This window comes from Capricornis sumatraensis, chromosome 1, assembly GCF_032405125.1.
Source record: "Capricornis sumatraensis isolate serow.1 chromosome 1, serow.2, whole genome shotgun sequence".
Classification (NCBI taxonomy): Eukaryota; Metazoa; Chordata; class Mammalia; order Artiodactyla; family Bovidae; genus Capricornis; species Capricornis sumatraensis.
In genome coordinates this window covers 154,889,605-154,961,693 of record NC_091069.1, presented here as the reverse complement: position 1 = coordinate 154,961,693, position 72,089 = coordinate 154,889,605, and positions in this window count along the sequence as shown.

Here is a 72,089-nt window from a genome sequence, read left to right as displayed (position 1 = left end):
TTTAAAATTATGTTTACTTGTTGAACACATTCTGAGAGTTCTGACATCTTAGAAAAAAGATCAGGAAAATATTTTAGGATAGATTGACTTCCATGTAATGTGCCTTCAAAATGACCGTGATAGCAATCACCATTTACCTTGGGCTCTGCCCTCCAGAAGGAGAGTCATTTACATATTAACGTGATGGGAACTCAAGTAGTTGAAAGAATATAAACAATGATTTGTCCTGTTTCATAGGGCAGAGAAGATGGCTTACTATGCAAATCATTTTTCCTTTCTTCCTTTTTCTTTTTCTTCCTTCTTCCTCCTTCTCTACCTACTCTTTTTCTTTTATTTTTTTCCTTGTAAGATTTTAGATGAATGAATGATCAGTCTTTGATATCCACTCCTGGAAGTGATATAAAGTAATTAATAATAACCTGTAACCTTAATTGATAAATCATTCTTTGAGCTGAATACGAGTCTCTGTTGGGGGGAAAGAAAATATCTAAGATAGACTGAGGAAATAGAAAGGAGTTTTTATCTACAATAAACATAAATTTATGTAGAGAAAGGACATCTATCTTGTTTTCAAAGGAAAATTAATCCTATTATTCTTTTATAAAATATCCTAAAGACAAAGCTATTATATTAATATCCTAAAGCTATTATCTTAATATATGTATATATATATATATATATATATATGTATGCATACATGTACATATGTATGTACATATATGGATCTATCTGTCTCTCCAACTATCATTTGCCTAAGAGAGTGACCATTATACATTTTTTTTTTGAGGCCAAGTATTCATGTCATATCATTTAACTTCTATGCAGAGTTCATCATGAGAAACGCTGGACTGGAAGAAGCACAAAATGGAATCAACATTGCCAGGAGAAATATCAATAACTTCAGGTATGTAGATGACACCACCCTTATGGCAGAAAGTGAAGAAGAAATAAAGAGCCTCATGATGAAAGTGAAAGGGGAGAGGGAAAAAGTTGGCTTAAAGCTCAACATTCAGTGAACTAAGATAGAGGCATCTGGTCCCATCACTTCATGGCAAATAGATGGGGAAACAGTGGAAATAGTGGCTGAATTTTTTTTTTTTTTGGGGGGGGGCTCCAAAATCACTGCAGATGATGACTGCAGCCATGAAATTAAAAGACGCTTACTGCTTATAAGAAAAGTTATGACCAACCTAGACGGCATATAAAAAACAGAGACACTATTTTGTCAACAAAGGTCCGTCTAGTCGAGGCTATGGTTTTTCCAGTAGTCATGTATGGATGTGAGAGTTGGATTATAAAGAAAGCTGAGTGCAAATAATTGATGCTTTTGAACTGTGGTGTTGGAGAAGACTCTTGAGAGTCCCTTGGACTGCAAGGACATCCAGCCAGTCCATCCTAAAGGGGATCAGTCCTGGGTGTTCATTGGAAGGACTGATGCTAAAGCTGAAACTCAATACTTTGACCACCTGATGCAAAGAGCTGACTCATTTGAAAATACCCTGTTGCTGGGAAAGATTGAGGGCAGGAAGAGAAGGGGACTACAGAAGATGAGATGGTTGGATGGCATCACCCACTCAATGGACATGAGTTTGGGAAGGCTCTGGGAGTTGGTGATGGACAGGGAGGCCTGGCGAGCTGCAGTTCATGGGGTTGCAAAGAGTCGGGCAGGACTGAGGGACTGAACTGAACTGAACTGAAATGATTCATGTCAAACAAAGTATTTATATATGTAAGGAAATTTTGTTTCAAATAGCATTTTAAAAAGTGCTTTTGTGTAGAATGGGCATTCAAATTACCTATATAATACCAATGATAGATAATGAATGGATCAATTCTACTTTTTTATCTTAAATGTGTAGGTGTGCTCTTTAGTAAAACTGGTGTGACCTATAATAGGCTTTCAATGCTTAACAGGATTATAAGTAAATCTTTCAAATGCTTTTTGCTTTTCTCAAATGGTCTTCTATCTGAAAATCCCTTTTCTGGTTAAGATATGTGAAATGATTCTTCTTTTGCTTAACTTTTATGAACAAAACTAACAAGATATTATTCTCTAAGTCTGAAAAATATGGTAAAGAGGATTATCTATCCTGTCACAATTTTAGATAAATAGCACATTTTGTCATCAACCTATCTATGTTTGACTCACCACAATAATTGAAGTGTTTACAATTAGGGCCTATCAATCATACCTGGATGAGTATTTAGGAGTAAAGTTAAAGTGAAAGTCACTCAGTATGTCTGATTACTTTGTGACCCAGTGGACAATACAGTCGATGGAATTCTCCAGGCCACAATACTGGAGTGGGTAGCCTTTCCCTTCTGCAGGGAATCTTCGCTACCCAGGGATCAAACCCAGGTCTCCTGCATTCCAGGCAGATTCTTTACCAGCCAAGCCACAAGAGAAGCTCATTTAGGAGTAAAGATATTGGTAATAGTGAGGAGAAAGAGAAAGTCTCAGTTGAAAAAGGAGAAGAAAAGACAAAAGGGAAAAAGAAGGAGAAAGTGTAGGAGGAAGGCGGAAAAGGAGGGAGAAATGATCCAAGGAGGAAGGAATGAATGGAAGGCAGCATCTGCTTTTAGAGGGAAAGTTCATTTCAGTCTTTGGTAATGAGACTGCAAGAAAATTTCTGCCCACTTTTATTTGATTTATTTCATAGAAGCTACCAATATAGTGAGTATACAAAATTATAAAATGATGAAATCTTTTACTTCAAAAAAACTATTTTTTTTAATTTTAAACAATAATTTACTATATTCTCAGTTATGCTGAATGTATTGCATTCTATTTTTCTACTCTGTCAGTATCCCAAAGTTAATTCGTGAATGAAATGGATGGCAGCCTTCTTACTCCAGGCTGTACTTTATTAAAAGGAGGATAAAGCAAAGGCACAGTTTACATTCTTTTTGAGTAGTGCTGAATGTTCTCTCCATTGAGAATCAATTTAATCAATTAGCAATACTAACACAAATTAAAATGTCCTCAAAAAGTAAATGCTAAGTGAAGTTGTTAGTTGTGGACACACTAAGTGCTGCTGTAGCCATTTCCAGAGAGCTGCTTACTTGCCAGCAAACAGAACATCACTTTTGCAAGTATTTGCAAGTGTCCTAGAATGTGAATTGTTTTAACTCATGGTGAGCCTGCTTCACTCCATGCTGTTTCCTCATTCAGTCTGGCAAGCTACTGCTTTTTATGTGTGTGCAGAATATACACTCATCCATTTAAAATATTTATGGATATAGGATAATTTGTTTATTTCTATAAATATTCTAAAATACAGAGCCACATTATCTGGCACCAACTGTATGAATAATGCTTTAGTTCTCAATTTTCCAAAAAAACAAAATGATGAAACCCTAAATATTATCACCTGCTCTGAGGAAATAAGATATATCTCAATTCTGTGGCCCAAGGATGAAGATCTTTTCTTTTACTAGAGATCCCTTTAGTTATTTTAGTTGCCTGAGGGCTAGAGCCTCAGCAGAAAATATTTTATAACTAATTTCATTACCATCTTGTAAGAAATAAATGGGAATGAAAAGTCAGGCCAAAAGGAATAATTTGAGTGTTTCTTAAGTTTTCTTTATCTCAAAATGCTCTAACTCATTTTAAGTTCTATATTTACATTTAATACTTTCCTATGCAAATACATATCATCTTATATAAAATTGTAACTGAATTAACTTTGTGTGGCCTAAAACACTAAAATAGGATTAAAATTCTCACTATATTTAATTCTAACAAAAATATTCCATACATTTTTTTCAGACTATCAAAATGCATGTTTTTTGGATATGTGGATCAAAACCCAGTTTTTTCAGGGAAATCCTCTGACTTTAAATGGAATCACAAACAGAAGCCCATAACAGTATGAGCCTCATTAACCAGATACATTGCAATACTTTAGAAGAGGGGTTAAAGAGCTAGAGTGAAATGGCAAATGGCTTGCAGTGCCTAATCCTTTATAAGTAGATACAGTTCACATATATAACAGACTTTTGTTATGCAGATATCTATAAAGCACTAAAGTTGCCACATCAAAGATTTTTTTTTTTTGCCTTTTTGGTCATTATTAATTAATAATGAAATGAAAAAGAAAGCCCAGTATTTCATAAATCATTAATTTTTAGCCACATGATCAGAAGAGAGTTAACAATCACAGCTCTTTTCAGAAATTCATTGCATAGGAATATGGTAGAACACTTTGTTATTTAAGAAGATCCATGGTATCTGTTATTTGAAACAGGGAAAGGGTGGAATTCAGTAATTATCAGTATAATTATGAATCATTCATAAAAGTTGGAATTTTAATGACTGCAGAGACCACATTCATCATTCAAGCTGAAAATATTTTATTATTAAATTATTAAACATGTTATACAGTATTGCATTCAAAATGAGAAATTATCCTGTGTAAACTATCATGCAAGTATATTTTATATATTTAAATATATTTATTTATTTACCTAATATTTATCTATCTATAAATAAATATCTAAATATTTATATAATATTTACATTATAAATATATATATATATTTATTCATGGTAGATTATGCACAGTCTTGCATTTTATTTTCTAAAAAAATTAATAGAATATGTTTCATATTATGAAAATTGTTTCTGATTATCTAAGTACAACCATGTATTGCAGAATTTTTGTGAGAATCTGGAATAACATAGGAAAATTTTATTTATTATTATTAAAGTACTAAACATATAGATGCCATCATCATATCTTTGCAATGAATATATCTCTTCCACAAACTCAAGACCTGTCCCTTTAGATGTTTGCAGTAAAATGTTATAAAAGATTTTGGCACAATGTTAAGTTGAGATAAAGATTATAGAGAATTAATAGCATGTATTCAGCCAGGTCATCCATAAGAATGGTATTTGTGGTCCATCTACTTTTCTTCTTTCATAAGTTCCACATACAAGGTAAAAAAGAACTGCACTCTGTTTTGAATGAGCCATAAAGATATTCAACAAATATGTAATAATATTTTTATATTATTTTTAGCACATTAAAATTTTAACAAGTCTTCAAAAATGCCTATTAAGGCAACCCATTTCTATCTGTACTTTAGACATCATATTTAGATTTAGTTTACCTCGCCCCACCAACTTCTCTCATCATGCTGTTTACTCTTTTTATTAATATTCTACTTAGAAATAGACTTAAAATAATTAGACTAGCCTGTTGCATCCCTAAATCAAACCACTATTATCAAAGACAGTGTTTCTCAATCTACCTGTGGGGAAAGATGAATATTTCATTTTATGTTTAATTACCAACATGACTAGTAATTTCTCATAACAAGTAACTCACACCTCATCTGACTAACCACTCAAGTTTTACAACATTTACACTGCTTTGCATCTTGTTTAAAAATTTGTTAAATATCTCTATAACTTTTCCTGTATCTTCAAGTAAGGACCAGCAGTAAACAGCAAATTTCCACAGTTTTTGTGGCTGTTGCCCCAGGGGGCAGCCCCTGATTACATGGTGGCTAAGCCTTGCATTTTGGGATCCCACAGTACTGTGGCAATTGGAGAGACAGTTCTTGGCAGGCTACAACCCCAAGGGCATAGCAAGGAGAGCAGACTGAGACACACCTCCTGGTCTTTCTGTGAGGGAGGCTTCTTCCTTTGTTCTGGGGCTTCAGCCTGAGGGACAGTCTTCAGGTTTGGCATACATCTAGTGGTACAAAGCTGCTCTCAAGAAACATAGATTGTGGACACCATCTTGGTTCTCACTTTCTGCTTTGCTCAGCTTTCATGTATCACTCAGAAAGGAGCTTATATACTCATCTGAACCCCAGTCACATAAACTGCTGCTCAAGAGATGCCTTCAAATCATCTGATTCAAGTAGCCAGCGGAACTATGCTTACAGTCCTGCACAACTGCATACATCTTATTGTTGTATAGTTGCTAAGTCATGTCTGACTTTGTGATGCCATGGACTGCAGCACGCCAGGCTTCTCTGTCCTTCACTATCTCATGGAGTTTGCTCAAATTCATGTTCGTTGAGTTGGTGATGCTGTCTAACAATATCATCCTTTGCCACTCCCTTCTTTTGCTTCCAATCTTTCCAAGCATCAGGGTCTTTTCCAATGGTCGACTCTTTATATCAGGTGGCCAAAGTACTGGAGCTTCACTTTCAGCAACAATCTTTCCTATGAATATTCAGGGTTGATCTCCCTTAGGATTGACAGATTTGATATTAATGGCCAAGGGACTCTCAAATGTCTTCTCCAGCACCACAGTTCAAAAGCATCGATTCTTCAGTGCTCAAGCTTCTTGATGGTCCAACTCTCACATCCGTATATGACTACTGGAAAAAAACATAGTTTGACTATGTGGATCTTTGTCAGCAAATTAATGTCCCTGCTTTTTAATATGCTGTCTTGATTTGTCAGAACTTTCCTTCCAAGGAGCAAATGTCTATTAATTTCATGACTGCAATCACAGTCCACAGTGATTTTGGAGCCCAATAAAATAAAATCTGTCACTGCTTCTATTTTTTCCCTTCTCTTTGCTATGTAGTGATGCTATGACCTTAGTTTTTTGAATGTTGAGTTTCAATCAAGCTTTTTCACTCTCCTCTTTCACCCTTATCAAGAGGCTCTTTAGTTCCTCTTCATTTTCTGCCATTAGAGAGGTATAATCTGCATGTATACTTTTAAAAAGTTGATGCCTGAGGGTCTGACATCCAGTCAACCTGAACGTATGTGATGAGACCAAACCCTTTGGGAAAATTATAAGACTTGAAACATTCTAAGTTACTGGGAGCTGTTACAAATATAATAGTTTGCTTGGCAAGCATAAAGGTTTGAGAGACAGTTGAAAGCGGAGGCAGGGCTGAATGGCATCATTCATCTTCTGCATGCATTCTCCTTCAAGACAACATGGTTGCTTCATTTACTATGTAGAAACCAATGCAAAGAACCAAGCAAAATTAAGAAATAGAGGAATACATTCCAAATGAAAGAACAAGACAGAACCTCAGAAAAAAAGTAATAAAATACTCTTTAATTTTATTAAAATATTATTAAAATTATGTATAAATATAATAAAAATTATAATATATGAACTTTTAAAACATTATATATTTTAAAACTGCAAAATAATTTATTAAAAATGTATTTTATTTAAAAATTCACCTAATAAACAATTGAAAGTAATCATCATTAAAATGCTCATAAAACTGAGGCAGAGAATGAATGGACCACAGTGAGAACTTCATAAATGTGAAAAATACAAGAAAGTACAAAATAAAAGTCATAGAGCTGAATAAAACTACAGCTGAACTGAAAAATTTATGGGAAGGGTTCAAAAACAGACTAGGCAAAAAAAAAAAAAAGTCAACTCAAAGACATAGCAGTGAAACTCAATCAGAGCACCAAAAAGAAAAAAAAAAAGAAAGAAAGAAAGTGACTTTTGTCATTGATTAAACACAGGAACATTTGCATCATAGGACTCCCAGAAGACAGGAATAGAAAGGGGCACAGGTCTTATTTAAAGAAATAATGGCTAAGTACTTTCCAAACCTGGAGAAAGAAAAAGACACCCAGACTCAGGAGTCCCAGAGCGTTTATATAAGATGAACCTAGAGATACTTACACCAAGACAATTATAATTAAAATGTCAAAAATTAAAAAGAAGGAGAGAATATTAAAAGCAGTAAGAGAAAAGCAATCAAGGGGACTTACAGAAAATTATCAACAGATTTTTCTGCAGAAACTTTGCCAGCCAAAAGGAAGTGGCACAATATAGTTAAAGTGCTGAAATGGGGAGATTGGGATGGAGCGGCAGTGAGAAAAGAACAAAAAACAAGCTTCTAACCGAGAGCCCTCTACTCAGCAAAGTTATAATTCCATTCAAAACTGAAAGAGAGGAAAAGAGTTTTTTAAGACAAGCGAAATCTAAAGGAATTCATCATGACTAAACTAGCCTTACAAGAAATGTTAAAGAAAATTATTTAAGCTAAAAAGAAAGAAAATGCTAAATAGTATCAAGAATACATAGAACAGAATAAATATCTCCGAAAAGGTGAATATATGGTACATGCACATGAGTTTGGGTGAACTCCAGGAGTTGGTGATGGACTGGGACGCCTGGAGTGCTGTGATTCATGGGGTCACAAAGAGTCGGACACTACTGAGCAAATGAACTGAACTGAACTGAATCACTTGTAAAGCTGATATAGAGGTTAAAGAAATAAGTAGTAAAAATAATTATCATTACTATAATTAGTTAAGGAACACAGAAGAAGAAAAGATGTATAATGTGATACTTAAAAGCACAAAACATGAGTGAGGAAGAGTAATAATGTTGACCATTACTATGGGATAAGACTTAACCAAAATTTATGGCATGAAGCAAAAGCATTAAGAGGGAGGTACAGAGTAAGAAATATCTATCTCAATAAATAAGAAAAGTCAACTTAAGTTTGCATCTCAAGTAAACAATCTAACTTTTCTTCTCAAGGAAGTGGTAAAAGAAAAAGAAGAATGAACAAAGCTCCAGGTTAGTGGTAGGAAGGAATTTAACAAAGATTAAAACAGAAATAAACTAAATAGAGGCTGAAATGGCAATAGATATCAATGAAACTAAACACTGGTTCTTTGAAAAAATAAAACTTACAAACCTCTAGCTAGCCATGTGAGTGAGTAAACGTCGCTCAACCATGTCTGACTTTGCAATCCCACGGACTGTAGCCCTTTAGGCTCCTCTGTCCATGGGGTTTTCCAGGCAAGAATACTGGAGTGGTTTGTCATTCCCTTCTCCAGGGAATCTTCTCAACCCAGGGACTGAACCCAAGTCTCCTGCATTGCAAGCATACCAAGAAAAAAAACAAAAGAGAGAGAGAGAAAATACAAATAAATAAAATCATAAATACAAGAGGAGATATGTTATAAATTTTGCCACAAGAATATAAAGGATTATAAGATATTACTATAAAAATTATATGCAAGCAATTTGAACAACCTAGAAGGAAGAGATGAATTCCTAGAAGCAAACACTCTATAATACTAAGACTGAATTATGATGAAACAGATAATCTGAACAAACTGATTATTATATGGAAGAAAAAAAAGGCTCTTAATAAACAACATTCTGAGACCAGATGACTCCCTTGGTTCTACCAAACATTCAAAGAAGAATTAATACCAATCATTCTCAAACCCTTCCAAAAAATAGAAGAGGACAATACTCTTCCAAACTCATTTTGCAAGGCTAGCATCACCCTGATTTAAAAATTAGACAAGGACACCACAAGAAAGTAAATTACAAACCCATATTCCTGATGAATATATATACAAAAATCCTCAAAAAAGTTTTAACTAAACTAATTCAACAATGGATTAAAAGGATTACGCAACATGACCAAGTGAAATTTATCTCATGAATGCCAGGATGGTTCAACACGGGCAAGTCAAACAATGTGATGCACCATATTAACAAAAGGATGGGTAAAATCATGTGATCATCTGAAGAGATGTGGAAAAAATTATAAAATAAACATCCATTTATGATAAAAATTCAGCAAATTGAGCATAGAAAGAATGCACATTCACATAATAAAGGCCAAATATGACAAGATCACACTTAGCATCACAGTCAATGGAGAAAAGCTGAAAACTTTCCCTGTAAATAAACCTGTTACATATTTGCAAATGTCATGATATTATACATAGAAAATCCTAAAGATTTCAAATAAAAAACTGTTATAACTCATAAATTCAGTAAATTCGCAGGATGCCTCATACCTGTCAGCTGGCTATCACCAAAAGGAGTATAACAAATGTTAGCAAAGATGTGGAGAGAAAAGACCCCACCTTCACTGTTGGTGGAATCGTAAACTGGTGCAGCCACTAAAACCAGGACTACTGTATGACTTAGGAATCCCACTCCTAGGTATATATCAAAAACAAAGCTACTAATTCAAAAAAAAAACACATGAAATCCAGTGTTCATAGCAGAATTTTAATTTACATTTGACAAGGTATGTAAACAGTTTAAGTATTCATTTATAGATAAATAGATAAAATATATATAAATATTTAGAGTTGGGCAAAAAGTTTGTCCAGATTATCCCATAATATTGTTGTCCAGTCTCTAGTGGTGTCTGACCCTTTGCGACCCCATGGATTGCAACACACCAGGCTTCCCTGCCCTTCATCATCTCTCAGAGCTTGCTTAAACTCATGTTCATTGACTCAGTGATGCCATCCAACCATCTTATCCTCTGTCATCCCCTTCACCTCCCGTCTTCAATATTTCCCAGCATCAGGGTCTTTTGTAATGGGATGACTCTTTGCATTAGATGGCCAAAGTATTGAAGCTTCAGCTTCAGCATCAGTCCTTCCAGTGAATATTTAAGATTGAATGGTTTGATATCCTTGCAGTACAAGGGACTCTCAAGAGTCTTCCCCAACACCACAGTTCAAAAGCATCAGTTCTTTGGAGCCTGGCCTTCTTTATGGTCCAACAATCACATACATACATGACTACTAGAAAAAACATAGCTTTGACTATACAGACATTTGTTGGCAAAGTAAAGTCTCTGCTTTTTAATATATTATCTAGGTTGGTTACAGCTTTTCTTCCAAGGAGCAAACATCTTTTAATTTCATGGGTGAAGTCTCTGAAGTGATTTTGGAGCCCAGGAAAATAATGTCTATCACTGTTTCCATTTTTTCCCCATCTATTTGCCATGAAGTGATGGGACTGGATGCCAGGAACTTTGTTTCTTGAATGTTGAGTTTTAAGCCATTTTTTCAGTCTCCTCTTTCACCCTCATCAACAGACTCTTTAATTCCTCTTCACTTCCCACCGTAAGGGTGGTGTCATCTGCATATCTGAGGTTATATATATACAGAAAATACAGAAAATACAGAAAATACACAATGGAATACCATGCAACCATAAAAATGAATGCAATTTTGTCATTTGCAGCAGCATGAACAGACTTGGAGGGCATTATGCCAATTGAAATAAGTCAGGTAGAGAAAAATATATACTGTATAATATCACTTATATGCAGAATCTTAAAAAAAAAAATCCAGTGACTATAACAGAAATGAAGCATATTCACATATAAAAAACAAATAAGTGGTTTCCAGTGGAGAAAGGGAAGTGGGGATGGGCAATATAAGGTAAGGGCCTGAAGGTACCAGCTATTGGGCATAAAATAAACTTCAAGGATATATTATACAACATAGGGATTATAGCAATATCTTATAATAACTATTAATGTTATATAATTTTTAAAAATTGTGAATCACCATAATGCAACCTATAACTTATATAATATTGTGTATCAACTATATTTCAGTAGAAACAACTTTTACATTTGTACACACTAATAGCAAACTGTCAGAAAGAGACATTTTTAAAAATCACAGTTGCAACAAAAATAATAAATTTTTGAACCTATGAAAAAAATTTAACCAAGGAGGTGAAAAATTTGTGTATTGAAAACTGCAAGGTATTAATGAAAAGGAAGACAAGAATAAGTGGAAAGATAGTCCCTGATTATGGATTAGGATAATCCATACTGTTAAATTGTTCAATCTGCAATATATGAATCCAGTATAACTCCTATCAAAATTCCAATGGCATTTTTCACAAAATATAACAAAAAAAATCCTAAAGTTTATGTGAAAAATTGTCCACAAATATCTAAAACAATCTTGCGAAAGAGTAGCAAAGCTAGACTTCTCATACTCTTTGATCTCAGTCTCTATTGCAAAGCTTAAGTAGCTAAAATATTATTATACTGACATAAAAACAAACACCTGGATCAATAGAACAAAGCACAGAGCCAAGAATTAAATCCACACATAAATGGTCAATTAATTTATGACAAAGGAAGCAAGAATAAACAATGGGGAAAGCACGGTCTCCTCAATAAAAGGTATTGTAAAATTGGACAGCCACATACAAAAGAATGAAAATAGACCATGGTCTTATACCATACACAAAAATTAACTCAAAATGAATTAAAGACACGAACATAAAACCTAAAACTATAAAACGTCTAGAAGAAAACATAGGTGCTAAGGTCCTTGACATAGGTCTTGTTGAATTTTTTAAAATCTGACACCAAAAGCAAAACCAAAAGCAAAAAATCAAAATAAACAAGCAGATCTATATCAGACTAAAAAACTCCTGTGCAGCCAAGGACACCATCAATAAAATGAAAAGGTATCCTACTGAAAGATACATGCATATCATATAGTTAATAAGAGGCTAATATCCAAATATATTTAAAGAATTCATAAAATGGCACTCGATTTCACTTTCATCAAGAGGCTCTTTAGTTCTTCTTTGCTTTGTGCCATAAGGGTGGTGTCATCTGCATATATGATGTGATTGATATTTCTCCTGGCAATCTTGATTCTAGCTTGTACTTCATCCAGTCTAGCATTTCTCATGATGTATTCTGTATATAAGTTAAATAAGCAGGGTGACAATATACAGCATTGTACTCCTTTACCGATTTGGAACCAGTCTATTGTTCCATGTCTACTTCTAACTGTTGCTTCTTGACCTGGATACAGATTTCTTAGGAGGCATGTCAGGTGGTACGGTATTCCCATCTCTTTAAGAATTTTCCACAGTTTGTTGTGATCCACACAGTCAAAGGCTTTGGCATAGTCAGCAAAGCAAAAGTTGATGTTTTTCTGGAACTCTCTTTCTTTTTCAATAATCCAAAGGATGTTGACAAGTTGATTTCTGGTTCCACTGCCTTTTTAATTTTTATTTATTTATTTTAATTTTTTTACTTTACAATACTGTATTGGTTTTGCCATACATTGACATGAATCCTCCACAGGTGTACATGGGTTCCCAACCCTGAACCCCCCTCCCACCTCCCTCCCCGTATCATCTCTCTGGGTCATCCCAGTGCACCAGCCCCAAGCATCCTGTATCCTGTATCGAACCTAGACTAGCGATTCGTTTCTTACATGATAGTATACATGTTTCAATGCCATTCCACTGCCTTTTCTAAATCAAACTTGAATGTCTGGAAGTTCACGGTTCACATGTTGCTGAAGCCTGACTTGTAGAATTTTGAGTATCACTTTGTTAACATGTGAGATGAGTGCAATTGTGCCATAGTTTGTGCATTCTTTGGCACTGCCTTTCTTTGGGGTTGGAATGAAAGCTGACCTTTTCCAGTCCTGTGGCCACGGCTGAGTTTTCCAAATGCACTGGCATATAGAGTACAGCACTTTCACAGAATTATCTTTTAGGATTTGAAATAATTCAACTGGAATTCCATCACTTCCACTAGCTTTGTTCATAGTGATGTTTCCTAAGGCCCACGTGACTTCACATTCTAGGATGTCTGACTCGAGGTGAGTGATCACACCATTGTGATTATCTGGGTCATGCAGATCTTTTTCTATAGTTCTTCTGTGTATTCTTACCACTTCTTAGTATGCTCTGCTTTTGTTAGGTCCATACCATTTCTGTCCTTTATTGTGCCTATCTTTTCATGAAATATTCCCTTGGTATCTCTAATTTTCTTTAAGAGATCTCTAATCTTCCCCATTCTGTTGTTTTCCTTGATTTCTTTGCATTGATCACTGAGGAAGGCTTTTTTATCTCTCCTTGCTATTCTTTGGAACTCTGCATTCAAATGGGCATATCTTTCCTTTTCTCCTGTGGTTTTTGCTGCTCTTACTCTTTTTAGAAGAGCTATTGTCAAAAGACAAAAATAATTAATATTTGTAAGAATGTGAAGAAAAGGGAACCCTTGTTCTCTATTGGTGGGAAAGTAATCTAGTGTAACCAGTTTGGTAAAGTATGAAATGTTCCTCAGAATATTATAAAATATAACTACCATATGATCCATTAGTTTCATTTCTAGGTAGGTATCCAAAGGAAATAAAAATAGGATGTCAAAAATATAGCTGCATTCCCCTGTTTATTATAGCAGTTTTTTTTTTTTAATAATAGTATAGTAAAATAATCTGTGTCTACTGATGGATGAATGGATATGGAAACTGTCTCTCACACACACAAACACACACACACACAATGGGATATCTTTCAGCCATAAAAAGAATAAAATCTTGCCATTTGTGGCATCATGGATAAATCTCGGGGGCATTATGCTAACTGACATAAGTCAGACAGAGGAAGACAAATGTAATATAATATCACTTATATATGAAATATAAAAACAAACAAACAAAATCCCAAAGAAGTTCATAAATACAGAGAATAGATTGGTGGCTGACAGAGGTGGAGGGTGGGAGAAAAGGGGATACAATTTTATTTTATTTTTTAGTTTAAAGGCAGTTAATAATGATAAAAGATGGTAGTTTTTTAGACACTTTGGATTATACTGATTTTGCTAGAAATATTGAATTGCTTTAGGAAGCCAAGACCATGGTAAGACTGTAGATTTATACATTGATATAAAATAATTCTCTCATGAGTTTGGAATAAATTAATATTACATTTCCAATTATAAATTACCTTTGAAATTACATTTTTCAAACCTGAAGGTGTGAAGATTTTATAAATCTGAATATTTGCAGAATATTCTAAATCTCTTACATAAGTAGAAACCCCCTAATGAACAAAAATCCCCACTGATAAAACTGATTGAAACTAGTTAAGAATATCCAGATAGGCCAGTTGACCCAGCACATCAGCAGACCTTGTCCATTAGTGACTGCATTAGTGGTATTCAACTGAGGAATTTAATTACCAGAGATGTCCAATGTATGAAACTCAAAACAAACATATCTAGAAGGATTAAATCTATTTTTTCCCCTTGAGTCTCTCAGGCTTTCTGTTGTATCACAGAAGATTAAATTGCTAAAAATGATTTATTTTTACAAAAATGGTCCTGTTGTTTTACTTCTTTCTAATTTTCTTGTCATAGAAGCATACATGTATTTTTTTTTTTTTGTAAAAACATTTTATAGATTGTGAGTAACTTCTATCATGATTTGGAAGTGTAGACACCCATTGTCATTTCTAGTGATGATCTCAGAATGGAGACAGAAATAAAAATGAGTCTTACATATTCCTCAATATGATGTTTAGTGCAATAGCAAAAATAAACAGTGGATCATAACAGTTAAATTGGTACTATCCCCCTGCAAGGGACAAAATCCCATAACAGATATAAAGAGAAATTTAGTCTTAAGAGAGTTGAGAGATAAACTGCACATATCTGATTATATTACTTGGAAGCATTTAATAATATTACGTTTAGGAAAATTATATTGATGGACACATTGATGCCATCCTCATTTCTCTAATTTAGATATTTTAAAATATATGATATGTGTGGGTATATAAATGTAGGATTTTTTAATCCATAGAATTTTTTGAATCTATTCATTAGCTTTTTGTATGTGTCTTAACTAATTAATTAGCCAGAATCTGAGGAACTGTAGCTTTTTTATTTTAACAGTAAACAAGTAATCTTGAAATATAAGAAAATACATGAGTTTTGTTATTTCAATACTACTTTTTCCAATCCATGTTTTACCAAAATAGTTATTATTTAGAACTTATCAATTTTCCATCTGCTGCCAGGTAAATTTAATGATATGACACACACGTGCATATATATTAAATAATTATAAACATATTTACCTTTAATACTATTTTCCAAATTATTTGGTATATAATCTTAAAGATGTGTAGTACAGTGAAGGTAAAATATGCAAGATTATAGCAATTTTAGTGTTTTTTCAGATAACCAAGTTTGAATAATATACTTATGTTTCAACTTATTTCTAACTTTATTAGGAAATTTTTTAACATCTGTTTTCTTAGTGCTTTTCACATTATCTCATCTTTGTGACTTTTCATTATTTTTCTTCTTTCATAGTTGAAGTTTTTGGTAAACAGCTTTCATTTATTGAGTAGGTGTTTCTTGACTTGTTATATGCTAAATATATATTAGACTTAGCTGTCTTTATTATATGCCAAATTAAAAAAAAATTCTCTGACTCTCACAATATGACATGTAATAGTTCTCTGTCCAAGTCTTAAATATTAGTAGTCATTCTAACTTCAAATCATCTAAAAATTATCTTAGATTCTGGTTATGAAAGCATTATCAATAGTACTTTTGATAGTAAAGATTAGTAAAGATTTTAAAACACAGATTAGTAAAGATTTTTAGTTTGGATATGGAGGATTCTTCTCCAATACCAGAAAGTATTTAAAAGGCAGATCAATTTAAAGGCAAAAACAAAAAAGCTCTCAAATACACTGGAAAGTTTAACAGGAGTAAAAAAATGATGACACCACTCTAATGGCAGAAAACAAACAGGAACAAAAGACCCTCTTGATGAGGGTGAAACAGGAAAGTGAAAAAGCTGGCTTAAGGCATTAACATTCAGAAAACTAAGATCATGGCATCTGGTCCCATCACTTCATGGCAAATAGATGGAAAAAAAGTGGAAATTGTGACATATTTTAATTTCTTGGGTTCCAAAATCACTGTGGATTTTGACAGCAGTCATAAAATTAAAAGAAGCTTTCTCCCTGGAAGAAAAGCTATGACATACCTAGAAAGCATATTAAAAAGTAGAGATATCATTTTGCCAACAATGGCCTGTAGAGTCAAGTAAGTTATGGCTTTTCCAGTAATCATGAACAGATGCAACAGTTCAACCATAAAGAAGGCTGAGCATCGAAGAACTGATGCTTTCAAATTGTGAAGTAGGAGAAAGATCTTGAGAGTCCCTTGGATTGCAAGGAGATCAAACCAGGAAATCCTAAAGGAAATCAGCCCTGAATATTCATTGGACTATTGGGGCTTCCCTGATAACTCAGTTGGTAAAGAATCTGCCTGCAATGCAGGAGACATGGGTTCTATCCCTGGGTTTGGAAGATCCCCTGGAGAAGGGAAAGGCAGCCCACTCCAGTTTTCTGGCCTGGAGAATTACATGGACTGTATAGTTCATGGGATCACAAAGAGTTGGACACGACTGAACAACTTTCAAATTCATTGGAAGAGACTGATGCTGAAGCTAAAGCTCCAATACTTTGGCCACCTGATGTAAAGAGCTGACTCATTGGAAAAGACTCTGATGCTGGGAAAGACTGAAGGAAGGAGGAGAAGGGGGAAACAGAGGAAGAAATGTTGGATGGCAACACTGACTCCGTGGACATGAATTTGAACAAACTCTGGGAGACTAGTTAAAGATAGGGAAATCTGGCATGCTGCAGTCCATAGGGTTGGAAAGAGTTGGATATGATGTAGCAACTGAATAGCAACAATAACTATAGAAACAAATATTTAGTTTATCCAACTATTTTAGCTGTACTCATTAGAGATTAATTCTCAACAGGATTTTTAGGATTATTATTACTTTCAAAACAGCTGACTCTCCTTGTTTTATATAGGCTTAATAACAGATATGCAACATGACCTTATTTAAGTCACTTGAATAGTAGAACAAATCAGAGAAAATTCCAAAATGCTTATTTTTACTCATCATGATGAGCTGGGTATTTTAAATGACTAAATAACATCTTCTATAATCAAGTTCAGTTTGGAATTTGTTCTTTTCATTCCTTTAGGCTTAATTTTATGCTCTGTTTATCTCAAATTTAAAACTTCCACATCTTAGAAGCACATTTTTTACTATTTTTACATGTGTCTAAAACGACCTAGTTGTAAATATATTAAAAAAAAAAACATTTCTATAAGTAAATAAATGACAAGATTTTTTAACATCTTCAATAACACATCCAGTTCACAGAAGAGAGTTCAAACATGCCACCAAATAAAGGAAAAAATTAGTGTTATATACATAATATTTTACAAAGACAATAAAGAGTTTGTGTTTTTAATGAGACTAAAGGGCCCTTCAAGAGTTAGGTTTCCAGTGATGTTTCTTTATGGAGTTACCACTAACATTTTGCTGAGGATGACAAATTCAGACAGCGTAGAGACATAATTTTGTTGACAGAAGTCCATATAGTCAAAGCTGTGTTTCTTCCAGTAGTCGTGTATGGATATGGGAGTTAGACCATAAAGAACACTGGAGAATTAGTGCCTTTTACAGATATCTTGAGAGTCCCTTGCACAGCAAGGACATCAAGCTGGTCAATCCTACCAGAAATCAACCCTGAAAATTTATTCAAAGGACTGATGATGAAGCTGAAGCTCTATTACTTTGGCCACTTGATGTGAAGTGCCAACTCATTGGAAAATACCCTGATGCTGGGAAAGATTGAAGGCAAAAGGAGAAGGAGACGGCATAGGATGAGACAGTTGGAATGGACATGAATTTGGGAAAACTCTGAGAGATAGTGGAGTATAGAAGAGCCTGGTGTGCCCAGTCCATGGTATTGCAAAGAGTTGCATATGACTGACTTAGCAACTGAACAACAGCTCTGTATGGGAGGATGTTCAACAGTTCCTGTTTCAGAAAACGAATGTCAGTAGCTGGGTTGTGATTCCTGATTGAAAACCACTTGATATGGAGGAACCCACATACCTTCTTCCTCCCAGAAGTACAAAGATGAATTATTCTCCCACTCTCCTTCATTTCACTCATTTCCTCCTAATGAAGAAGGGCTTTAAGAAGGAATTTATTGTATGCTACTCAGTGTCTTCTGATTTCTTTCTTTTGGAGTATCTCATCCTCACTATGCCAACTGCTCCACTCCGCTCAGCAGTAATACTATAGAGGTAGGCTCAGGGCCAGCAAAAGCTCTACAGTTGTCTAGATCCATCCAAGACAGAGAATAAGGTTAATTCTGGGGACAAATGTCAGGGACTTTGGGCACAGAATTGTATTTTCTTCATCTCTCTGGTTGTTATTCCTCGTTTGGTATAAAGTTTGGGAGGACATGATCTCAAATATCAGCTAGGCTAAGAACCAGCCTATCAGGGATCCTGCACTCTTGGAACACCTGATGCTCATTCCCAAGGTGAGTATGAGCTTATACCACCTCTCTAGCTGTACTTCAGGCAGATGGGATAGCCACTAACCTGATCCCAGAACCCACAGATTTCATGGTTATTCCCATTCTCTTGTTTGGCTCTTAAGTTCCTAAATGCATTTATTGTTTCTTAATTTCAGAGGACTGGAAATGTGAATTCTGTGCAGATGAGTTATTTTCTGGTAACAGTTAATTCATAGTTATGTGAAATGGACAGAGGTAAACTATATAATAAATAATATTAATAACATATCTGAGGAAAATGTAAAGTTTATAAGAAATCAGCAAAAACTTTCAAGTTGTCTGTGCTTTACTGTAATTATAGTATAATTTTTACTTTCCTCTCAGGTTCTTCGCATTTATTTATACACAGTTCTCACAATTTGGTCATCTGACATTATGCTCTTTGTTCAAGCTTGTATCATATCCATTGTAAGCAATCTGCATTTAAACTCTCCCTTCTTCATTCTACCATGTGTTATTCTTGAAATTCTACCTTGAAAATATTACTGCCTAAAATATAAAGCTAATAATGTCACTCCTTGTTTAGAAAATGTTCACAGCTTCTCATCAACTAAAGTAATACTAAACTTCTTTAGTTTCTTTATGACTTTAATCCATTATCTTCTGTGTGACTTCTATCTTCCATTATCCTATTATTTCTTTATCTAACAACTTTCATTTTTAGTTCTGGTAATTCCAAACTGATGTAGTCATTGAATTTCTCAAAACTACTCTGTGTCAGTCACAGAAAAGAGCTGTTGACACAAATAGAAATGTTAGTGTTATCTGTGAAGAGGATTATTTTTAGCGACACCATTTTATACATACAGTGATTTAACTATGACCATGACCAAGACCTACAATTGGACAGTATTGATTTCAATTCTTGTGTGGCATTTTAGGAATGGCTTAGAAATACATATTATAAACAATGCAAAGTAATATTTGAGATTCTGAAAAGATATATGTGGAGTGATTTCTGGTACTATATATGTATTTACAAGTACTGGCATAGTCAGTCTTCTGTTTCAGAAGGATAGATCTGCTAGTAATATGAAGAATGGACATCTGAAACACAAGGCTGAAGAGCTGGAGACTCATCACTCTCATTGAATATAACCAGTGTTTAGTTGATTTGTATGGGAATAAATGTTGAGCCAAGCTTTGAAGTCCTGTTTATGGATTGAAAAACTTTTTGAAATCAATGTAGTATTTTCATCTCTTCTTTGGTTGATGTTTTCAGAAAGGAAAAATATAAGTGGTGTATTAGATGATATCATAAATAAGATCGGATTTTATGAATTTTGCTGTCAAAAAAGTGAACTCCTAAGAGAATATGGATTGTGTAGTGAGATTCGAAACATGTATTTGAAGAGAAAAGTGAGACATACCAAGATCAAGAAAACTTTAACAGATACTATAGATGCATGCCATAAAAGAAGTACAAGAGGTTTTAGTAGTGAAAAACAAAGAAAGAGGGCCAGAAATATTAACTGTGAGTTAAAAACAGAATTGCAAATTTTAAAATGAGATGAGAATTTTAGAGGTGTCATCAAGATATAGGGTAATGGTGTTTGTGACTAGCAAACAAAAGTGAAGGATATCTTGTTCAAAGAGACAAATCTATTTTAAGTCACATGGTTGACTATGGTGTGTTTAATATGGATACACTGTGGAGAGCATATGGGATTAATATAAAATAAAGATTTAGCAAAACTATTTTGAGAGAGTACTACAAAACATGTTCTGAGATAATATTCCACATATGATTTCAGGGGACATTATAGAAAAAATACTGTGAGAGAAGCCAAGAGAACACCTTTAAGTCTGAAAAGAAATGTGAAAACCATAAGACCCTAAGTAGGAAAACATGAGATACAACTGGTAGTTGTATTTGATTTGTGGTTCAAATAGTGATTTGATTAACTTGATATTGATATTTTGCCAGAATCCAAGATTAAACATTGACTCTGTTCTGTTGATTGTATACATAATGAGTTAATCATATCCTGCTTTCTGAATTCTCTAAAATGCAGTTATATTGATAAGAAATACATTATGATTAACCCTCCCAAATAGTTTTTACTTTTGTACTATAGTTTGCAAAGTGGTGAGTAAAAATAAGATGTTATACAAATATTTGGACATGAGGAAACTAGTTCCACTGGCTTAATGAAAGAAAACAAACAAAAAAGGTTATGTACAAATAGTTTGAAATTTATAAAAAATAAAATATTCTCCTGGGACTACTTAAAAATATAAATGGTAGGTGGAATATAATTTGGGAGAAGGCAATGGCACCCCACTCCAGCACTCTTACCTGGAAAATCCCATGGACAGAGGAGTCTGGTAGGCTGTAGTCTGTGGGGTCGCAAAGAGTCAGACACGACTGAGCTACTTCACTTTCACTTTTTACTTTCATGCATTGGAGAAGGAAATGGCAACCCACTCCAGTGTTCTTGCCTGGAGAATCCCGGGGATGGGGGGAGTCTGGTGCGCTGCCGTCTATGGGATCGCACAGAGTCAGACACGACTGAAGCGACTTAGCAGCAGCAGTAACAGAATATAATTTGGAAATATTTCTATATCTCTATTTATCAGACTACATAAAGAAATGCCCTGATTTATTTATGAATTTTTTAAAAGTATTTTGTAGAATTATTCATTGTATACATATGTGCTAAAGAGTAAACTTTGAGTATTTCCTTTCTTGTTATAAAAGTCACATGTTGTCAACTTTTATGTACTCTCTGTCTCTTTCTTTAGGATATAATTCAAGTCATTTATCATAAGCAGTCTTTCTCAAAACTTATGAATATAAGCCCTAGTATGTGACTAATTTGAAAACTATCCAAAGTTTTATTTTTTTCTCCTGATATTTTAAGATGAAATCCAATAAAGACAAATTAAAAAAATCTAAAAGAAAACAGAAAAGAAAATTTAATAACATTAGCTATGTAGACTTAAGAAGATTGAAAAACTCATAGACAGGAGAAAATTAAAATTAAATCAAAGGGGAATGACAAGAAATATAAATGTCACAGAATCTCAAATGATGAGTCAATTGAGGGAAATATAAGTAAAATAAAATAAAGACATTACAAAAAGCTTTAAAAACACATAAAAAGCAAATGTGTAGTTTGAAAAAATGAAAAATAAATGCATATAAAAAAGGAAAGAGCATAAAGCATAACATTTGATAATATCTTTTGAATATATACAGAAATACAACTCAACTTTCCCTTTATTTCCCTGAAATCCTATTAGTTTTGCTCCTACTGGAAGAAACCATTGCCATAAATAGAGTTAGCTCTTTAATGTATGTTTGATATATTTTAATTCATATAGGATATATATGTAAAATTTATTTTTTAATTTTTTTTTTAAATTTTATTTTTACTTTATTTTACTTTACAATAATGTATTGGTTTTGACATATATTGACATGAATCCACCATGGGTGTACATGAGCTCCCAAACATGAACCCCCCTCCCATACTACATTATCAGTGTATTAAAATTTACATAGATGATAACAAAGTTTCTTTAATGTCCATTTCTCCCTCACCACTGACCTTTTAAAATGTATTTTCTTTGAAAAAAATGTTATCTATCTAAATATAGCATAATCATTTTTAACTATCATATAATAAATATTCTGCATATCAGCATATATTGTTAGTTCTATATTCTAAGATTGTTTCTGATATTAACAAACATGTACAAGTTTCCTGTGTGCATATGGAAATGTCTAATTAGAAGTAGAATTGCCGAGTAAGCATATTTTAAATGTGTACTAAATTTGGCAGGAGTGTTTTCCAATTTTTTCTACTAGTACCTGACCCACTCCAGTATTCTTTCCTGGAGAATCCCAGGGGCAGAGGAGCCTGGTGGGCTGCCATCTATGGGGTCGGACGTGACTGAAGCAACTTAGCAGCAGCAGCAGCAACTAGTACTTGAAATGTAGGCAAGGTTCGGTTTCCTTCAATCTTTATAGAGAATACCTATGAGAAATTTTATATTTGCCTCTTCTGTTCGATGTGCATTAACAACTTTAATTGGCATGTCTTTTATTATTAGTCAAGTCAAACATATTTTCGTATATCCATTGGCTTAAAATAGATTCTCTTCAATGAAATACCTGCTTGCTCTTTACTCTTGATTTCTAGACGCTATTTATATATTCTAGTGCTTACCATTTTCTTTGTTTTATCATTACAAATATCTTCTAGTTTATTGTTTGCCTCTTAATAATGTTTATGCCATTTTGAAAACTTTTTGGTCTTAAATATGTCTGGCTTGAGTTCATTCACTCAAAGCATTCAGATTTTAAATTCTTGTCCTAGAAATCCTGTAGATTTATGGCTTTAGTCTCCATTTATTGTGTTGGGTTTGAATTTCATTTGGTCCACTTAGGCATTTGCTCTGCTTTTAAATATTACTATATTGATTTATATATATATAAATACTATTTAAATATACTATACCATTTTACATATTGAAGTGTACTTTAACTGTAATATCTTTTATGTTTGCCTATAACAAAACTCTGATGAGGACATGACTGACATTTTGATGTAATAAAATCATTCATTCAAAATATTAAATGTATATTCCATTTTCTGAAAGAGTACATATTAATTTATTTCTGGATAGACTAGTTCCTTCATTTTTTTTTTTTTTCAAAAACAAACCATATTCCAAATTTTGTTCTAAAGAAATCCTGAATACAGTGAAGTACTTCAATTCTTAAATTATATGAAAATGGCCATATTTGGCCATTGTATTTATCAAAGTTCTCCAGAGAGGCACACCAAAGACATACACATGCAGGCACATACACACACATACACACTGAATTGATCCCTTACTATTCTCAGAGAATCGGTTCTAAGACTTACCCATGGATACCAAAACCCTGGGATGCTCAAGTTTCATAGTCAGCCTTCCAATATATGCTGTTTGCAAACTGGAGCCCCAGGAAAACTGATGGTATAATTCCAATCTAAGTCCAAAGGGCTGAAAACAGAGAAAACACACAATGTAAGGGAAGGAGAAGACTAGCCTTCCAGCTCAAGCAGGAAGGCCGGAAACAAAAGGGATGAATTCCTCCTAACTTCACCTCTTTATTCTGTTTAGGCCTTTAACAAGTTAGATGCTGCCCACCACATTGGGAAAAAGCAATCTATTTTATTGAGTCCAGGATTCAAATGCTACTCTTATCTGGAGACACCTTCACCCTCATACCCAGAAATAATGTTTAATGTATGTATCACTAAACCCAGTCAAGTTGACACATGAAATTAACCATCTTGTTTACATAAAAGAAAAAAGGATAAAAGTCACTGTCCTAATTTCATATGATTCAACCTAGTAAATGTGTTGCTTCAGATTATGTAGTTAAGCATCTTATTTAGGGAATAAACTACACTACTATTTTGATTTAGAAAGTACCTTGACTAAAATATATTTATGTTTATTTTTTCTACCATCATAGTATCTGCAAATGCATGTATATAAATGTATGGATTTTGTGCATTTGGATTAAAAAAAATTGCTAAGAGTTGGTAAAGAAAACTGAGCTAAAAACAGGAAGGATATGAAAACTTAATCTTGATTTTGTTGCTTACTAGAGGAAAGTTGATGATACAGCAAATATGGTGTTGTTTGAAGGAGACTGATTCCAAATCCCAGGAACATGTTATTTTATTTTTAAACAGTGAGCCATATGTCAGGCTCATTGGAGGCAAAACACAGTATTGGAGATAGGGAAAGGAATTCTCTACTGAAGGATATAAATTCATTGTATCATTCATTCTGAAAGGGTTTAACTGTTGGGCAAGAAATACGATAGTGCCTAGAAGATGAAATGTATGTGAGGAGCCATTCAATCTTGGAAATTTCTAATGGTATAGATGAGTCAGAACCGACCTAAAGAAGTTATTCTTGTGGTCTTAGCTATCACCAAACTTTCACTAAAAAATGCCATTATTACTTATAGTTGGTCTTAGCTAACTGTATGAAGTTCACTAAATTATGAAGAGGCTCTTCCATATTTTACAGTAGCACACATAAAAGAAAATAATGTCTAATGTCTTGGGAATTAGAAGGATAGCTATTTGTAGTGACTAATCAAGTGGGCCAAATTTGATTACAAAATGATAAGTTTTGAAACTAATGTGACAAAATGTTAACGTTTGCTAATGCAGAGTGGTAGTTAAAAGGGTATTTGTTGTATTCTTTGTATTGCTCATATGTATGAAACATTTCTTTACTAAAAAGAAGAATAAGGTTTTTTACAGTACCTATCACTTTGTACTAAAATTATTATATTAACATTGCTGCATGTCTTTGACTTCCAGCATATAGCAGAGATCATGACTTATTTATCTTTGTATTCACAACACTTTAATAAAATATGAAATCATAAATAATGACTGTATAAATAAGTAAATGATCAAGTTAATGAACAAGATAAATAAAGAGCATAATGTGTGTGGTACGTTTGTTGAACTATGAGTGTGTACATTCAAACAAGTGAAGTGCTGGATAAAGGTATATGAAAAATATAAATCAATAGTGTATGTGTGCTCAGTCACTCAATCATGTCTTTGCAGCCCCATGGACTGTAGCCTGTCAGTTTTCTCTGTCCATGAAATTTTCCAGGCAAGAATACTGGAGTGGTTTGCCATTTCCTACTCCAATAAATCAGTAGAAATAAGTCTAAATAATGATTGTCCTGACTGAGACATGTAAACTTCATCGTGAGAAAATAACTGAATGCCAGTTATTTTTAGACCTGAGATACAGGTGAATTGTGTGTAAAATAGTGACATGTATGTGGCAGTGATGTTTAAGATGAAGATGAATATTGTAGATGGAAGAACATTTTATTTCCAAGGGATGCAATGAAAAAAAAAAAAAAAAAAAAAGGAAGAAACAAGACATGGAGAGTTGAAAGTCCAGATAGTTATATGCTGTGCTATCTTTAGTTGCCCAGTCCTGTCTGACTCTTTGCGACCCCTGGGACTTTAGCCCACCAGGCTACTCTGATGATGGGGATTCTCCAGATAAGAATACTAGGGTGGGTTTTCATGCCCTCCTCCAGGGGATCTTCTCAATACAGGAATCAAACCCAGGTCTCCTGCATTGCAGGCAGATTCTTTACTGTCTGAGTCACCAGGGAAGCCCAAGAATACTAGAGTGAGTAGCCTATCCATTCTCCAGAGGATCTTCCCAACCTGGGAACTGAACTGGGGTTTCTCACACTGCAGGTGGATTCTTTACCAGCTAAGCTAGCAGGAAAGCCCAGATAATTATACAGGTAGGAAGAAATGAGAGAAATATATATATATATATATATATATATATATATATATATATACTTTACAATCACTAACATAAAATGGCACCACAAAGTTAATACTATAATTGCCTTTATTTTATTTATTTTCTTGAATATGTTTTTATTTATTTATTTTTTAAATTTATTTATTTTAATTGAGAGAAAGAAAATGAAGCTCAGAGAATTTAAGTAATTTACTCAGGGTTTGTACCCAAGCCTACAGTCCTGGTGTCAATTTCTTCAGGGCTTAAATAGTAGATTACTGTTAGTGTTAGTCACTCAGTAGTGTCTGACTCTTTGCAACGCCATGGACTGCAGCCCACCAGGCTCTTCTGTCCATGAGATTTTCCAGGCAAGGATACTGGAGTGGGTTGCGATTTCCTTCTCCAGGGGATCTTCCCAACCCAGGAGTCAAACCCAGGTCTCCTGCACTGCAGGCAGATCGTTTACCGACTGAGCTACAAGGGAAGCCCAAATAGTAAATTATACTTGCTTAAAGAGAAAATTGGTAAAGTAGAAGATTGTCTTATTGAAAATCACTAGATTGCTACACAACAGATGAGTTGGAAAATATCAAACAAATCTTAAAGAACAGAGGATATATCCATAAGCATCAACATACGACTAAAAGATTAAAAACTCACTGAAGAAATAAGATGATAGAAGGATACTATTTGAAGAAATAATGATTGGTTTCCTAGAAAAAGACATAAATCACAGGTTAAAAATCTCATTAAATGGCAAATAAGATTGAAATAAAATTTAAAAAAATCTCGACACTTAAATGTATCATAGTGTTTTAGAAAATGATGAGTAAAACAAAACAATCTAAATGAAAAAGAAATTAATGGAAGGAATGTGGTAGCTGCAGGTTATTCCATGTGTGTCATATCTTCAACATCTCCTTACTGTTGAGCTTTTTTTATGTTTTATATGTGTGTGTGTGTGTGTGTGTGTGTGTGGTTCTGTCCCTGGGTGGGGAAGATCCCCTGGAGTAGGAAATGGCAACCCACCCCAGTATTCTTGCCTGGGGAAATCCCATGGTAAAGGAGCCTTGTGGGCTACAATCCATGAGGTTGCCAAGAGTGGGACATGACTGAGCATGCACACACACCACACTCCTTTATGTCTTAGAATGGAAACTCTGTATTGGAAGGAATTGAGCCTGCTGGCCTTAGGCAAGGCAGGTGGGTATATACACTGGCCTTCCTGTGTAAAGGTGAGAACAGAACAAGAATATCTATGGCCAGAATAATTGTAGTTAAGTTAGTGTATGAGTTTTACTCGTTTTCATTTATTCAGTCACTTTTTTTAAAAGTTACCATTGAAGCATCATGATGTAATTGACATTGTCATTACAATGAAAGCATTGGTCACTCAACTGTGCCAAATTCTTTGCGACCCCATGGACTGTAGCCCACCAGGGTCCTATATCATAATTACTGGAAAAAAGATGCCCAAGAGATATCCACTGCCACTTAAGAAAATTAAGTTTAATAGGAACAATGACGTGTCAAGAGTAATTTAAAGACATTCCCTGATAAATAATCATCCCTGCCACAAAAGTTGAGACATGGAGCCTGATTTCTATTTAGAGTCTTAGCAATCTCTGCTGGTGGTGTAAAATCTGAGTCTGGACACAGTGTGGAGCTGGATAACTCAGAAGCTTGTCCAAGGGTAAAAAAGGACTAAGAAAAATCTCTATCTGTGAGACTTTGGAAAGAGGGAAAATCCAAATATAGGAAAGTAAATTGGCATACGGAGGTATTTAAAGATAGAATTTAAAGCATAGTCTAGGAAGAATAGCCTGAATAGACCTCCTGAATCTAAAAGCATATTTGTTTGTTTGTTTTATTTTGGTTTGGTTTGCTAGGGGTTCTTTGTGTGAAACTCTGACGTGATATTTTTTAATGTGTGTTAAATAATCATTTAAAATATGAAAACCTACATGGAATAAGATGTCTGCCATGATGTACATGGCAAGCATCAAAGAGGAAATGGCATATGAACCATTTTGAATTTACCAGTAAGACAAAGATAGAAGATTAGACATGCTAGACTGGGAGGCATATTAGTGTAGCATATTTGTGTCAGTGTTAATAAAGCTGACAGCTTATGGGAATATAAGTGGTCTGGGAGAAATAAATAGCAAGTTTTGTATTTGAGGTAACCATGGAACATCGATTGTTGTCCAGTCACTCAGTTGTGTCTGACTCTTTGCGACCCCATGGACTGCAGCACTCCAGGCTTCCCTCCCCTTCACCATCTCCCAGAGCTTGCTCAAACTCATGTCCATTGAGTCAGTGATGCCATCCAAAAACCTCGTCCTCTGCTGTCCCCTTCTCCTCCTGCCTTCATTCTTTCCCAGCATCAATGTTGTTTTCAATGAGTTGGCTGTTCACGTCAGGTGACCAAAGTACTGGAGCTCCATCCTCAGCATCTGTCCTTCCAATGAATATTCAGGATTGATTGTCTTTAGGATGGACTGGTTGGATCTCCTTGCAGTCCAAGGGACTCTCAAGAGTCTTCTCCAACACTACAGTTCAAAAGCATCAATTCTTCAGCACTCAGCCTTCTTTACAGCCCAACTCTCACATCCGTACATGACTACTAGAAAAACCATAGCCCTGATGAGATGGACCTTTGTTGGCAAAGTAATTCCTCTGTTTTTTTGTTTTTTTTTTTAATATGCCATCTAGGTTTCTCATAGCTTTTCTTCCAAGGAACAAGTGTCTTTTAATTTCATGGCTGCAGTTACCATCTGCAGTGATTTTGGAGCCCAAGAAAATAAAGTCTGTCTTTGTTTCCATTGTTTTCCCATTTATTTGCTATGAATTGATGGGACTGGGTGTCATGACCTTCGTTTTTTGAATATGGAGTTTTCAGCCAGTTTTTCCACTCTCCTCTTTTACCTTATCAAGAGGCTCTTTAGTGCCTCTTTGCTTTCTGCCATAAGGGTTGTGTCATCTGCATATATGAGGTTACTGATATTTGTCCCAGTAATCTTGATTCCAGGGATTCCCAGGTGGCTCAGAATTATTTTTCCCAGGTAAAGAATCTGCCTGCAGGGTGGAAGGCCTGGGTTTGATCCCTGGGTTGGGAAGATCCCCTGGAGAAGTACTTGCAAACCACTCCAGTACTCTTGCCTGGAGAATCCCCATGGACAGAGGAGCCTGGTGGGCTACAGTCCATGAGGTCGCAAAGAGTCAGATATGTTTGAGCAACTAGGACACAATCTTGATTCCAGCTGCTGCTTCATTTAGCCTGGCACAGATGGAACATCTAGGGGAGGTATAAGTCATGGATGCTTGAAACGTAAGTTGAAACTCAGGAAGCAGACTTTTACCATTGGGAATGCGTTAGTGTATAAGGAGATCACATGTTAATTAAGTAAGTTCATTCAGGGGAAATATATACATAAGTGTGTGTGTGTGTCTATATATATGTCTGACTCTTTGTGACTCTTAGACTGTAGCCAGCCATACTCCTCTGTCCATGGGATTTCCTAGGCAAGAATACTGGAGCAGGTTGCCATTTCCTACTCTAGGGGATGTTTCTGATCCAGGGATCAATCTAGCATCTCTGTGGCTCCTGCATTGGCAGGTGGATTCTTTACCACTGAGCCACCTGGACACCTGGAAAGCTCCATATATATCTATGTGTGTGTGTGTGTATATGTTTATATATATATATATATCAGAGAAAGAGAAAATAGTATATTGTACCAATTAAGCACTAGATACATATCAAAGATATCTCATAGCAATATTATGATATAAGTATTAATGTAATAATATAGTAAGCGAGGAAACTGAGGATCAAAGAAGCTATGCTTGTCCTAAGATCACGTATACTGTTTGAAAAATGAGATTGAAATCAACACTTCATGGCTTGAACACTATTACTGGTCCCCAATTACACAATGATAATTATAGGACTTTTGGAACACAAAATAGGAAAGTAAAGGTAAAGCAAGAGAAACCTAAGAAACATTTAGAGGTGTTTCTTTATATCCCCATTAGCACAATAACACTCCAATTCCCCTTTTCACTTATTTGTTATCCTCATTCTACCAAAACTAGCTTAGATATCATCATTATCCACCATCTCAATAATCTTCTTCCAAATACCCTTAAATCTCTAGTTTTCTCATTTTTTTTACAACCTGTTAAAACTGCCACCTTGCACGAATGTACTTATCCTTCTTCAATATAACTGTGCAAAACATGAAATTTTAAAATCTCAGTAAAAAGTCATGCCCAGCATTGTCAACTCAACACTCACTGCTGAACAATCTTGCCAAATTTATGATTACTATTTGTACACACACACACACACACACACACACACACACACGCACACGCACATGCACACACTTACTTTCAGAAAGCAGTCCTGTCTACTACCACAAGGAAAACAGAAACCATCAGAGATGTCTTCCCCAATGTCACACTACCATGTATATGAGGATATAAGGATGCTTGACCATCACCTCCTTTACATGATTTTCAGAAATTATGTCTTCCTCTAGGACTATTCTTTACATTTTCAGAATATTGGGAAAGAGAAGTCAAAATCAAGATAGAAGTTTGCTAAATAAAATATGTTCTCTCCTTCTTCCTTTGAAAATACAACTGTATGTTTACAACCAGAAAATAAAATTTTAATTTAGATTTCTTGCACTCCTCACAATCCCATCTAGGAAATTGGCAGCAAAGACAGTTTTCCTAACACATTCACTGCTCTTAAAGCTGGCCCACCTACTTCCTCTCTCACTCCCTTCTCATTACTAAATTTCATCAATTTCTTATTTGAATATCATATATGTGGAAAAACATCTTCACAGCTAAGTTTTTTTATATCCACACAAGGACTTATCCCTTGGCTGTACCTTGTGTCTCAGGCTGTACATGCTGGAGCACACTGCCAATGCTGCTTCTTACAGGGAAGAAGGATGTGAAGAAGAGATCCAAGCAGCATTGAATGTAGATTTTCATCCACGTTTGTAGATTATTTCAGTATCTTGGTTGTTAGAGGAGCTGGACTGGTGTTCCAGATGGATAGGTCCCCTTGGTCTCAAGGACTCCTCATTTTGCACTCTCAAGCATGGTCAAAAAAAGGCCATAGAGAGGCTTTTTAAACATAGGTCCAAAAATGTGGATGGGAAGTTGTATGCTTGGATTCAATTAAGATTACCAGAAAAATGCAGCATGTCTGTATAAATTTGAATTTCAGGTAATGACAAAATTGTAGTAAAAAAATGTGATACCAATATTATATTAGATATACTTATAGTAAAAATGTTAATTGTTTATCTGAAGTTCAATTTAATTGGAAATGGTATATTTTTGTCTGCTAAATCTGGAAATCCTCTTCTAAGGGCCAAAATATATTCATCCATCTAATGCTCATATTTCATCCTAGGCTCTCTATTATAGTATATATTGTCTCCTAGGAAACCTTACTTTATTAATTATTGTTCTCTCTCCTTTATCTTTACCCTTCTAGTCTACAAAAGCTTTCTTATCATTTAAAAGTTTCTTATCATTTTAAAATTCAAAATTTCTATTATTTAAAATGTTTTGTAAAACACAATTTTAAAGTTTCCAGATTCCACTGTCTTTTAAATATTATCATTTTAACTCATTATTTCCATTACTGCCAAATTTTCAAGAGGTATTTATGCTACTTACATTGTTCCCACCAACTCATTCCCTTCTGTTACCATCTTTTATAATTCCACAGCATTTTCCGTGTTTTGTTGATGCTTAACCCCAGTGGATGTATTTCAACCTTCCGATTTTTCAGTTCACTACATCTTTCCTCTTTAATTACACTTTCTTTAGTTTCAATGATACCACACATATCAGGTATTCTTACTTTACTAATCTTTGCTCAGTCTTTATCAACTCATTATTATTTATCTGTATTTAAATGGTTGAGCTCTTGAAGATGTCTTAAATTTCTTATCCTACCACTCTTCAGCTTCTCTAGAAAAAAAAGTTTGTATATATAATGAATTCCAAAGGAAGATATCCAACCCAAATTTTCTTTTACGCTTGAGACAAATTTATTATATTATTTTTTTGACATCTGTATTTGGATGGATCAAAAACAACTATTTTAAAACATCAGAACTCCAGTCTCCCAGCCCTGATCTTTTATTCATTTTTTGATCTTTCAGAAAATTGAATAAACCACCCTACTAATACACTCATAACAAACATGGTAATCTCTTATACCTAGTAGAGAGTTAGTTAGTGGCTCATAACTAAGTGTTTATCAGTAACAAATATCCTCAAGACTACCATAATTATTAAGGAAAATTTAAGAGAATTTTGCTGAGATCTGAAGTGTTAATATGATTCTGAAATATTTCACAGGAGATAAAACTCATAAACCACAAGCTACCAGGAGTCAAGATTCATGTATTTCCTTCATATTTATCATTCTACATAATCCATCTTTGGTGGGTGGGGCACAGTAAAAAAATGGCTGCTTGGCATTATATGGCCTTCATGTTCATTTTGCGTAACAGGGTCTGAATCCAGTCACTATGTGATCTTTTTGTTGAAAAGAGAACCTCAGTAGTCTGACTTGGGACGGGAAAATACTTACAACAGCAATGGCCAGAAGGTGGTATCAAGGTTTTATTGAGAAGAGTTTTTAGAGCAAACTGAAAAGGGAATAACCATGCTCTCTATGAGGGAGGTATGGGAGTAGGAAGGAAATAATAAAGGAGATGATTACTATCTTTCATAGAATAGGTGGAAACATTTTTTAAGTACTGTGATTTGGATTTCTTATCAGAACCTAAGTGTACATCAGAAGAAAAGCCATTGACACTATTCCTCAGTGAATATATTTTAGAAGATTTCTACCATGTATAATCTACAATGAATCATACTGTAGAGAAAAAGATTAGAAGATAGTTGTGTAAAGCTTTCTTTTTATTTTCAGTCTATGATTCAACTATTTGCTAATGGACCTACGTGGAGAATGATAAGTAAACATGATGAGTGCCTGATGTAATACAGAATATATCATATTGAGAATGGCCAAGTTATGCTATATATATTTTATAAAGTATTAATTTAAACAGACTAATTTAATTTTTGAATCTTTAGTTGCGCTTTAGATGAACTAACTTCAGAAGTTCAAGCTGTAGAGATTATACTTATTATAAAATTGTTCCAAAATTAATACAATTTTAAATTTGAACAATGTGTTTATATAATTTACATTATTTTGTATTCCTAAAGAATATCTCTAGCACAGCAGCTCACAATCAAAAAACTTGTTAGCATCATTATTAGAGTCTTGGTTTTAGTTTTGTTTTGATCTTTCACTATGTTATATTCAGGGGGAAAAAAAAATCATTGTTCGTGAAATAATTAATTTTCCCTGTAAAGCAGTTCATAACACAAACTAAAATTTCCTTATAATACTAGCCAGGTAAAATTATATGCATGTGTGTTATTTATGTGAATAATATGTGTGCCTCTGCATGTGTGTGTCTGTGTGTTCATTTTGGACAAAACACTGTCTAAGGAATTAATCAGCTATGGTGTTCTCTCTTTTATCTATAAACAATGCATCATTTGCACATAAGTGACCCAAATGATTATTAGTAAAGCCAGAAATACTTATATTTCAGAAAGGTAATCAGTATAATAAGTGTTTACAATGAAAAATCAGTAGTTCATCACTTTGAATCATATCACTTTGTATCCTTTCCCACGTGCTTTAAATAGTCATACAAATTCTGAGGGCTTTCCTAATAGGTCAGATACCCTGGTTCGATTTCTGGGTCAGGAAGATCCATTGGAGAAGGGATAGTCTACCCACTCCTGTATTCTTGGGTTTCCCTGGTGGCTCAACTGGTAAAGAATCTGTGTGCAATGCAAAAGACCTTGGTTTGATCCCTGGGCTGGGAAGATACCCTGAAGGGAAAGGCTACCCACTCCAATATTCTGGCCTGGAGAATTCTATGGACCGTATAGTCCATGGGGTTGCAAAGAGTCGGACACGACTGAGTGACTTTCACTTTCACAAATTCTGAATGTACTTTATTATATAAAAAAGAAATCGGTGAAATGACCAAGTAGAAGCTACTGATCAAGAACAATATATGGAAATTAAAAACAGACTTACAAATTGAAATGAGAAGTTGTTCTCTTTAATAGTTATTACAATAAATAATTACAACCATAATGAAGATAATTATACCTCATTTTATAGAGCATTAGTATGTATCTTATATATATATAAATTCATTTAACCTCTGAAACTATCCTGTCACCTTCATTTTATAGAAACAGAAACTGAGAGGCAAAAGCATTTAGTAATGTGTCAAAGAAAATAATTGGCAAATCCAAGATTTTAATCTCAGTGATCTATATTCAATTTTTAAAATATTCTTAGAAAAAAACAGAAAAAAATGATTTACACATTTAGTTTGGTGAATATGAGCTCTTTTATTTATCAGTTTATCTCCAAGCATCACTGAGAACTTACTATATTGTCACTCCTTTGAAACAGAGAGTGAATCAAAAACATCAGTGAATATACCCCATAATTCTAAAGCCCATTCACATAAATCACTGAGTTTGTAAATCCTGTGATTTGCATCCCTTCATTTTGTAAGATCTTGAATGTCTAGTCATCTCCTTGGGTATGTTATTGCTCTCCTGCTGTAGTCTGGGATCTGACACTGCTGCTCTTGCTCTATTATATTTGCATCATCTGTATCTGTTCTTATACCTGGTACTTGTACTGTAGAACTTCTCAGAATCCCTTTCATTCTTCTCACCCTCCATTCCACAGGAGTTACTTCTCTGTTGATAAGAGAAAAGTGTCTGTCCATAAATGATATTCAACTCACGTGTCTCTTCTCAAAACATTCAGTTCAGTTCAGCTCAGTTGCTCAGTCGTGTCTGACTCTTTGCGACTCCATGAATCGCAGCACGCCAGGCCTCCCTGTCCATCACCATCTCCCGGAGTTCACTCAGACTCAAGTCCATCGAGTCTGTGATGCCATCCAGCCATCTCATCTTGTTGTCCCCTTCTCCTCCTGCCCCCAATCCCTCCCAGCATCAGAGTCTTTTCCAATGAGTCAACTCTTCACATGAGGTGGCCAGAGTACTGGAGTTTCAGCTTTATCATCATTCCTTCCAAAGAAATCCCAGGGTTGATCTCCTTCAGAATGGACTGGTGGGATCTCCTTGCAGTCCAAGGGACTCTCAAGAGTCTTCTCCAACACCACAGTTCAAAAGCATCAATTTTTCAGCACTCAGCCTTCTTCACAGTCCAACTCTCACATCCATACATGACCACAGGAAAAAACCATAGCCTTGACTAGATGGACCTTAGTCGGCAAAGTAATGTCTCTACTTCTGAATATATTATCTAGGTTGGTCATAACTTTTCTTCCAAGGAGTAAGCATCTTTTAATTTCATGGCTGCAGTCACCATCTATCACTTCATTAGTTTGCAATCAGTCTTATAAAACTTTATTGTTCTTTATGCCACACATTTTATAAAATTATAAAAATTATATTCATAGATTTTTGGCAACATTTGCTTGAAACTATCAGTGCTATATAAAAAAAAAAAACTTCTGCATATTAAAATTAACCAATTTTCCAAGTTATTTGACCTTCTGAAACTTGCAGTGGCCATCCATAATACTTTCTGAAAGATCTGTGCCTACCTCTATCCTTTGCTATTTTGGAGTTGTAACTCTTAAATCTTCTCAGTATTGCAGACTTCATTTCTCATTCTTTCTAAGAAACCAGTGTGTTCGTTTGTAAATCACATGGAAGAAGAAAGAAATTTATTTCTATTGAGTTATTTATTTATTTATTAAAGTCACTCAGTCCTGTTCAACTTTTTACAACACTGGAATTCCCCAGGCCAGAATACTGGAGTGGGTAGCCATTCCTTTTTCCAAGGGATACTCCCAACCCAGGGATTGAACCCCAGTTTTCCACATTACAGGCAGATTCTTTACCAGCTGAGCCAAAAAGGAAGTCCAAGAATACTGGAGTGGGTGGCCTATCCCTTTTCCAGTGGATCTTCTCAAACCAGGAATCAAACAGGGGTCTATTGAGCTTTCAGAACTTGCTAAATTTTGTGTACTTATTATTAAGCGTCCATTATGGATGACCATTATATATACTACTGTGGGCAAATATCCCTTAGAAGAAATGGGGTAACCATCATAGTCAACAAAAGAGTCTGAAATGCAGTACTTGGATGCAATCTAAAAAATGACAAAATGATCTGTGTTCATTTCCAAGGTAAACCATTCAAAATCAGAGTAGTGAAAGTATATGCCCTGACCAGTAATGCTGAAGAAGCTGAAGTTGAAGGTCTCTATGAAGACCTACAAGACATTCTAGAACTAACACCCAAAAAAGATGTCTTTTTCATTATTGGAATGCAAAAGTAGGAAGTTAAGAAACACCTGGAGTTACAGGCAAATTTTGCCTTGGAGTACAGAATGAAGCAGGACAAAGGCTAATAGAGTTTTGCCAATAAAATGCACTGGTCATAGTAAAAACCCTCTTCCAACAACACAAGAGAAGTCTCTACATATGGACATCACCAGATGGTCAACACTGAAATCAGATTGATTATATTCTTTGCAGCTAAAGATGGAGATCTACAGAGTCAGCAAAAACAAGACCATGAGCTGACTGTGGCTCAGATCATCAACGCCTTATTGCCAAATTCAGACTTAAATTGAATAAAACCCCTAGACCATTCAGGCATGACCTAAATCAAATGCCTTAGGTTATACACTGGAATTGAAAAATAGATTTAAGGGACTAGATCTGATAGAGTGCCTGATGAACTATGGATGGAGGTTCATGACATTGTACAGAAGACAGGAATCAAGACCATCCCCAAGAAAAAGAAATGCAAAAAAACAAAAATGGCTATCTGCAGAGGTCTTACAAATAGCTGTGAAAAGAAGAGAAGCTATAAGCAAAGGAGAAAATAAAAAAAAAAATATACCCATTTGAATACAGAGTTCCAAAGAATAGTAAGGAGAGATAAGAAAGCCTTCCTCAGTAATCAATGCAAAGATATAGAGGAAAAAAATAGAATGGGAAATACTAGAGATCTCTTCAAGAAAATTAGAGATATCAAGGGAAAATTTCATGCAAATATGGGCTCCATAAAGTATAGAAATGGTATGGACCTAAAGAAGCAAAAGATATTAAGAAGAGTTGGCAAGAATACACAGAAGAACTGTACAAGAAATATCTTCATGACTCAGATAATCACGATGGTATGATCATTCACCTAGAGCCAGACATCCTGAAATATGAAGTCAAGTGGGCTTCAGGAAGCATCACTATGAACAAAGCTAGTGGAGGTGATGGAATTCCAGTTGAGATATTTCAAATCTTAAAAAGATGATGCTGTGAAAGTGCTGAACTCAATATGCCAGCAAATTTGGAAAACTCAGCAGTGCCCACAGGACTGGAAAAAGTCAGTTTTCATTCCAATCCCAAAGAAAGGCAATGCCAAAGAATGCTCAAACTACCACACAATTGCACTCATTTCACACACTAGTAAAGTAATGCTCAAAATTCAGCAATACGTGAACCATGAACTTCCAGATGTTCAAGCTGGTTTTAGAAAAGGCAAAGGAACCAGAGATCAAATAGCCAACATCTGCTAGATCATGGAAAAAGCAAGAGAGTTCCAGAAAAAAAACATCTATTTCTGCTTTGTTGACTATGCTAAAGCCTTTGGCTATATGGTTCACAATAAGCTATGTAAAATTCTGCAAAAATTGGAAATACTAGACCACCTGACCTGCCTCTTGAGAAATCTATATGCAGGTCAGGAAGCAACAGTTAGAACTGGACATGGAAAAACAGATTGGTTCCAAATAAGAAAAGGAAAAGGAGTATGTCAGTGCTGTATATTTTCACCCTGCTTATTTAACTCATATGCAGAGTACATCATGAGTAATGCTGAGCTGGATGAAGCACAAGCTGGATTCAAGATTGCTGGGAAAAATATCAATAACCTCATATGTGCAGATGACACCACTCTTATGGCAGAAAATGAAGAGGAACTAAAGAGTCTCTTGATGAAAAAAGAGAAAGAAGAAAGTGAAAAAGTTGGCTTAAAGCTCAACATTCAGAAAACAAAGATCATGGCATCTGGCCCCATCATTTCATGACAATTAGATGGGGAAACAGTGGGAGCAGTGGCTGACTTTATTTTATTGGGCTCCAAAATCACTGCTGATGGTGACTGAAGCCATGAAATTAAAAGACTCTTACTCCTTGGGTGGAACTTTATGGCCAACCTAGACAGCATCTATAAAGAAAAGACATTACTTTGCCAACACAGTTCTGTCTAGTCAAGGCTATGGTTTTTCCACTAGTCAGGTATGGATGTGAGAGTTGGACGAGAAAGTGAGTTAAGCTCCGAAGAATTGATGCTTTTGAACTGTGGTGTTGGAGAAGACTCTTGAGAGTCCCTTGAACTTCAAGGAGATCCAACCAATCCATCCTAAAGGTGATCAGTCCTGAGTGTTAATTGGAGGACTAATGTTGAAGCTGAAACTCCAGTACTTTGGCCACCTGATGCAAAGAACTGACTCATTTGAAAAGACTCTGATGCTGGGAAAGATTGACGGCAGGAGGAGAAGGGGACAACAGAGGATGATATGATTGGATGGCATCACCGACTCAATGGACATGTGTTTGGGTAAGCTCCAAGTGTTGGTGATGGACAGGGAGGCCTGGTATGCTGTTATCCATGGGGTCTCAAAGAGTCAAACATGACTGAGAGACTGAACTGAACTGTTAATTCCCAGGTCCTTTATATACTTATGTATCATTTCATTTTCACAATAATACTGTAAGAAAAGCATTATCACACCAGTTTACAGTTTAGCAATTAAATAGCAAACTCATTGTTAACTGCACCTGTCGGAGACAAATCATTTTTGCTTGACTCCAAAGAATCCATGCCTTCTTTTGTTTTCTACTCTATAAACATATAGCGACATGCACACTTACACAGAGTTGTAGTTTAATTCCATGCAAAAAATTCTCAGTATAAATGACAAGGGCACTATATTCAGGCTCAGGTGTTAGCTTTCCACAGCTCAGTAGCAAATGGGAATGTATTCCAGAATCTCACCAAAAGAATAATTTGACTTAGTCTTCCTGATCCGTGCTAAGAGTGAACTCCATACTCAGTTCTTGCATGAATAAAAAGAAAAACCTCAAGGTATAATCATTTGTGAAGCAATCATTATATCAAGTGACATGAATGCTTTCCTGGCATGGATAGCATGGCCATAATTCATAATACGAGACCAAAGAGGTGAAAACCCTCCAAGATATACACTCCTCCCTCCTGTACACACTTTATTTTTTATTGAATAACTTGTATAGTGTTCTCATGGAAAATAACTTCAAAACTTTTATTATTGATTAGTAAATAAGTTGTTCCTTAGAGAATTACCTTAAAAACTTAGCTGGTATGTTAAATTTCAACTTACAATGTGAGTAAAATTTTAAAAGTGCAGAATTTTTTATCCTTAAACATTAGGGCTATGAGGATTCTCAGAATGCAAACTTTCTTTTAGGTATAAAAATTTATGCAGAAAACTACAGTTGCTGCCAAATAGCAAACACATAAAATGCAAACTGTTGACACAAGATGGTAAACTATCTTTTTGTTGTTTTTATTAAAAAGCAACATGATATTTATAATATAAATGTAAATATGCTGAGACTGTAGTAATGCTTTCTAAATAGAATAATGTTATTGCAGCTGGATTAAATCTTAGTTAGACGGAAACAAAGCATTTTTTCTTGCCTCTGATACAAGTTGGTGTGCTAGTTTTATTAGCATATCTGTGATTCCATAGTATTTCATTTGAATGAGATGATCTGAAATCACTAGATCTTAACATACAAAGACAAATAGGATTTTATGGAACTACTTTATTAAGGCTGCTTCTTTGTTTTTGTTTCAAAAGAAAGCCTATAAATAATATAAATTCAAAAGAAAGTCTGTGAATAATACAAGGCTTATATAACTTGAAAATGTTATAATTATGTTGCTATTTACATTAAAATTTATACTTTTATTTATATTTTATATTATAGTACTTCTAATGAGAATTAGCCTTTTTCCCTTGGAAAAAATTATAGATTGTGAAATGAATATATGCATAGAGGCAATTGGACATACATATGCCATTTACATTCTCTATAATAATAGTTGTGATTCTTAAGGAGGAAATATGTGTACTTATATGAAATACTTTAAAGCTCTTAGTTGGGAAAATTTCAAATTCAAATACTATATAAATTAGCTATAAACAATACTATGACAATTAGACTTCAAAATACTGACATAGAATTGTTATTTTTTCTGTAAAAACAAAGAAATAATTATTGTTAAATTTTAATCACCCTCTTGTAATAAAAATAGTTAAAAGTAGTCTCATGAGTATTTCACATGTATTCATGCATTTCTTATTGTCATCAACTCTGGATTCCCACTTTACTCCAATTCAAAATCTATGATAGTATTAGAGAAGGAAGTAATTTTGCATTTTCAGTGGAGGAATAAAGTGAGATTTCTTCCTCTGCAATAGTAGTTTTCACAGTTTAACAAAAGACAGCAGTGCCCTTTTTGAATATAATTTGAATTGTAGAATGTTAATTTATAAGACCACCCTTATGGCAGAAAGTGAAGAAGAACTAAAAAGCCTCTTGATGAAAGTGAAAGAGGAGAGTGAAAAAGTTGGCTTAAATCTCAATATTCAGAAAACGAAAATCATGGCATCCTGTCCCATCACTTTATGGAAAATAGATGGGGAAACAGTGGAAACAGTGTCAGACTTTATTTTTCCAGGCTCCAAAATCACTGCAGATGGTGACTCTAGCCATGAAATTAAAAGACACTTACTCTTTGGAAGAAAAATTATGACCAACCTAGATAGTATATTCAAAAGCAGAGACATTACATTGCCAAGTAAAGTCCGTCTAGTCAAGGCTATGGTTTTTCCAGTGGTCATGTATGGATGTGAGAGTTGGACTGTGAAGAAGGCTGAGCGCTGAAGAATTGGTGCTTTTGAACTGTGGTGTTGGAGAAGACTCTTGAGAGTCCCTTGGACTGCAAGGAGATCCCACCAGTCCATTCTGAAAGAGATCAGCCCTGGGATTTCTTTGGAAGGACTGATGCTAAAGCTGAAACTCCAGTACTCTGGCCACCTCATGCGAAGAGTTGACTCATTGGAAAAGACTCTGATGCTGGGAGAGATTGGGGGTAGGAGGAAAAGGGGACGACAGAGGATGAGATGGCTGGATGGCATCATGGACTCGATGGACGTGAGTCTGAGTGAACTCCGGGAGATGGTGATGGACAGGGAGGCCTGGCGTGCTGCAATTCATGGGATCGCAAAGAGTCAGACATGACTGTGCGACTGAACTGAACTGAACTGAACTGAACTGAAGGGACATAAGAGATGAGGGTTGGATCCCTGGCTTAGGAAGACCCACTGGAGGAGGAAACGGCAACCCACAGTCGTGTTCTTGCCAGGAAAACCCCATGGACAGAAGAGGCTGGTGGAATAAAATCCGTAGTTGCAGAGTTGGACTTGAGTGAGTAATTTAGCACATTCAGTATATAAAAAGAAACAAAAGTTATGTCCTGCTTGATTCCTCCTTTGCACATCCTTATTTCTGAGAAATCTGAGATTCTACAAACCATTGTTCCAAAAAGTGTTTTTTTTTTTTTCTTTTTGTAGTAAAAATTGATTTATTTTCTACTTAATCTGCAAACTAAAATGCTGTAAAACGAGGGGGGATGTTGTCATAATTAATCAGGGGAGATTTGGCTTTTCTAAAAGCATTTATGCAATTTTCTAAAATATTTCTATCTTGCTCATATCTGTCTTCCTTTGATATTTTTTCTCTTTTCTTTTCAAAAACTTATAAAAATAAATTAAAAAGAAATACCTTTGTACCATGACATTAGTCTTAAATCTAGTGATACTTTACGGCAGTTTTATTTTATTTTTTTTTTATATGTTTGAATCATGTTACTCTGAAAAACTCATGGGAATTTGAGAGATTCTAACATGAGATTGCTTTGACCAATTTTTCCTATCTTTACTGACGGCAAATGTATCCTTCTGTTACTCAGGTAGAAAATGGGGTGTAATTCTTAACCACTCTCTTTCTCTTTCAATCCTTTTATCTATTGCGTAAGGAAGTTACTTTATCTATGATAAATCAAAAAATCAACCATTTCTAATCATCTATGTCCGTACATTCTTTTACTAACCTACTATCATCTCTAGTATCAGTTGTTAAATTTCTTCTCTATGGTCTATTATCAAAAAACAATCGTCGTCAAAGATATATGACTGCTCATTGATCTGTAATGGTTTCCTGTCTTCCTGAGAATAAAAGATAAAGTCCTTATGATGCCTGTATTAATCAAGGTTCTCTGTAGAAACAGAACCAATAGACTCTCTAGAGAGTCGTGTCCGACTCTTGTGAGCCCATGGACTGTAGCACGCAAGGTTTCTCTGTTCATGGGATTCTCCAGGCAAGAATACTGGAGTGGGTTGCCATTTCCTTCTCCAGGGGATCTTCCCAATCCAGGAATCAAGCTCTTGTCTTCTGCATTACAGGCAGATTCTTTACTGACTGAGCTAGGAGGGAAGCCCTAATATATGCAGTTTACATCTATAGCTTAATGAATTAGCCCTTGTGATTATGAAGTGTAGGAAGTTCCATAATCTGCCATCTGAAACTGAAGACACAAGAAAGATAGTGGTATAGTTCTAGGCCACATTTGAAGGCCTGAGAACCAATCAGTTCAGTCAGTTCAGTTGTTCAGTTGTGTCGGAGAACGAGAGAGTCAATGATATAATCAGAAAAATGGATGTCCTCACTCAAAAAATCAGACAGAGAGAATGTGTTATTCCTTCTTGTGCCTTTTTGTCTATTCAGACTCTCAAAAGATTATATGATGCCCACCCACATTGGGGAAGGCAATCTGCTTTATTCACTTTACTGATACAAATACAAATCTCATCTGGTAATATCTTCACAGATATACTCAGAAATAATGTGAACCAGATATCTGGGCAAAACATGACCTAGTCACCCTGATGCATAAAATTAATCATTACAATGCCTTTGCCAAAGACTTTGACTGTGTGGATCACAATAAACTGCGGAAAATTCTGAAGGAGATGGCAATACCAGATCACTTTACCTGCTTCTTGAGAAACCTGTATGCAGGCCAAGAAGCAACAGGTAGAACTGGACATGGAACAATAGACTGATTCCAAATAGGAAAAGGAGTACATCAAGGCTGTATATTGTCACCCTGATTAGTTAAGTTATATGCAGAGTACATCATGAGAAACACTGGGCTGGAGGAAGCACAAGCTGGAATCAAGATTGCTGGGAGAAATATCAATAACCTCAGATATGTGGATGACACCATCCTTATGGCAGAAAGTGAAGAAGAACTAAAGAGCCTCTTGATGAAAGTGAATGAGGAGAGGGAAGAAGTTGGCTTAAAGCTCAACATTCAGAAAACTAAGATCATGGCATCCGCTCCCATCACTTCATGGCAAATAGATGGGGAAATAGTGGAAAAGATGTCTGATATTATTTGGGGGGGCTCCAAAACCCCTGCAGATGGTGATCGTAGTCATGAAATTAAAAGACACTCCTTGGAAGGAAAGTTATGACCAACCTATATAGCAGCATATTAAAAAGCATAGACATTACTTTGTCAACAAAGGTCTGTCTAGTCAAGGCTATGGTTTTTCTAGTAGTTATGTATGGATGTGAGGGTTGGACTATAAAAAATGCTGAGGGCCGAAGAATTGATACTTTTGAACTGTGGTGTTGGAGAAGACTCTTGAAAGTCCCTTCGACTGCAAAGAGATCCAACCAGTTCATCCTAAAGGAGATCAGTCCTGAATCATTCTAAAGACTGATGTTGAAGCTGATACTCCAACACTTTGGCCACCGAGTGCGAAGAGCTAACACATTTGAAAAGACCCTGATTCTCGGAAAGATTGAGGACAGGAGGAGTAGGGGACGACAGAGGATGAGATGGTTGGATGGCAACACTGACTCAATGGACAAGGGTTTGGGTAGACTCCAGAAGTTGCTGATGAATAGGGAGGCCTGGTGTGCTGTGGTTCATGGGGTCACTGAGTCGGACCGACTGAACAACTGAACTAAACTGACATTGCCTTAGCAAGTTCTTTATGAGTAGACTGCCATTACCTGAACATCTCATCTCTTGATATTCTGCTCCTTCAAGTCTGTTTGTTATTTCTTAAACATAGAAGATATGCTCTGAGTTTAGAATTTTATATTGGCTCTTTTCTTTTATAGGACATTTCTGTCTCAGGTATTTGCATTGCCAATTCCTTTGCCTGTATCAAGTCTGCTCAAAACTAAATTACTACTGAGGCTGCTTTGACCACACAGTTTAAAATTACAACTTTCTCCTCTACCTTGGACCACCTTGCACTCCCAGTTTCCGTTTCCCATCTCTTTTTTTGTTGTTGTTAAGATAACTTGGATCAACAGCTAACATACACTATAATTTCCTTATTTTGTACCCAGTTTATGTCTTCTTTCACTAATAAATATAATTAAAGGAGAAGAATATATACCTATTTGCTGATGGTTCTAAGAACAACAACAACAACAAAAACCCAGAACAATCGGAACTTTGTAGGTTTTTAATAAATGTGAAGTGAAGCGAAAGTTACTCAGTCCTGTCCAACTCTTTGCAGCCCCATGGACTATGAAGGAAGCAAGGTGAAGTCACTCAGTCATGTCCGACTCTATTGCAACCCCATGGACTGCAGCCTATCAGGCTCTTCAGTCCATGGAATTTTCCAGGCAAGAGTACTGGAGTGGGTTGCCATTTATTTCTCCAGGGGATCTTCCCAACCCAGGGATTGAACCTGGATCTCCTGCATTGCAGGCAAATGCTTTACCATCTGAGCCACCAGGGAAGCCCCATGGACTATACATAACCCTAAACCCTAACCCTAACCCTAATTCTCCAGACCAGAATCCTGGCGTGGCTAGCCTTTCCCTTCTCCAGGGGATCTTCCAAACCCAGGGATCGAACCCGTCTCCTGCACTGCACACGGATTCTTTACCAGCTGAGCCACCTGGGAAGCCCTTTTAATGAATAGTTATTGAAAATAAATGAACGATGAATGAGTCCATTTGAAGGTATAAAGATTTACTCTCAACTGTTCCTGGAAATATCTTCTATGCCTTTCTACATTTTGATCAATCACTTTTTAACCAAGGGCAATGTAATATACTACAGCAGTTAATTGTTAATTACTGCTATAGACTATCATTTACTTCAGCATTATAAAAAGGCTGAGAACATGGCCCAATGGACTTTTGCATCCTATAACAATTTCTTCTGGACAATGGAATCTACACATGATCTACTGCTCATGGAGTAATATATGGTTAAGCAGTGGGAATAATGAGCAAAGTATAAAGAGTGATTTTTTTCTCCATTATGTAGCAAAAGCTGTTTTAGTAACCTTAAACCTGTTTAAGGAATGTTTAAATTAACCTCACTTAACCTTTGGTAAGCTTTTACAGAAACCTATATGTAGGTCAGGAAGCAATAGTTAGAACTGGACATGCCAAATAGGATAAGGAGTACGTCAGGGCTGTATATTGTCACCCTGCTTATTTAACTTATATGCAGAGTACATCATAAGAAATGCTGGACTGTAAGAAGCACAAGGTGGAATCAAGATTGCTGTGAGAAATATCAATAACCTCAGATATGCAGATGACACTACCATTATGGCAGAAAGTGAAAAGGAACTAAAAAGTCTCTTGATGAGAGTGAAAATGGAGAGTGAAAAAATTGGCTGAAAGCTCAACATTCAGAAAACTAAGATCATGGCATCTGGTCCCATTACTTCATGGGAAAAAGATGGGGAAACAGTGGAAATAGTATCAGACTTTATTTTTTGGGGGGCCACCTCATGCAAAGGGTTGACTCATTGGAAAAGATTCTGATGCTGGGAGGGATTGGGGGCAGGAGGAAAAGGGGACGACAGAGGACGAGAAGGCTGGATGGCATCACTGACTCGATGGATGTGAGTTTGAGTGAACTCTGGGAGACAGTGATGGACAGGGAGGCCTGGAGTGCTGTGTTTAAACCATTAGAATATTTACACTGCTATTTTTTTCTTTTTAAAATACTTTAACATATAAATGGTAAAGTGAAGTTAAAAGATGAGAAAAAATAAGAACTTGAAAGATGAGAAATAGGTTTTATTTTTTAAGTGTTTTGGCATTTTTCACATGGCAGCATTATTACCCAACTGTGAGGTTGTTTGTCATCACATTTGAAAAGGTTACTGCATGACCACTCAAATGAAGTGTGAAGCACTTAAACCTCTGCTTGCATTTAGAACTAGAAAGCTGTTCATTATTATCATATTTCATATTCTCCCTCTCCACTTGTCTTCAAACACAATAATCTTGATGGATCCAACATCAATTTTATTCTATGAATATTTCTGGAAAGCAAATGTAGCAATATCAGGCAACTGCTGCTTAAGGGTGACTTCAGTTCATATGTCTTCCTAATACTTTTTCTTGTTTTGTGACATAGATATTGTATTTATACCAGATTTCAATGTAAAATATTGCTGTAAGGGTACTGAATGCAAAATCTCAACATAACTGTTTCATTTTGAGTTTCTGTGCAATGTGTGAGGCAACTCATGAGTCATAGTTTCCTATTTCTTGTTAGCTACAGGAATCACTCAATATAAGGGTCTGCAGATGCTGATGTTTACTTTACACACTGGTATGATTTCTGTTTTGTTTCATTTTCCTTCAGATTTTGATCGACTGTAAATATTTCTGATTCATCACCCTCACATAAAAATCCACCATTATTTTTAGTTAATTTACTGTGCCAGTCTTTGACAACAGCCCTCCTTCAGTGCTATTTGTAATCCTCAGCCGCTCACTGCATGCTTTTCTTTTTACCTGGTATTTGGGATGGTACAAAGCTATATTTAATTGATAGTTCTCTTTCTTTCATTTGTTTTGGTAATAGTCCCAAAGTTTCCTATCACATAAGAATATGCATTTTTCAAAAATAATTGCCAATATTTTTAATTATCAATACTGAAACTCTTTATTGAAACTTTTAAAATTATTAAATAATAATTAAGAAAGCTTTTCTATCTTAATTATTTTTACATAAATAAATTTCCTCTGAAAACATATACAAAATTAATGACAAAAAGGATAACCCTATAATTAACTATAATTCTAAGCCTAAACTTAATCCTTACATTTCAATGACAGTAAAGTGGGAAATAACATTGCAATCTTAACTGTCGGGAAACTTATCCTTTTTTAAATCAAATATGATGTTTTCTTCAATTTTAGCAATTCAGTCCTAAGTGTCTGAGCCACCAGGGAAGTCTGTTAAATTATTAAGAATGTGAAAATTCTAATGTTGAAAGAGGGTTTCTAAAGATATTACTATAGGAATCATTAATTTAGTGGGAAACATCAGCGTTTCAGTGTTAAAATATTTTTTTTTTTTTCAGCATCATAAATCTAGTTAAGGGCCTGGGATGGAATATGAAATGGTTCATCAAGATTTATTTTCTGGGTGTTTCTTAAATCATTACCTTAGTTTCTCCTAAAATATTTCAAAATACTCTGTCTTGTTATTAAAATCAACATCAATGGTTTCAGTCAACAAGTAGATTTATTTATTCTTTTTTAAGGAAAACTTATTATAGTATAAAATATTTTCAATAATGTATGGAATTCTTAAATAAAGTGTCTAGTGTTTTTTTTTTTTTTTCCACAAAGTGGACAAACATTAAAACAACAACCTAACCAGGATCTCAGAAGTCCCCTCATGCTTCCTCCAGTCACAATCCTTTCTTAACACCCTCACCAAAGTAATGCTTATCTGATGTTTAACATTAAAATGATAAATTTCCTGTTCTTACACTTCACATAAAATCATGTGGTTGTGTACTTATTTATGGTGGCCCCTTTCTGCTTGCAAGTTCTATTCATATGTTCTAATTGCTATATAGTAGTTCATTATATAAATATGTCAAAATTTGCTTGCTCATTCTGTTTGCTATGCTCTTCAGATAAATTATATTTTGGAGATACTACAAATAGTACTACAATAAACAATTTGTACAGGAATATATATAAATATATAGATATCGATAAATAGGCATTTCTGTTGAGTATCTTTATGGACTGAATTATTTACCCCCTGCTTCAAAATACATGTGTTGAAGTCTTCCTAACTTCTAGTACCTCAGAATGTAGCTATTTAAAGATAGGGTCTTTAGAGAGGTGATTAGTTTAGATTCAGGTTTTATGGGTGAGTCCTAATCAAATATAACTGGTGTCTTCATAAGAAGAGGCAGTTTGGACACAGACATAGGCAGAAGGAAAACAAAGTAAAGACATGGAGAAGATTACCATCTCAAAGCCAGGCTTGGAATTCCAGACAGATTCTCCCTAATGGATCTCAGAATAAAGCAGGTCTACCAAAGTGTCAATCGTGAACTTCTAGCCTCTAGACACAAGAGAAAAAATTAAAAAAAAAAAAAATCTTTTGTCATTTAAGCCCAGACTGTGATACTTTGTTCAGGGAGCTCTAAAAAAAGGAATTGCTCAGCAAAGTGTGTGTATATGTTCAACTTAAGTAACAAAATTTTCTAAAGTGCAGATTTATACTTCTAGCCATGTATAAGAGTTCCAGATGCCCCACAAACTTCTCTGACTCTTTGTATATTTTTTCATTAGTTTTCTGGTTGATATGAAGTGGTACCGCATGATCTGTTTTACATTTCCATGATTACTAATGTTGAGCACACTGTCACAGGTTTATCAGCCATTTTGAAGCTGTCTTTGATAGGAAATTTCTCTCCATCACTGTGTACATATCTATATGCCTTAAATTTAAGAATTGACTCTAGCTTCTTTGCATGTTTAAGGTATAATATTTTTCTGTCCATCCTGTTGTCACCTGTACAGCTTATTCTTTGTTAAAATCTTCCATGTGAGAAAATCAAGAAAGTCCTGGTTAATAATTTTTTGGTTGTTTTATCTTTAACATCATCTTCACTGTTATATTTTCTCCTTAAACCACAGAGTTATTATTAATACTTTTTGTATTTTTCACTGGTTCTAAGGGATTCCCAGGAGGCGCTCTGGTAAAGAATCTGCCTGCCAATTCAGGAGATGCGGTTTGGATCCCTAGATCAGAAGATCCCCTAGAGTAGAAAATGGCAACTTGAGGATTCTTGCCTGAAAAATTCTGTGGACAAAAGAGCTTGGCAAACTACAATCCATGGGGTCCCAAAGAGTTGGACATAACTGACTACAAGGAAAGAAAAACCTCACAGAGTCAGATTTTCATTATTTATGCTGTGTGTCTGCATGCTCAGTCATTGTCATTAAGCTATTCATAATTCCTTGCATAAAATGTGTTTTTCCCTAGTGTAGCAGTCACTCAGCCTTTCCTTGAATGATGGTTGCTGATCTTCACTTTGAAGTTACAGAAGATTTGCATAATATTTTTAAAATCCTGCTGTAATAGACTTTTGATGAATCTAATAATTATTATGCCTTGTGTAAACCAAATAGATTTAAGATTATAAATGGCTGTAGACTGAAACAAATGTTTTTATTCAAGAGCTATTGATTTAAATCTTTGCAAATAAGCAAATAATCATTTGAAGTTTTGATATGAATATGATGAGTTAAAATAAAGTGAAAAAGCAAAGATTTATCACTCATCAACTTATTCAGTAATTTATAATTACAAATAGTTCTAATTTACTGAGGCAATTCTTTTTTTTTTCATGCCATGGCAAATATTTACGAAGGGCAGTCTTGCTGTTAAAGGCATTTATTCAAAATTAGACAACACATTCTAGACATTCTTGGTGGATAAAGCAAGAGAGTTCTAATTTCAAAGTAGTACATACATTTTTATTTTATTTATGTACTCACAACATATCGTTTATCATTATTATCCTAGTATTCAAAAATATGCCAGATGATATCAAGGCACTGCTTGCCTTTTCTGAACATTGAAATGCATCCTAAAAAACTATCTAAATAGTTTATAAAATTTTACTTCCTTTTTAGATTCTGTTGTTTCCTCTAAGGAGTATTTTGTTTAGCTTTATGATATGAACTTGCTGAATTTTATAATATACCTAGATTATGTTTTTAACATTATTCTAACTCAGAAATGTTTAGAAAGCCAGGGAATATGTATACTTCTTTTTATTGCTATTTCAAAAACAGAAACAAATTTGCTTATGGATGCTTTAAACACAAACAAATAACATTCCATTTATTAATATATGTAGCTTCAACTTTATTGCCATCCTTACATGTCCTTTTAATTATTTCATTGTGTTGGTGACCATGAAACAAAGTAATCGTGATGAGAAAATTTAATGAAAATAAAAACTATGTAATGAGAGTTTCAAATGTCCTCTGAATATTTCTATCAATATCTAATAATTTATTTACATGTACAGGAAAAGGAGTTTTATCTGAGACCCGTTCAACCACACAGTCTACCCCCTAATTCCTAATTCTTTCTAATGAATGAGGAAAACTTATGTCCAAATCCAGGATGCTGGATAGAAATGCCAAGCAGGTTGCACAGTGGTGAAGAATTCACCTGCCTATGCAGGAAACTCAAGAGACGCAGCTTAGTTTCCTGAGTCTCAAAGGTCCCCTGGAGGTAGGCATGGCAACCCACTCCAGTACTCTTGCCAGGAAAATCCCATGGACAGAAGAAGATGGCAGGCCCCAGTCCATGGGCTCACAAAAAGTTGGACATGGCTGAGCAACGGAGCGCACACACATAGCACAAAGAGTCAAAATGGTATATGGTGGTTTCTCTTATGCTTCATCATTCTCTGCTAAAACAGCTTGTTCAGTTCAGTTTAGTAGCTCAGCCATGTCCGACTCTTTGCGACACCATGGACTGCTGCATCCAGCCCTCCCTATCCATCAGCAACTCCCAGAGTTTACTCAAACTCATGTCCATTGAGTCGGTGATGCCATCTAGCCATCTCATCCTCTGTCGTCCCCTTCACATTCCACCTTCAATCGTTCTCATCATCAGGGTCTTTTCAAATGTGTCAGCTCTTTGCATCAGGTGGCCAAAGCATTGGAGTTTCAGCTTCAACATTAGCCCTTCCAATGAACGTTTAGGACTGATTTCCTTTAGGATTGACTGGTTTGATGTCCTAGGTGTCCAAGGGACTCTCAAGAGTCTTCTCCAATACCACAGGTCAAAAACATCAATTCTTAGGTGCACAATTATTTCTTTCTTTCTAGTCCAACTCTGATGGATGTACATGACTAAAACCATAGTTTGACCAGACGGACCATTGTTGTCAAAATAATGTCTCTGCTTTTTAATATGCTGTCTAGGTTGGTCATAGCTTTTCTTCCAAGGAGCAAGTGTCTTTTAATTTCATGGCTGCAGTCACCATCTGTAGTGATTTTGGAGCTCAATAAAATAAAGTCTGACACTGGTCCCACTGTTTCTCCATCTATTTCCCATGAAGTGATGGGACCAGATGCCATTATGTTAGTTTTCTGAGTGTTGAGCATTAAGTCAACTTTTTCACTCTCCTCTTTCACTTTCATCAAGAGGCTCTTTAGTTCTTTGCTTTCTGCCATAAGGGTGGTGTCATCTGCATATCTGAGGTTATTGATATTTCTCCCGGTAATCTTGATTCCAGCTTGTGCTTCATCCAGTCCAACATTTCTCATAATATACTTGGCATACAAGTTAGATAAGCAGGGTGACAATAACACCCTTGATGTACTGCTTTTCCTATTCAGACACAGTCTGTTGTTCCATGACCAGTTCTAATTATTGCTTCTTAACCTTCATACAGATTTCTCAGGAGGCAGGTCAGGTGATCTGGTACTCCCATCTCTTTAAGAATTGCCCACGCTTTGTTGTGATCCATATAGTCAAAGTCTTCAACATAGTCAATAAAGCAGAAGTAGATATTTTTCTGGAACTCTCTTGCTTTTTCAATGATCCAATGAATGTTGGCAGTTTGATCTCTGGTTCTTTTGACTTTTCTAAATCCAGCTTGAACATCTGGAATTTTATGGTTCACATACTGTTGAAGCCTGACTTGGAGAATTTTGAGCATTACTTTGCTAGCGTGTGAGATATGTACAATTGTGTGGTAGCTTGGATCATACCTGGATGGTCTAGTGGTTTTCCCTATTTTCTTCAATTTACATCTGAGTTTGGCAATAAGGAGTTCATGATCTGAGTCACAGTCAGCTCCCAATCTTGTTTTTGCTGACTGTATAGAGCTTTTCTGTCTTTGGCTGCCAAGAATATTATCAATCTGATTTCAGTATTAATCATCCAGTTATGTCCATGTGTAGAGTCTTCTTTTGTGTTGTTGAAAGAGGGTGTTTTCAGGTATTACAGCAGGTAACTTGTAATATAGTGTTCTGTAAAGTCCCAATCAGAACATTTGAAGTAAATTGACTTTTTTTGCAATTAAACATAATTATGTGAGGTTAGCTCTTGTTTTTCTACCAAGCTTTTAATAGGAATTGGTTATTATCCATGAAATACTAAGTAACAAGGATCATTTATTTGCTTTATGTTAACTAATCATTTATAACCTACAAAGTCATATATTTCTGCAAAAATACCATTTTCCAGTTTCAGAGAGGAAGTGGTATGTTTTATATCAGACTTAACTAATTGTGAAAACTCCAGTAAATTGCATTAAAAAGTTTCTCACATTTCCACAGTAACTATTTTTATCTCATTGTCATTCCTCCTTCAATTGATTCTTATATCCTCATGAGATTTTGCTATGATGAGTTAGCAAAGGGGGAAAAAAAAACTGATAGATTTGTTTCCTATTGCCTAGTGGCATAAAACAACACAGATTTATGATCTTACAGTTCTAGAGATCAAAGCTTCTAAATGCCTTTCCTTGAACTAGAAATCAAGGTGTTATCACTGAATGCATCAAGATTGCATTCTTTCTGGAGGCAAAAATATCTTTCTTTAACTTTTTCAGGTGCTTGAGATCTCCTGCATTCTTTGGTTTATGGTCCCTTGCTCCATCTTCAAAGCCATAAGAAATCTCTTTCTGACTCCAGGCCTCTTGCCTCACCTCTTTCTCTTAAAAGGACCCTTGTGATTACATCAAAACTACCTGAACAAACCAAGATTTACTCTCCTTACCTCAAGGTCATGATTAGCAAACGTAATTTTACCTACGCCTTAATTCTCTTTTGTCATGTAACATAACATAGTCTAAGAATCTAGATATTAGCATATGGACATATTTAACCATACTATATTACTGAGTATTTGAGCTGTTTATTTTTATCTAGTAAAAATAGTACTGCAAGTGAACATTTGTATGTACATATTTTTTCATTCTGTTTATTAGGTTAGATTTGTAGTGATGGAATTACTAGTTCAAATAATTTAATATTTTAAAATATTATTATGTTTTGATAATAATATTTTAGTTATATATTTTTTAGAATATTTAGAAACTATAAAAGAAACACCAATAAAATAAAAATTATCTCATCTAGTGAATTATGTCAAGCTGAATATATTGGGTCTGTTAAAACACAGAAAAGGGAACAGGATCTCAGGCCCATCCCAATCTTCTGGTGCCTCTTGATGAAAGTGAAAGAGGAGAGTGAAAAAATTGGCTTAAAGCTCAACATTCAGAAAACTAAGATCATGGCATCTGGTTCCCTTAAGATAATGGCATCTGTTTCCATCACTTCATGGCAAATAGATGGGGAAACAGCGGAACCAGTGACAGACTTTATTTCATATGTATCTCATCAGTTCATGGTCAGTATCCTGTGTTTTTCACATCATGAGATCCCTTTGTGCTCACCATAGGGAGTGACTGGTCTCATGGCTGCTAGATTGCAGGTATTCTTCTCCTTCCTGAGTGCCCTTGGGGAACACTGGCTCATATTGAAGGGCTTCAATTGCTGATGACTTGACATACTTGCTTACTGATATGGGAGGAAATATTCCATTTCTCGGGCTAATAATTTTGATATGATGATAAATGTGAAAATTAGAGAATTTTTTTTTTTTTTACTTTATTTTACTTTAAAATACTGTATAGGTTTGGCCATAAATTGACATGAATCTGCCACGGGTGTACATGAGTTCCCAATCCTGAACCCCCCCTCCCACCGCCCACCCCATATCATCTCTCTGGATTATCCCCATGCACCAGCCCCAAGCATCCTTCATTCCCAAGCATCAAACATAGACTGGCAATTCGTTTCTTACATGATAATATACATGTTTCAGTGCCATTCTCCCAAATCATCCCACCCTCTCCCTCTCCCTCAGAGTCCAAAAGTCCATTCTATACATCTGTGTTTCTTTTGCTGTCTCACATACAGGGTTATCATTACCATCTTTCTAAATTCCATATATATGTGTTAGTATACTGTATTGGTGTTTTTCTTTCTGGCTTACTTCACTCTGTATAATTGGCTCCAGTTTCATCCATCTTATTAGAACTGATTCAAATGTATTCTTTTTAATGGCTGAGTAATACTCCATTGTGTACACATTGTTTAGAGGAAGAGATATGTGAATGAATCTTCAGAAAATAACATTTATAAGGAACCTAGGAAAATGGTTCTGATGAACTTATTTGCAGGGCAAAAATAGAGACACAAACATAGAAAATGGACTTATGGACTCAGTGGTGGAAGGAGAGTGTGGGACAAATTGAGAGAATAGCATTGAATTATATATATTACCATGTGTAAAATAGATAGCTTGTGGGAAGTTGCTGTATAACACAGGAAGCTCAGCCTGGTGATCTGTGATGACCTAGAGGAGTGAAATAGGGAAGGTGAAAATGAGGCTCAAGGAGGGTGGGGATATATGTCTACGTAAAGCTGATTCACATTATTGCTTGGCAGAAACGTAACATTGGAAATCAACTATCTGCTAATCAAAAAAAAACCAAACTAATGATAGTGAGAATGCTTATGACTGAAGCAAATTTATAAATTATTATATTTTATGCAGAAGATACCATCATTAATTACATAGTCAAACAACCATATTTTCTTGAGACATGTCAGTACTTTCTCAATGAGCTCATCTATAAACTGGTCATGGTGGCAGAGTTGGAGCTTACTTATGAGCTTAACAACATAGACTATATCCTACCCAGTCTGATTGGTATAAGGCATGACTAATGCCCAACCTATATACAGTGGAGGTTAATATTGAACTCTGAAATAACTCTATCCTACTGTCAGGCAACTAGTCTGGTAACATATCCAGTCAATCTATTGGATCCTTTAAAACATTGAAAAGGCAGCAGAATCTCAGGCCCATCCAGACCTAATGATCCAGCATCTTCATTCTAATAAACTCCCTATTTCATGAGTACCTTCAGTTGGAGAAGCAATGATCCAGGGGATGGGCAATTTTTACTTCTAAGAAAATACTTACGAGGAAAAAAAAAAAAAATAGAATTATGTAGAAGCTCTACGGCCCCAATCTGAAGAATTTATATAATGATGATATGATAAAGATGATGATGACATGATGATAATAATGATGATAGTTACAATGAGATGTCTTCAAAATTTATTGCAAATGCAAATCATCTGTGGAGTCTTTAGACGTCAGAAGGCTGGGAAAGGAACTGAAGTGAAGCTGGTGTCTTACTGAAAGATACATTCACTCAATATAATTCTGTTTATATCTTTTATCAATGTAATTTAGACTTATGGGCCTTGCACATGTTTTGTAAGTATATAAGTGTTTCTTTTCTTGGGAGCACTTATAAACAACATTAGTTTTTCACTTCAGTTTCTGCATGTTCACTATTAGCTTGTTATTTCTTAGTCACTAAGATGTGTCTGACTCTTTATGACCCTATGGACTGTAGCCTGCCAGACTCCTCTGTCCATGGGGTTTCCTAGGCAAGAATTTGGAGTGGGTTGCTATTTCCTTTTCAAGGGATCTTCCTAACCTAGGGATTGAACCCAATTTTCTTCACTGGGAGGTGGATTCTTTACCACTGAGCCACCAGAGAGGATCTAATTATCAATATATAAAAATGTTGATTTTGCTGCATTCCTTTTATAATCTGCAATTTAGCTGAACTCACTCATTGCTTCTAGGAATTTTTAAAAAATCTTTAGTTAAATTTTCTATGTAGACAATCATATTATTTGAAAATAGAGAGGTTTTTTTCTTTTTCATTTCCTATCAATATGGATTTTATTTACTCATTTAACCTTATTTCTGTGGCTAGAATCTCCAGTATTATGTGAAAAAATGTTGATGAGTGCAGATATCTATGCCTTGTTCTTTATCTTGAGGGTATCATTCAGTCATTCACCATAAAGAATATCAGCTGTCAGTTTCCTATAGCTATTCTTTACTAAGTTGAGGAAGTTCCCTTTAATTATTATTTTTTGAATATTTTTATCATGAATATGTGTTGGATTTTGTCAAATATTCTTTTACAGTGTGTCAATTGATTTGACTGATGATATAGTGGATTACATTGATTTGTTTTCAATTGTTGATCCAGCTTGATAAACCTATAATAAATTCTACTATGTCATGTTTTATAATTATTTTTATATATTTTGGATTTGGTTTGCTCATGAATTTTTGAGGGCTATTGTATCAAAATTCATGAAAGATATTTGTCTAACATATTTTCCTCCATTTTTTCTTTTTCTATTTTGTTTCTATTTTTTTATTGTCTTTTACTGGTTTTATGTCAGAGAAATATAAGCATCACAAAATTACTTTTAAAGAGTTTTTCATCTTTTCTGTTCTGGATGAGTTTGTGTAAAAATGCATGTTAATCCTTTTGCATTTCAGGTTGGAAAGTTTCTTTTGACCAGTCTTCAAGCTTATTAATTATTTCTTTGACCTTTTAGGTTTGCTGAATAAAGGCAGTCTCCATTGATATAACAATATTTTTTATTTCCAGCATTTTCTTTTCACATTTAATTGTGTGTCCATTTCTCTGCTTGCATTTTTCATTCATTCATATCTGCTATCTACTTTTTACATTAGCGCTCTTTAACACATTTTTCTTGATTATTCTAAATTTTGTATTTGCTTATTCCAAAATTCATGTCGTTATCTGAGTCTGGCTCTGATGATTATGTTGTCTCTTCAGACTATATTTTTGTTGCCTCTTGGCATGACTTTTTTGTTGTTAAATGTTGTATGTGTTGCACCAAGTAATAGATACTGAAGTAAATAGGATTGTAATGCAAGGATTCATTTTAATATGGCTAGGCATTAGTCTGTGTTTAGTGTTATCTATGGACATGAGTTTGAGTAAACCCCAGGAGTTGGTGATGGATGGGGAGGCCTGGTGTGCTGCAGTCCATGGGGTGGCAAAGAGTTAAACACGACTGAGTGACAGAACTGAACTGATAGATTTAGGTGCCTATTGTGTCCTAATTCTTTTCTCCCTTCTTGACTTTGGGCTTTCCTGAGAACTAGTCCTTAAAGACAGTCTGTGTCTTGAAACTATTATAAAGTGAGACTCTTGTTGGTATGGAATAAGTTGTAAGTGAGGAGGAGTGTTTTATAATCCTCCAACTAAAATCTCCATTTCTTAGTGGGCCTTTGACCCTCACAATTGTTTCTCAAGAACTGTGGCTGTTTTCCTCCAGTCCCTTACTCTCTTGCCTTGCCTGGTGGCTGCATTTTCCCATTGCATTTTTTCCCCCTTACGCGATATACAAAGGTTAGAAGGTCCAAGTCGCTCAGTGGTAAAGAATTTGCATGCCACTCCATGAGACGCAAGAGATGCAGGTTCAATCCTGGGTTGAGAAGATCCCCTGAAGAAAGCAATGGCAACCCACTCCAGTATTGTTGCCTGAACAATCTCATGGACAGAGGAACCTGGCAAGCTAAGCACATGGGGTCACTGAGAGTTGGACACAACTTAAAGACTGAGAACACACAGAATAAGGATCTGGCATAGCCTTCATCCCTGGAGAGTAAGCCTTTGTTATGGAGCATGCTGTAGGCATATTTCACATGATTACTCTTCCCTTTCCCTGCCAGAGACAAGAAGGAATACTTATTAGATCTTCTCTGTGAAATATTGGTGGAGTTCTAAAAGGAAAGCTCACAGGAGTGTGGGGACCCTGCTCAGAGTGCAGCTCTCAGAAATTTCTTACTCTGTGACCAGTTTACACTCAGTCTCTGGCAGATCATCAAAACCAGCATTTTAAGTCTTCTACAGTTTATGTCACCAGAAGTTTCCATCCCAATAAATATATCCTGATTGTGTCTCTTTGGATGTGCCTGTCTCTCTAGATTTCTAGTCAGCATTTTTCTTTAAAATCTCTAAAACATCCAAGAGTGGTGACTTCCAAGCACTCTTCAGGCTGAAGTCAAAACCAGAAATCTTTATTTTGTTTTTTTTTTTCTTTAAAATTTAAGTATAAAAATATTAGCAATAATAATTTATTTAAATTTTTTTATATAATTATCTTTGAATAGATGTAGAATGCAGAGTTTCATGAAAATGAAAATCTTGGTAAACATGTTCTAGGAAACACAAGATGAATAAATAATCCTGAGAATTCCAAATAATTCACTCAGTTGCACAGAACTATTCCAAGTTGTTTTGGGAACTTTCTTAAAACTAAGTAGCTATAAAATCCATGCAACCTACCTCACCGTTTAATCAAGTAGTGTAAAATGCTATCTGCTTCATGCATGTACTAAGTTATAACATCCTTGAAGGTGATATCTGTCAATACATTTTGTGTATCCTTTGCTGCTGCTGCTAAGTCACTTCAGTCGTGTCCGACTCTGTGTGACCCCAGAGATGGCAGCTCCCCCATCCATTCTCCAGGCAAGAATAATGGAGTGGGTTGCTATTTCCTTCTCCAGTGCATGAAAGTGAAAAGAGAAAGTGAAGTCACTCAGTCGTGTCCAACTCTTAGTGACCCCATGGACTGCAGCCTACCAGGCTCCTCCATCCATGGGATTTGCCAGGCCAGAGTACTGGAGTGGGTTGCCATTGCCTTCTCCATCAAAATAGCACTATTCTTATTTAATAGATTAAAAACAACCTAAATGTCCATCAACATAAAGAATAGATAAACAAATTTATGCAACAGAATACTGTAATGAGAATAAACAAACTATTGCTACATACAGTAACATATATGAATAACATAGATAAAATGTAACTGATAACTGTTTTTGCTTCACAACATGAGTCAAATTACAAAACACAGCACTGACTGTTGAAGTCTGTCAGTTCAGTCACTCAGTCCTGTCTAACTCTTTGTGACTCCGTGGACTGCAGCACGCCAGGCTTCCCTCTCCATCACCAACTCCCGGAGCTTACTCAAACTCTTGTCCATCAAGTCAGTGATGCCATCCAACCATCTCATCCTCTGTCATCCCCTTCTCCTCCCACCTTCAATCTTTCCCAGCTGCTGCTGCTGCTGCTAAGTCCCTTCAGTCGTGTCCAACACTGTGCAACCCCATAGACGGCAGCCCACCAGGCTCTGTCATCCCTGGGATTCTCCAGGCAAGAACACTGGAGTGCATTGCCATTTCCTTCTCCAACACATGAAAGTGAAAAGAGAAAGTGAAGTCACTCAGTTGTGTCCGACTCTCAGTGACCCCATGGACTGCAGCCTACCAGGCTCCTCCACCCGTGGGATTTTCCAGGCAAGAGTACTGGAGTAGGGTGCCATTGCCTTCTCTGATCTTTCCCATCAACAGGGTCTTTTCCAATGAGTTAGTTCTTTACATCAGGTGGCCAGAATATCAGAGTTTCAGTTTCAATATCAGTCCTTCAGGTGAATATTCAGGACTGATTTTCTTTAGGATGGACTGATTTGATCTCCTTGCAGTCCAAGGGACTTTCAAGAGTCTTTGCCAACACCACAGTTCAAAAGCATCAGTTCTTCAGTGCTCAGCTTTCTTTATAGCCCACCTCTCACATCCATACATGACTACTGGAAAAACCATAGCTTTGACTAGATGGACCTTTGTTGGCAAAGTAATGTCTGCTTTTTAATATGCTAAGTTGGTGATAGCTTTTCTTCCAAGGAGCAAGCAAGTGTCTTTTAATTTCATGGCTGCAGTCACCATCTTCAGTGTTTTGGAGCCCGAGAAAATAAAGTCTCTCACTGTTTTCATTGTTTCCTCACCTATTTGCCATGAAGTGATGGGACCAGATGCCATGATCTTAGTTTTCTGAGTATTGAAATGTGCTTCCTACTTTTTTTCTTTTTTAGAACACCCAAAATATTACTGAACACATCATATGTTTCATAAAATGCTGTGAAAATAGTTTAGGGGATAATAAACACAAGTATGTTTTTGTTGAGTTTTGGGGAAAGCAATCTTACCCTCTTTATGTTGCCTTTTAACACTTAAATATGTAGTTGATTCTAATGCAATTATTTGGAAGCTGTTCATTAAAACATCACACAGTTTTAGTTACAACTGAGTGTCAAAGGGGTAATACAATTCATTTCTTTATAACAGTATGCTTGTATATTAATATCATCAGTCATCATTGAATAATGATTCATTGTATGTTTTCTGTATAGGAAAGAGGTGATCATTAATTTCACTTTATAACAAATATCTTTGAAAGTAATAATTTTATATGCTGAATTAATGATTGGAATTTATTTGTAGTTGTATGCAGAGCTAATTGGTTTACACGGCACAAAGCTATAGAATAGAAACAGAAGATTCTGCTGCTTTGTTAAGTATAATAAAAGACAATATCTATTATCAGGTATTTAAGATACTTTCAGCTTTGTTAGTTTCTCTTTTGAAAGGTAAATAGTACACTTAGTTTTTTCTTCAAAAAAGAAGAAATTATTTATTCTGATTACTAGAAATAATTAATTATGAATATTTAAAATTGTTCTTTGAGTTTGGAAAGTAAAAGTATTATTAGTTGTACATTACCGTATATACAGGTCTGTGTCCATGCAAATGGACATTTTCATAAATGAATTATATAACACAATACTTAATTTCATTAATGTAACAGTTTTTAAAGAAATAAAAAATGAGCTAAAAAGACCATCTGCTAGTTCAACAAAGATTTGTTGAGCATTTGTTATATACAAGAAAATAAATTTGATGCTATGGAATTTTATAGTAATAAATCAGTCATGGAAAGGAAAATACTCTTGACTAACTACCTAATAAAACAAAAAGTATCCTGTCAAGTATTTTACATAAATGTTTTGTTTTCGGTTTTAGTTTACATGTAAACAAAATGGTTCAAGTAAACACTCTCATACTTGTTACTTTGATAAATATCTGTGACTAAATGATTTTTTTTCTAATTTTAAATTTTATTTATTCATTTTATTTACAGCTGCACTGGGTCATCATCATTGTGTGAGGGTTTTCTCTAGTTGCAGTTAGCAAGGGTACTCTTCGTTGTGGTGTGCAGACTTTTCATTGCAGCGGCTTCTCTCTTTGCAGGGCGCAGGCTCTATCTAGAGGTCAGGCTCAGCTGTGGCACATGGGCTTAGTTTCTCCACTCCATGTGGAATCTTTCCCGGCCCGGGACTGAACCAGTGTTGCCTCTGTTGGCAGGTGGATTCTTATCCACTGTACCACCAGGGAAGTCCCAACTAAGTGGATTTTAAAGAAGAAAACACTTTTAGCAAACACTGGCAGCAGAGTTCTAGCTCTGTCTACAGGAGAGAAAGTTTGTTTCCAGAAGAGGTATGCATTCTAGGAACATGTAAGAAATTTGTCACTTTAAACAAACTCTAAGTGACAGGTAAGATTTGCACACCTTGATGTAGAGAAAGCCATTCCAGTAATGAGTGTATGAGTGATTACTTCATGATGATTAGATTTACCTGAAAGGTAAGGTCCTTGAAATATTGAGTAGTATTGATGAAGAGTAGATTTTTGTCAGACTATTGAAACACTTGATTTAGCCTGAGAATTTCTATTCTAGGTTTAGGACAATGAAAACTCTTCAGATTTTGAACTAAGATGAAAAATGTACACAAATATATTTTTCAGGATGTTGAATATAGCAGCATGTAAGAAAGTGATTGAAACTGATGGGATGAGTTGAAAAGCTATTAAAATATCTCAGGTAATAGGTAATAATGGCCTGAACTCTGATAGCAGTATAGGAATGGAGAGATAGGCCAAGGTAAGATAAATTATCCAACAATATATCTCATATTCCAGTCCCATTTCTGTCTATCCTGCTAAAATACATGCTGGCTTTTTCACACATCCTCATGTGAAGGCAAATTTGAAGTTAATAACACCCTAACTTTCCATCAGTGTTTATTCTTTCATTTCATTATGTGGAAATTATATTGTATTTCTCCATTTTCCTACGTTAGCAGTTGTAAAACATAAATTGAATAAGAACATTTTGCAGATACCTAAGTATATGCCACAAACCAAATAGCACAGTTTACAATGATAATGATAAAATGCAGTCTAATTTTTAATCTCCTAATATTGTGGATAGAGGAGACTGAATTTGTTCTAAATGTTCACAGAATACTTGTCATTTCTAAACTTCATTTTGCATTATATATTTAATGAGATTTACATTCTATGTGCTTAATCATGTCCAACTCTTTGTGGCCCATGCATGGACAGTAGTCTGGCATGCGCCTCTGTCCCTGGAATTTCCCAGGCAAGAATACTGGAGTGGGTTGCCATTCCATACTCCAGGGAATCTTCCTAACACACATGCAAGAGATTCTACCCACATTTCTTGCATTTCTTACATCTCCTGAATTGGCAGGCCGATTCTTTACCACTAACACCACCTAGGAAACCCAATGAGATTTATCAGTATTGATACTTTGCTTTTTTATTTCCTAGTGTTCTTATTGAAAATATCTATGGTTAGCTTCATAAAATTTCCTTGAAAGATAATACCTTGACTCATGCATGCTAAGGGTTTACCATGAACATATAGCACAGACAAATAAAGCAAATGTCAAACTCAAATTGGCAAATAGGTAGAGCTCATTACCCAGATGTGCTCTGGCAACAAACTGTGAAACTTTTTATAGAGATGGGAATAACAGACCACCTTACTTTTTTCCTGAGAAATGTCTATGGGGGTCCAGGAGAAGTAGTTACAATTTTACATGGAACAACTGACTAGTTTCAAACTGGGAAAGGAATATAACAAGGCTGTATATTGTCACCCTGCTTATTTAACTTATATGTAGAATGTCAGGCTGGATGAATCACAAGCTGGACTCAGGATTGCCAGACGAAATATTAACAATCTCAAATGAGCAGATGATACCACTCTACTGCCAGAAAGTGAAGAAGAACTAAAAAGCCTCTTGATGAGAGTGAAAGAGCAGGGTGAAAAAGCTAGCTTAAACCTCAACATTCAAAAGACTAAGATCATGGCATCTGGTCCCATCACTTCATAGCAAATAGAAGGGGAAAAACTGGAAACAGTGACAGATTTTATTTTCCTGGGCTCCAGAATCACTGTGGATGATGACTGCAGCCATTAAATTAAAAGATGCTTGCTCCATGGAAGAAAAGGTATGGCAAACCTAGACGTGTGTTAAAAAGCAAAGACATCTCTTTGCTGACAAAAGTCCACATAGTCAGAGCTACGGTTTTTCCAGTGGTCATGTACAGATATGAAAGTTAGACCACAAAGAAGGCTGACTGCCAGAGAATTAATGTTTTTGAACTGTGATGCTGGAGAAGACTCTTGAGAGTCCCTTGGACAGCAAGGAGATCCAACCAGTCAATCCTAAAGAAAATCAACCCTGAATATTCATTGAAAGGACTGATGCTGAAGCTGAAACTCCAATACTTTGGCTTTCTGATGTGAAGAGGCAGCTCATTGGAAAATATCCTGATGCTGGGAAAGATTAGAAGCACAAGGAGAAGAGGGCAGCAGAAGATGAGATGTTTAGATAGCATCCTGGACTCTATGGACATTTGATCAAATTCTGGGAGATAGTGAAGGACAGGGAAGCCTGGCATGCAGCGTAGGGGTCACAAAGTGTAGGACAGGACCTGACTGATCAACAACAGCAATGACAAATACCCAGATACAAGAGGAATATCATCAAAGTGCATTGCTTATTAAAAATTGTCATGAGAAGATATGTTGAGTTTATCTTGATTAATGCCAATGATATATTTGTCGCATCACAGTTTCTGAATTCTTTAATATTTTTGATACAGCTTTAAAGGTGACAAAAGTGAAAGAATAAAAAAAAAAAAACAGAAGGAACTTGAAAACTGATCTCTCTATGAATATTTTTGAAGTGATCCAGTAACATCTACAAATATCCTAAAATGTGGATACCAAGCTTTTTCAAAGTGGTTCATCTACTCTCATTTAACTTTTTTATCCAATACCTTAACTTTTGGCTATGGGTATAGTGGAGAGTTATTGAAAAGGGAAAGATGGAACATAAAGTTTGAATATTTTGCATTTCATGTTTCCAATTGTTTTAAAATATTTCACAACATTTTTTAGAAATATCTCATCTCAAGAGGGGGTTGAAATGGTTCAGGTGCATTCAAGGATAAAACAGTATAATTTAAAAAAAAAATCGGTATATCCTGAATTTCTGAACCATTAGGATATAACTCAATTGAATAATTCCATGAGCAAGAACTGAATTTGGAAGCTTCTGACTGTTTAAATTCTTTATTTTACAGCTTTATTTTGCAGGCTTCTCATTATGTTTACTTAGGCAAAAAATACAGTATGTATGTGTGTGTGTGTGTATATATATATATATAAAGATACTCTGTGCATAAATGTTATTGAAGATATCTCTGCTTCAGCCTAAATTGACTCTGAGCATCTTAATAACTATGACAATAAGTTTATGTTGTCATAACTTAAAGTAATAAGCTACTTTAAGTATCTCAAAGTAAAGCACTATGTAGAAATATATATCTTTGGTGAATCATATTTTTTTCAAATATAAAGAGGGTGTATGAAACATATGTCCTGTTAAAGCAAAATTTAAAATATCATGTCTAAATTTTACATTAAATATTCAGTGAAACCATCAACCCAAAGAAGGCCAGATTTTTGGAGTATTTATTTGCCTCTATATGACTGAAATCTTTAGAAAGCTTATAATGACTATACTTACTGTGTTTCCTAGAATATGTTTACGAAGCTTTTTTGTTAATTTATTTGAACAGGAATCCCTACTTTATATCTATTCAATGATAATTCAAAGAAACTTACGTTTAATTATTTTAATTTTACTTCTATTTTTTCTAACTAATTAAGCCTAAAAATCAACTCCTGAAGTCCTATTAACTTTATTTGTAGGTGGAGATAATAGTCAAATGACTACAAAAAGCAGCTGACAAATAAAATGAAGGAGGTAACTGGGATTGTAGAGAAATTAGAGCATAGACACAAGAAGGATAAATCCCAAATTCATATCTAATTAATTTTTGCCATTTAATATAATTCAGGACTAGTGTTACCAGATACACCATTTTTCCCCCAGAATCCAGAAATCCAATCTTTAAAAGTGAAATCTCAAGATTGTATTTTATTTATTTATTTATTTATTTTTAGCCCAACAAACCTGTTGGGTCAATTTTGTCTTCTCTTGGACAGGCATCTAATCCCCTAGAATATGCAGTGAGTTACTAAAATTGCTGGGTATAAAATTCATCATTAATTAAGTAATGAAGGCTACTGGATATCCAAAATGACAGATACTCCTATTAAAGTGTGGTACAAGGTCACTTAATTCTTACTAGGAAGTCTCTTTACTGAGATTATTAAAGTATTAAATTAGATTTTTTGTTTTCTTATCTGAAGGATATTAAAGAACTTGGACTTAAAAAGAAATAAAGTAGAGGAAGAAGGTTGTAAGCATAAGGCACAGCTGTAAAGATTTAGTCCTGCTGGGGTGGTAATGATGATGTGAGACCTTAGGTGGTTGTGAGAAGGAGACAGGGGGCAAGACTTTGACAGGTGGGGAATGACTGCCGGTGCCTTTATTTTGCTTTACTTTTCCTCGTTTCAGTTTCACAACTATCCATCAGCTAAATATTATATAATCATCATGTGTCTTACTACATGTTAAGGACTAAAGCTATCAATATATAAGTGAACTAGCAAGGCTATAGCTTAGTGTTTTTTAAAGATAGTAGGCACTAAAGATGTCATTAAAACCATGGGAGGCATTGAGAAAAGAGATCTACTAACTTCTATCACCTTCTCCTACTATGTCCCGTGGATTATTACTTGCTATATAGTTCATGGCACAATATTTTTTCTGGAAATTTGTTGTTACTGCTTTTATGTGTATGTGAACTTTTCTAGTTAAAGTTTAATAAAGTATAGGCATTTCCATTTGTAATTCTGAATGTAATACTGCTCAAAAACATCCAGCAATCTTTTAAATTGAATTCAATATCTCAGTATGAGAAGTTTTTTTACAAATTCTGGAAAACTTAATCTTGTTACTGGGATCATATATGAATCATAAAGCATTTGCTTGGAAGATAATAAGACTTGTTTTCCAAGTTATTTGGAGGGAGATTAAGATAATTCCCAACCTGGTTCTGTTGTGAGTGAGCTCAATCATGTCCAACTTTGTGACCCCATGGACTGTAGCACACCAGGCTCCTCTGTCCATGGGATTTTCCATGCAAGAATACTGGTGTGGGTTGCCATTTCTTTCTCCAGGGGATCTCTCCAACTCAAGGTTCAAACCCATGTCTCTTGCATCTCCTGAATTGACAGGCAGATTCTTTACCACTGAACAACCAGACAAGTCCTCAGTAGTCCTCAGCTTTTAAAACATGTTATCAGATTGCTTCTCCTTACTTTCATTTTTAAGTGCTTGAACAAAATAGCCTGCCACCAGAGTATTGGTAGAATATTTGATTCAACTGAGATTCACCTATGTCCCCAGGCAGAAGCTCGTCTAAGAAGGCGGGTAGGCAAATTAGTTCTGTTTGATTCTTTTTTCTAATACCTTATAGACTTTGCCATGGTCTAAAAGGAGCAGCTGCTTCTTCAACATTTCTTTGCTGTTCCGAAATATTTACTTCCACCAAGAACTTGACGGATGCTTAGAACTGCTGCACATTATATTATCTTTTCTCAAGTCTAAATCCTTACAAGCCCAGGATTGATGTCAAGTTGAAGCTTTCTGCTCTTATGAAATGTGAGCGGTTCAGTATGTTTTTCCAAAACACTCTCTGCCAGTGCTCTTCTCTTTACTGCTCTGCCTCATTGGAGAATTTTTAACACAGTTTAAGTTGGTTTAAATGATCACTCCTAAGGATGCTGAAGAAAAATGTGTGTATCCTCAAGTCTCTCATTTTGGAGGTATACATTGTTCTTTAACTAGGGGAACAAGCATACAAACATACTAAAGAGTATCCCTACAGGAAGTAAGAAGTGTGTTGGCAGTTACAGGCCACTAGGTATCTTGGTTAAATTCTCTAATGAATTTTACTTTACTTCTCTGTAAAATTAAAACAGTAAAGTATGTTAGGGTGTTGAAGTTGATGCCATTTTAAAATGTGTGGAAATATTTTAAAAAAAATACTGTGTTTGTATCATGGAATATTGAAATATTGTTGTGACTTTTTATCATCTCATTTACTCTCTGATAATGATGGCTTTGTTATTGAGTAATTGAGGAGCCTAGTTGAATACATATCCCCATAAAACAAGGCAGTAAGAATTCCAAAAGCAATAACAATGATACTGGGGTTAAATGTAATTTGCTTTCCCATCTCACATATTCAGTTCTGTATTTAAGGATCTTCTGACATAAGCTAGTTTAGTGTGAAAATTTTGGTAGTTTTTCTTCTTAATTTTGATTCATAGGGAATTGAGAAGTATAATTCCAATGGTATTTAGAGGAAGCCCTATAGACACTGAATATCATTTAAGATGATAGCATAGCTATTCTGCCTGAATTTTAAAATGTCAACCCACATATATTTCATCAGTATATATTCAGGACCACTTGCTGCCCTTTAAAAAAATAGACTGGAGCTGGAAATATTGGCAGATCTTGATATCATATACAACAGCAGAGCACCTCTTATATAATACACATTCACTTTATTGGCTCTTGCTCTCTGATGACATTGTGGAGACCTTCAGGCTTTAAGATTTGCTCTACAGAGAACGCAGTCAGGGCTCCCCCAGCATAAGAACTCTTTGTTTTCTCACTGTACCCTGCTTATTCTTCACTGAAGACTGAGAGACCTCATTAGGAGCCATCCTTAAAACTTCAAAGTACCTGATTACATTCTTACTCATAACCAGCCATTTCTGAATTAATTATTGATATTTTTTCAAAGGGATGTTTTCCCTCAGTGGTTTATGTGGAGCAGTTCTATCCTTAATAGCATAGCCACACTCTGCTATAAACACCAACAGGGGAAATGTTAGAAGTATTTAGTTTACAGTGGTGTCATATTCAGCATTGTCAATTTAATATTTTAGAAAGTTGTACAGCTTCAATTTTCAGGGTACAAATAAAAGCTTTTAAAAAAGGAATCACTATATAATATATGTGAATTGTTCTACTGGTTTTTGTTGCTGTTATTTTGTGGGATTTTTGTGAGATATTCTTCCAGAGTTTAATCTGCACCTAGTCTAGGACTCAGTGCTATGGTAGATCTAAGAAAGAGAGACAGTAATTAAAAAAAAAAAACAAACAAACAAACAAACAAAAAAAACGAAGAAGAAGAAGAAAGAAAAACAGAAATAAAAGAAGAAAGAAAGAAAGCAGAATTTGGCCTAGAAAAAATTTATCATTTAGTAAAAGAATCCACCTTATAAACATATGAAACAACTTGAGAAAAATTTATCAATGGCTTCTGATTTTTTTTTTTTTCCCCTGATGTTGGTTGCTTTATTTTCTTCTTGCCTCATTCAAAGCTACACTTTTTGAATTACCATTTTTGAGGGTGGAGTAAAATGAGGAAAGGAACAAAAAAAGTGGTATTTCAGGAAAAAAAAAGTCTGGCAATAACAGAGATAGGCTGAGTGGAGACTAGTGATTACTTATAAGTGTAATATTCTGTTAATGTATTTTTAAAGGTTGAGATACTGTTATTGTGCAATTATGGTCATTCACTATGTAGGGTGTGTGTGTGCATGTGCATATGTTCATTATATTAACTTCAATAATAAGAAATATCTTCACAGCACCAAGTTATAGTCTTTGAGTTACTGGTTTTTTCCTTCCCTCAGATGTGCCCAGTCATTCAGGAACAATCCAAAATTTTAGCTGCTTGAGTACCCTAGCTATCACTTCTTCAATAGAGTATCTGCATGCAGAACAAGCTCACTGCTCTCTAATTTTCAGTGACCTCCACCTCCTCCTTTGTCTTTTTATCTGATGTAAGATCTGACTAACAAACTTTATTATTGAGAAAAGGAAGAAGCAATTAACTAAACATATAGACAATTGTTCAAATGCTATGGGAAAAGATAATCATGATCTTCTCAGGCACTTAAAAAAGTAATTATCGGGATAAGTGCAGCCCTGAGATGTGGAGGTTTTGCAGAAGCCAGTGTAAATACTCAGGGCCATGGACCAGATAGGGATCAAGTCTAAATTCACATTCATTGTAAATATTTTTAGCTAGTCTCTTCCTAATGAGTGTCCTGACTCTCATCTTCAGTGGCCTTGGGCAACTTTTTGTTATTCAATTGGCTGAATGGAATTTAAATAACACACTAAATAAATAAGGGTTTTTAGCACTTTGAAAGTCTATAAAAATAAACTAGTCTATTCCCAGCATGAATCCTAATAATTTTCTTTTCCTGGTTTTGTTTATCAAAATTATCCTTTATCTCTAACAGCCTTTCCTCCATGCCTCAGATGGGTACAAATCAAGCAGTGTATGAATACAGTGAAGGTGAGTGGGATTAATATCTATTTTTCTTACTATTGTTTCTTCTTCATAATGATTGATTTATTACTTAAATAGAAAAATGGGATTGGAGCACTGATAACTAAGAGCTGACTTTATTTTTTTGGGCTCCAAAATCACTGCAGATGGTGACTGCAGCCATGAAATTAGAGGACACTTACTATTTGGAAGAAAAATTATGACCAATCTAAATAGCATATTCAAAAGGAGAGACATTACTTTGTAGACTAAGTTCCATCTAGTCAAGGCTATGGTTTTTCCAGTGATCATGTATGGCTGTGAGAGTTGGACTGTGAAGAAAGCTGAGTTCCAAAGAATTGATGCTTTTGAACTGTGGTGTTGGAGAAGACTCTTGAGAGTCCCTTGGACTGCAAGGAGATCCAACCAGTCCATTCTGAAGGAGATCAGCCCTGGGATTTCTTTGGAAGGAATGATGCTAAAGCTGAAGCTCCACTTTGGTACTTTGGCCACCTCATGTGAAGAGTTGACTCATTGGAAAAGACTCTGATACTGGGAGGGATTAGGGACAGGAGGTGAAGGGAACGACAGAAGATGAGATGGCTGGATGGCATCACTGACTTGATGGACGTGAGTCTGAGTGAACTCCGGGAGTTGGTGATGGACAGGGAGTCCTGGCGTGCTGCGATTCATGGGGTTGCAAAGAGTTGGACACGACTGAGCAACTGATCTGAACTGAAAGAAAGAGCCAGTAAAGATAATTAAAAGAGATGGAATTATCTCCACTGGGTAATAATGATAAAAGAAGCCTAAGTTGGTAAGAACATATGAATGGGACGATATAGTATGATTTTGTTGGGCTGCCCTGCCCAATCCTGCAACCAAAGAAAGAATCCAGAGTTAGTGACAGAAGCTTCAATGATTCATTGTACAGGGACTCTTACAAGTTGGAGGCAAGGATCCTGGAGCTACACTCCGTCGTGTACTACAGATGGCAGATAGGACACAGTTGAATATTTGATACACATGGGAGGAGGAAGCTGTATGTTACAGATGGCATAACATAAGAAGACTCCTTGGTTGCCCAAGGGAACTGTGAGAAACAACAACTCTTTTGGATTAGCAACTGTTGCAAGGGCTACTGTCTCCAGTTGATGACTGAATATACTGGAGCCATTTGGTCTGAGAGCTAGAACAGTAGCTGGGGTTCTGGCCTATCACACAGGAAGTCACTGATTAAACTTTCAGCTTAGAGCAGGGTTGGTGGAGGGGGAGTGGTGCGAGCAATCATTCACTTAAGCCTGAGGCAGGGCCTGATCAGGAAGAGGATGCATAGAGAGTGGTAGAACAGCCATCTTATGAGGACTGATAAGGCATTTACTAGAAGAAAAAGAACAGGTCTGAAAAAAACCCTGAATTCTATTATTTTTTTAATCTAAGAATGAAGTGAGCTTAGGCAAAACATTTGACTTAGAGACTTGCTTTCTCTTGGCTGCTAACAGGTGCCCAACCAGTCTCAATGGTTTATAATAATCAAATGAGATCATGAGGATTGTGTAGTAATTTCCACTATGCCTACATGTTTACTCGTGATTTGTAAGGTTAGAACTGCTTTGAGAAGGTAAGAATAAGGAATTTTGCAGACAGAGATATGACATTTCTTTTTTTAAGTAATTCAGTTTCTTTCACTTAAATCATGTGGATAAAAGAAGCTCTTACTCTTTTAAATCCAAGAAAAGTACTGTGGT